This window comes from Taurulus bubalis (assembly GCF_910589615.1).
Source record: "Taurulus bubalis genome assembly, chromosome: 16".
Classification (NCBI taxonomy): Eukaryota; Metazoa; Chordata; class Actinopteri; order Perciformes; family Cottidae; genus Taurulus; species Taurulus bubalis.
Genome location: NC_136604.1, coordinates 22,932,854 through 23,000,899, shown reverse-complemented (window position 1 = coordinate 23,000,899; position 68,046 = coordinate 22,932,854). Strand labels below are relative to the sequence as shown.

Genomic DNA, 68,046 nt, shown 5'->3' with positions numbered 1-68,046 from the left:
AATAATGAATGTTCTCTAACTAAGGCCTTGAACAAATATTAAAGTAACGAGTGACAACTTCATAACTTTGCCAAACCTTTATTGGGAACCACATTATATAATCAATGATGCGACAGACAACACATTAGCTCATAGGCAGACGCTCTGATTGGCCTCTGGTTGGATCTCTACAGAATCCTCCCATCATAGACGTCCTCCAGGACGGTCCAGTGTGGTTTCTGACTAACAGTACCAACCACACCATCATCCATCCACACACACACACACACACACAGCTTAATAAATTAGCACACATGATTATTTACAGATTCTTAAACCTTCAAATTAATCCTTCAATTTGATCTCACTTTACAAAACAAGATCTGCACTCAGAGCCTTCAGCTGCAGGCGTGAAGTCCGTGTGCCAGCGTTGCCGCAACTACCGAAAATAGACTGATTTTGTTGATGAGGGCAGAGGAGGTGCTATTGCTGGCGGTGGTATTGGATAGGGATGTTGTTACGGTTGTTGCTGCCATGGTTGTGGTTGCTGCCATGGTTGTGGTTGCTGCCATGGTTGTGGTTGCTGCCATGGTTGTGGTTGCTGCCATGGTTGTGGTTGCTGCCATGGTTGTGGTTGCTGCCATGGTTGTGGTTGCTGCAGTAGTTGTGGTTGCTGCAGGAGTTGTGGTTGCTGCAGGAGTTGTGGTTGCTGCAGTAGTTGTAGTTGCTGCAGTAGTTGTGTTTTGTGCGTTGCTGGAGACTGTTTTGAGCAGAATGTGTTTGATCAGTGTCACATTAATAGCACAGTAATAACACAGTAATAACACATTCCTCTGTATGGACAGTGAAGGTTTCTCTTACCAGCCAACAGAAGCAGGATGGCACAAATCTTTGCAATCATGGTTCTGCAGTCGTGATTTCTCTTTTCTGATCTCTGGAAAACACAATTGTTCATTTTAATCTGACAGATAGTTATTAACAATTGAAGCCTTTAATAACACACCTTCAGGTTCCACCCTGCTAGTTACTGACTAATGACTCTACTTTTATTCTTTGACTAATAATTAAAACCATTACTAAATATTGTTACGCCCGACTAATCGGTGACGATCCTCAATAATGACTATACTAATTAAATGTGTGCACATTATTGTTTATCACTTTACTAACGTTTACGTTGAAAAGGCAAATAGATGGTTTCATTAGTTGCTAAATAAAAAGTAGTATTTGTTAGATAGTAACTATATGATGGTAAACTTTATTTAGAGAACACTTTTTATACTCGCAGTGCAGCTCAAAATGCTTCACATTAAATTGTATAAAAGACATTTTCAACAAATATCTACATTTAAAGGTGAAATAAATGAATTTTAAAGATAGAATTATATTCTATCTTTAAATTAATTATTACAAGTATGTGTTATAACAATACAAAAACACTCTATATATATAGAGAGAGAGAGAGAGAGAGAGAGAGAGAGAGAGAGAGAGAGATGTACTGTAACGTTGAAAACTCTCTTGTATGTGTTGATTAATGCAGCATAAAGAGTTGAGAAATCCTGAAATAACTGTAAATATACCCAAAATGGTACCCAATATACACAAAAAAACAGAAAAAAATTGATTGATATTTAGTTAAAATAATAAGAACTACTCACGGGTTGAGTGTCTGCTGGAAGGCGTCCGCTGCAGGATGAAGTGATGAAGTGATGAAGTGGTGAAGAGTTGTGACTTCAGCTGGTCCTTTTATGCCATGAGATGCTGCCATCAGGACGCCTCCATCAGCGCCAGCACAAAGGACTGACCAGTCAAACCAGTCAAACCAGTCAAACCAGTCAAACCAGTCAACCGGCATGACGCGTCCCTCCGTCAGGAGAGTGAGTCACGAGAGAGACATCTTCAAACGCCTTGAAGAGCGTCATGGCGTCACGTTGTAAAGCCACGGGTTCTTCATCTCCACGGCGTTTCTCTTTGTTTGCATTCACTTCTTTTCCACATCTCTGGTCACATGATCCCAATTCCACTGGAGACGTCACCAAGCAGGAGAAATACTAGTTCAATAAGGGTTCAATACATGCAAATATAATGTTTATTATCAAGGGAGAGGGAAAAGAAGTAAGAAGACAGATCAACTTATCCTCATTTACATACAATAAAGTACAAATATAGAGATATATTTATATATAAAGTAAGAGAGAGGAGAGAGAGAGGAGAGAGAGGAGAGAGAGAGAGGAGAGAGAGGAGAGAGGAGAAAGAGGAGAGAGAGAGGGGAGAGAGAGGAGAGAGAGAGGAGAGAGAGAGGAGAGAGAGAGAGGAGAGAGGAGAGAGAGGAGAGAGAGGAGAGAGAGGAGAGAGAGAGGAGAGAGAGGAGAGAGGAGAAAGGAGAGAGGAGAAAGGAGAGAGGAGAGAGAGGAGAGGAGAAAGGAGAAAGGAGAGAGGAGGAAGGAGAGAGGAGAGAGGAGAAAGGAGAAAGGAGAGAGGAGAGAGGAGAGAGGAGAAAGGAGAGAGGAGAGAGGAGAGAGGAAAAAGGAGAAAGGAGAGAGGAGAGAGGAAAAAGGAGAAAGGAGAGAGGAGAAAGGAGAAAGGAGAGAGGAGAGACTGTAAAGCTCTCTGACAGGAATTCATTCAATTTTGGGCCATAAAAAATGTAATGAAATTGAATTAAGGTGAAAGACCTCGTATGCAGAGCTCAGCGTAACTGGAGACATGAACCAGTACATCAACCAGTACATCAACCAGTACATGGACCAGTACATCAACCAGTACATCAACCAGTACATCAACCAGTACATCAACCAGTACATCAACCAGTACATCAACCAGTACATGGACCAGTACATCAACCAGTACATCAACCAGTACATCAACCAGTACATCAACCAGTACATGGACCAGTACATGGACCAGTATATGAACCAGTACATGGACCAGTACATCAACCAGTACATGGACCAGTACATCAACCAGTACATCAACCAGTACATCAACCAGTACATGGACGAGTACATGGACCAGTACATGGACCAGTACATCAACCAGTACATGGACCAGTACATCAACCAGTACATCAACCAGTACATCAACCAGTACATGGACCAGTACATCAACCAGTACATCAACCAGTACATAAACCAGTACATGGACCAGTACATGAACCAGTACATGAACCAGTACATCGACCAGTACATGGACCAGTATATGAACTAGTACATGGACCAGTACATCAACCAGTACATCAACCAGTACATGGACCAGTACATCAACCAGTACATGGACCAGTACATGGACCAGTACATCAACCAGTACATGGACCAGTACATGGACCAGTACATGGACCAGTACATCAACCAGTACATGAACCAGTACATGGGCCCGTACATGGGCCAGTACATCAACCAGTACATCAACCAGTATATAAACCAGTACATGGACCAGTACATGAACCAGTACATGAACCAGTACATCAACCAGTACATGGACCAGTATATGAACCAGTACATGGACCAGTACATGGACCAGTACATGGACCAGTAAGCGTGAGATAAAAGTTGAGTCGCTCCAGAGAAATGACACATCTCACAACAATGTGAAATATGTAATACTATGGTGCATCTGTTCCTCGGTCTGTTCTTTAAATAGTTCTAAAGAAAGGTCTTAAGGAACGTCTTGGTCAGATTCATGACGTGTTCTATAGCAACAGAGTGTTCTATAGAGATTAATCATGTCATCATTGTAATCATCAAATTATGAATCATATCGTCCTCGCATTGTGAAGTGTCACTTGATCATAATTAGCATCTGCCGATCCCCATGAACGCATCGTGTTCACACCCTGAAGCTGAACAACGAGTTCAGCGCAAAATGACCAGAACAAAATCACTGGACCAAAGTTCATCAGAAAAATCAATAAGCAAGTAAAAGTTATGAATAGTAAATGTATGTAATATATGTTGAAATAGAAAGAGTGTCTGAAATAAAGTTTCTAATTGTAGAGATGGATCATGAATGATGTTGTAAACCACATGGATAATAATAATACTAATAATAATGAAGGGATTATAACAAACCAGATGATGATGACCGTGCATGATAACCTGAACACGGGGATGTTTGGGTTCTGTTCCCCAGACTGTGTTCCCCAGCTGATGCATGCTGGGTAATGAAGAGAAGAAGACATTGGGCTGTAAATGTTTAGCGGTCGCTCTTCTTCTCTTTGACACGTTGCCATGAGCGTTGTCGCAACCCGGCTCAGAGACGGCGGACAGGAAGACGTTTACCGTTAACCACATGAGCCAAGGCGAGTGAAGTGGAGCTATGAAGTGGAGCTATGAAGTGGAGCTATGAAGTGGAGCTATGAAGTGGAGCTATGAAGTGGAGCTATGAGTTATCATGAGTGAGGCGTGTGTGTGATGAGTGTCTCAAAGGAACAGAACTAAGACACAAGGATCTCCTCCCTCAGTCTCAGGTGATGACGCTCCAATCAGCACCGGACACAGAAACTAACGTTTAATGTTTCAAAGGATTTCAAAAATACAACAAAGTAAAGTTTGTGTGTATATATAATGACTATATATAACACTTTATGAGCTGTGATATTAAATAGCGGCTCCAGACACATCTTTTTGGGGGGGAAAAAGGTCAAAAGGTCTTTCTGCTGGTTCTCTGCTGAAGGTGTGGTGGCAACACACATAGCAACTCACAGAGCAACTAAAGAAGACATGAAGGCTCAGTGACCAAGAAGGTTGCTGACGTCTTGTCAGGAGAATAAACAAACAGGTTTACAGTAACATCATGAACATCGCCACTCAGGGAAATAACCACCAACGTCACATCTGAACAGAATGTCCCTCAACAGGTTTCTACACGTTGTAAAGATAGATATGATGAGATATTAAAGGTTGTGGACACGCCTTCCCAAGACAAAGACCATCAACGTAGGTCCTTGTTGGTGAAGTGATGTCATCTCAGCTGCTTTGAGCTATAAGAGCTGCTACCTGTTCAGTGGAGGACGTCACCTGTTGCTCACGTGATGATAAATAAACAGCTGAGAGAATTGTTTGTGTCTGAAGTTAAAGGAGCTCACAGGCAGACGGACACAAAGCGTCTCTGTATGGAGACGACCTGCGTCTCTGATGACACTGTGTTGGTGGGAAATATGCTGACTATGCAGAAACGTGTCGCCTCCCTCATGATAACATAGCGTTCTCTCCACAAAGGCTATAAAAGGCCTTCAATAAAGGCCTTCGTACCATGAGGTCATGAGGTCACCGCTCCCTCATCACTGTGTGCTGCCGGCCCTCTGGGAGGAAAGGTGTTACAGTATATAACACTAATAAAGGTGTTACAGTATATAACACTAATAAAGGTGTTACAGTGTATAACACTAATAAAGGTGTTACAGTATATAACACTAATAAAGGTGTTACAGTATATAACACTAATAAAGGTGTTACAGTATATAACACTAATAAAGGTGTTACAGCATATAACACTAATAAAGGTGTTACAGTATATAACGTTAATAAAGGTGTTACAGTACATGACTTTAATAAAGGTGTTACAGTATATAACACTAATAAAGGTGTTACAGTATATAACACTAATAAAGGTGTTACAGCATATAACACTAATAAAGGTGTTACAGTATAAAACGTTAATAAAGGTGTTACAGTATATAACACTAATAAAGGTGTTACAGTATATAACGTTAATTTTAGGTGTTACATTATATAACGTTAATAAAGGTGTTAACGTATATATCGTTAATAAAGGTTTTACATTATATAACGTTAATAAAGGTGTTACAGTATATAACACTAATAAAGGTGTTACAGTATATGACTTTAATAAAGGTGTTACAGTATATGACTTTAATAAAGGTGTTACAGTATATAACACTAATAAAGGTGTTACAGCATATAACACTAATAAAGGTGTTACAGTATATAACGTTAATAAAGGTGTTACAGCATATAACACTAATAAAGGTGTTACAGTATATAACGTTAATAAAGGTGTTACAGTATATAACGTTAATAAAGGTGTTACAGTATATAACGTTAATTTTAGGTGTTACATTATATAACGTTAATAAAGGTGTTAACGTATATATCGTTAATAAAGGTTTTACATTATATAACGTTAATAAAGGTGTTACAGTATATAACGTTAATAAAGGTGTTCCATAACATAACGTTAATAAAGGTGTTAAAGTATATAACATTAATAAAGGTGTTAAAGTATATAACGTTAATAAAGGTGCTACATTATATAACGTTAATAAAGGTGTTAAAGTATATAACGTTAATAAAGGTGTTACAGTATATAACATTAATAAAGGTGTTAAAGTATATAACATTAATAAAGGTGTTAACGTATATATCGTTAATAAAGGTTTTACATTATATAACGTTAATAAAGGTGTTACAGTATATAACGTTAATAAAGGTGTTCCATAATATAACGTTAATAAAGGTGTTAAAGTATATAACATTAATAAAGGTGTTAAAGTATATAACGTTAATAAAGGTGCTACATTATATAGCTTTATTAAAGGTGTTACATTATATAACGTTAATAAAGGTGTTAAAGTATACAACGTTAATTTGAGGTGTTACATTATATAACGTTAATAAAGGTGTTAACGTATATATCGTTAATAAAGGTGTTACGTTATATAACGTTAATAAAGGTGTTAAAGTATATAACGTTAATTTTAGGTGTTACATTATATAACGTTAATAAAGGTGTTATAGTATATATCGTTAATAAAGGTGTTACATTATATAACGTTAATAAAGGTGTTACAGTATATAACGTTAATAAAGGTGTTACAGTATGTCACTTTAATAAAGGTGTTATAGTATATCACTTTAATAAAGGTGTTACAGTATATAACGTTAATAAAGGTGTTACATTACATAACGTTAATAAAGGTGTTATAGTATATAACGTTAATAAAGGTGTTACATTATATAACGTTAATAAAGGTTTTATAGTATATCACTTTAATAAAGGTGTTACAGTATATCACTTTAATAAAGGTGTTATAGTATATCACTTTAATAAAGGTGTTACAGTATATAACGTTAATAAAGGTGCTATATTATATCACTTTAATAAAGGTGTTATAGTATATCAGACAATTTTCATTCAGAAACCTTATTCCTTCTTCCCTGATTGACACAGAACATCTTCCATCACTGAAGCATTAAAGCATCACATGCAAACCATGAGTTTATTGTATTTGTATTAATGATTCTTTGTGTTTATTCAAGTAATATTTAAGTATAATGTCTTGTAAGGCAACGTCGACGTGGCCTCTCTTGTCTGCGATAACAATGAAGGCTCTTTCCGTCCTCTGGTTCTCCATGTTGTCCATCATGGTGCAGGTCATGTCAGGAGCTCCTTAAAGGAGCAGAGGGGGTTTAGGGCCCTCTAGTGGTGAGGCTGCAGATTGCATCCACTAAACCCTCTGCTCACTCTTTAGGGAAGAACAGAATCCCCAAATCACAGTTTTAAGGTCAAGATCACAACATTTTAAATCATGTAAGTTAATAATTAGCTGGTTTGTTATAATTATTTAGTACAAATATATATTATTAATGTGTGGTTTACAACATAATTAATGATCAATTATCACATCCAGAAACTTTATTTCAGACACTATTTCTATTTCAACGTCATTAATCATAACTTTTACTTGCTTATTGATTTGCTGATCAACTTTTTTAGCATGTTTGACTTAACTTGCTGAACTCGTTGTTCAGCTTCAGGGTGTGAACACGATGCGTTCATGGGGATCGGCAGATGCTAATTATGATCACTTGACACTTCACAATACATGGACGATATGATTCATAATTTAACAATTACAATGATGATATGCTTCATAATTTAACGGTTACTTTGATGATATGATTAATAATTTAACGGTTACTATGACGATATGCTTCATCTCTATAAGAACACTCTGTTGCTATAGAACACGTCATGAATCTGACCAAGACGTTCCTTAAGACCTTTCTTTAGAACTATTTAAAGAACAGACCGAGGAACAGATGCACCATGTTAATAAATATTTTTAGAAGTTCAGTCCACCACCAGCAGGGTCTAGACTCCAAGAGGACCTTCCATATCTGACCTCAGCACCACTTGCCCTCTATGAGGTAACAATGGAGTCCAGCCGCCTCGGGCTTATAACTTTGTTTCATCAGCAAAAATTAGACATTGAATGAATGATTAGGAAGGATTTTGTAATTGAAGTATATTGTAGCCGTCAATGGGCCAAAGATAGACCCCTGTGGCACCCCACTGATGGTGAGCTGGTCTGAAGAGTAGAACCAGGAACAACAGTCTGAATTCTCTCTGGAAGACTGAATGTACCTCTTCCAGAGATATTTCAAAAAGCAAACAAAAATGTCGACCAGCTTGTGAAACTTGTGGAAGAATTAGAGTTTAGAGTAAAGTTATTAGAATACAGCGTCTGTCAGTCTAAGTTAGCATCGACTTTTTTTAAGTGTCCTCTTATCTTTGCCCTTATTAGCTCTTTGTAAGGTTCAGAAAAGTAACATATCAATAAAGTTCATTCAGCTTATTTCTTATCATGTGAAGAAAAATTGCCAAATTATTCACAATTGCCTTGTGATTTAAAACATTAACTTCTTTGTTGTGTATGTTTCTGTAATGATATGAAATGTGCTTGATGAGATGCCAACGCTGTCTTCCTGCAATAGAAGAAGCAATATGAGTACGACGCCACATCATAAACAAACATAAAACACTCTGGTTTCTCTGAATTTCATATTTTAATACGTTAAAGACTTTACATGACATTTAAACATTGGATATCCAAATAGCCTTACAATGCAATCACATACAAGGAACTGAACTATGATATTAAGTATGTCTGTCAACGTGAACTTGAGTTAGTCAGTGATATGGAAGCCGTCTCACGTCAAGAGAATAAACAAAGGGCTTGTTAGCGTACTTCATATCAGAGATCATACAACTAGTTTAGAATGTGTAGTTTAGAATGTGTAAAGAACATGAGTCACAATTACAGCGTCCTATGATTAAATATATATACAATAGATAGTATAACAGGTATGCACGTTAAATGATGTCAATACATTAAGTTCAACCCTCCAGCCTCTTCATAACTCATACATGATGTGTATAGCGTCTACATGTTGCTAATGTTTAGTCTCATGTTCCAGTCCACTTGTTAACAACTAATAACTGCTGTAACAATTGCTACAACAAAAAAGAAACTGGTTTTGTTGACGACTGCAGAGGAGGTTGTTGCTGCTGCTGCTGCTGCTGCTGTAGTTGCTGCTGCTGCTGCTGCTGTAGTTGTTGTTGTTGCTGCTGCTGCTGCTGTAGTTGCTGCTGCTGCTGCTGCTGTAGTTGTTGTTGTTGCTGCTGCTGCTGCTGTAGTTGTTGTTGTTGCTGCTGCTGGAGTTGTTGTTGTTGGTGTTGCTGCTGCAGTAGTTGTTGTTGTTGCTGCTGGAGTTGTTGTTGTTGTTGCTGCTGCTGGAGTTGTTGATGTTGGTGTTGCTGCTGCTGTAGTTGTTGTTGTTGGTGTTGCTGCTGGAGTTGTTGTTGTTGTTGCTACTGCTGGAGTTGTTGTTGTTGGTGTTGCTGCTGCAGTAGTTGTTGTTGTTGCTGGAGTTGTTGTTGTTGTTGTTGTTGCTGCTGCTGGAGTTGTTGTTGTTGGTGTTGCTGCTGCTGTAGTAGTAGTAGCTGTTGTTGTTGCTGCTGGTGGAGTTGATGTTGTTGATGCTGCTGCTGGAGTTGTTGATGTTGGTGTTGCTGCTGTAGTTGTTGTTGTTGCTGCTGCTGGAGTTGTTGATGTTGGTGTTGCTGCTGCTGGAGTTGTTGTTGTTGTTGCTGCTGCTGGAGTTGTTGATGTTAGTGTTGCTGCTGTAGTTGTTGTTGTTGCTGCTGCTGGAGTTGTTGATGTTGGTGTTGCTGCTGCTGTAGTTGTTGTTGTTGTTGCTGCTGCTGGATTTGTTGTTGTTGTTGCTGCTGTAGTAGTAGTTGTTGTTGGTGGTGTTGCTGCTGGAGTTGTTGTTGTTGCTGCTGCTGAAGTTGTTGTTGTTGCTGCTGCTGGAGTTGTTGTTGTTGGTGTTGCTGCTGGAGTTGTTGTTGTTGCTGCTGCTGAAGTTGTTGTTGTTGCTGCTGCTGGAGTTGTTGTTGTTGGTGTTGCTGCTGGAGTTGTTGTTGTTGCTGCTGCTGAAGTTGTTGTTGTTGCTGCTGCTGGAGTTGTTGTTGTTGGTGTTGCTGCTGCTGTAGTAGTAGTTGTTGTTGCTGCTGCTGATGCTGGAGTTGTTGTTGTTGTTGCTGCTGCTGCTGGAGTTGTTGATGTTGCTGCTGTAGTTGTTGTTGGTGTTGCTGCTGCTGTAGCAGTAGTTGTTGTTGTTGCTGCTGTTGTTGATGTTGTTGTTGCTGCTGTAGTTGTTGGTGTTGCTGCTGGAGTTGTTGATGTTGCTGCTGTAGTTGTTGTTGGTGTTGCTGCTGTAGTTGTTGGTGTTGCTGCTGGAGTTGTTGATGTTGCTGCTGTAGTTGGTGTTGCTGCTGCTGTAGTTGTTGATGTTGTTGCTGCTGTAGTTGTTGTTCGTGTTGCTCCTGCTGGAGTTGTTGTTGTTGATGTTGTTGTTGTTGCTGTTGTTGTTGGTGTTGCTGCTGCTGCTGGAGTTGTTGTTGTTGTTGCTGCTGTAGTTGTTGTTGGTGTTGCTGCTGCTGGAGTTGTTGATGTTGTTGTTGCTGTAGTTGCTGTTGCTGCTGCTGGAGTTGTTGTTGCTGCTGCTGTATTTGTTGATGTTGTTGTTGCTGCTGTTGTTGGTGTTGTTGCTGCTGGAGTTGTTGATGTTGTTGCTGCTGTAGTTGCTGTTGCTGCTGCTGGAGTTGTTGTTGTTGCTGCTGCTGTATTTGTTGATGTTGTTGTTGCTGCTGTAGTTGTTGTTGTTGCTGCTGGAGTTGTTGATGTTGTTGCTGCTGTAGTTGTTGTTGGTGTTGCTGCTGCTGTAGTTGTTGTTGCTGCTGCTACTGTTGGAATTGTTGATGTTGTTGTTGTTGCTGTTGTAGTTGTTGTTGCTGTAGTTGTTGGTGTTGTTGTTGCTGCTGCAGTTGTTGTTGTTGCTGCTGCTGTAGTTGTTGTTGGTGTTGCTGCTGCTGGAGTTGTTGATGTTGTTGTTGCTGCTGGAGTTGTTGATGTTGTTGCTGCTGTAGTTGTTGTTGGTGTTGCTGCTGTAGTTGTTGTTGGTGTTGCTGCTACTGGAGTTGTTGATGTTGTTGTTGCTGCTGCTGCTGGAGTTGTTGATGTTGTTGTTGCTGCTGTAGTTGTTGGTGTTGCTGCTGGAGTTGTTGGTGGTGTTGCTGCTCCTGCTTGAGTTGTTGATGTTGGTGTTGCTGCTGCTGGAGTTGCTGTTGCTTCTGGAGTTGTTGAGGTTGTTGTTGCTGCTGTAGTTGTTGTTGGTGTTGCTGCTGTAGTTGTTGTTTGTGTTGCTGCTGCTGTAGTTGTTGTTGCTGCTGCTGTTGGAATTGTTGATGTTGTTGTTGCTGTTGTAGTTGGTGTTGGTGTTGCTGCTGCTGTAGTTGTTGATGTTGGTGTTGCTGCTGCAGTAGTTGTTGTTGTTGCTGCTGTAGTTGTTGTTGCTGCTGCTGGAGTTGTTGATGTTGTTGTTGCTGCTGTAGTTGTTGATGTTGTTGTTGCAGCTGGAGTTGTTGATGTTGTTGTTGCTGTTGTTGTTGGTGTTGCTGCTGCTGTAGTTGTTGATGTTGTTGTTGCTGCTGTAGTTGTTGTTGGTGTTGCTGCTGTAGTTGTTGTTGCTGCTGCTGTAGTTGTTGTTGCTGCTGGAGTTGTTGTTGATGTTGTTGTTGCTGCTGGAGTTGTTGTTGTTGTTGCTGCTGTAGTTGTTGGTGGTGTTGCTGCTGCTGCTGGAGTTGTTGATGTTGTTGTTGCAGCTGTGGTTGTTGTGCTCTGTGTGTTGCCTGATGCTGTTCAGCAATGTAATGGTTGAATTAGTAAACCTTTAAAATATTGATTCTACATTTGAACATCTTTACATCTTTTACTGGGAATCAATCAATTAAACTTACCAACACACAGAAGTAGGATCATACAGATCTTCATCTTCATCATCATCATCATCATGGGAAATAGCTTTTCTGTTGAATAAATATAAATGCAGACTTTTGTTAGTTCCAGTTTGGTAATATAATAATGTTTTTTTACAATTTGTAAATGTGTGTAAGATCTGTAATTAAACTATTACTGATATTGAGACAAGCATTACTTTAAATTTCTGATTCACTAAAATGTCATGTCATCAGTACCAAAATGTTTAAATGTTTAAAATGCTTTTACTACTTGTATTACTTTATTCTCTTCATCTTTAAGACAATAATGTTTTGTTAGCTGTTAATGCAGAATACTACCATTGAAAGAGAGGAAAAATATAACAGGCTTTTTTTGTCAATTAATAAACTTCAAAGTTAAACATCCCTGTTAAATATCAACATATGACACATGTCTAGCTGTACACACAATGATTGAAGCATTAAATACACAATGAGTGCAGGTAACCAATGATGAAGAACACACAAATAATGTTATTATGGTATCATTAAAAAAGTCAGAAAACACAACTCATAGTAATTAAAATGAGACAAATATAATAAAAGGTAATACTTACAGATGTCCTCGTCGTGACTTTTCTTTGCTGCGTAACTGAAGTTGTGATGTCTCTGGTTCCACCTGTTCAGTGTCCTTTGCTGTTTGCTAGTTGACGTCCTCCACTGAACAGGTAGCAGCTCTTATAGCTCAAAGCAGCTGAGATGACATCACTTCACCAACAAGGACCTACGTTGATGGTCTTTGTCTTGGGAAGGCGTGTCCACAACCTTTAATATCTCATCATATCTATCTTTACAACGTGTAGAAACCTGTTGAGGGACATTCTGTTCAGATGTGACGTTGGTGGTTATTTCCCTGAGTGGCGATGTTCATGATGTTACTGTAAACCTGTTTGTTTATTCTCCTGACAAGACGTCAGCAACCTTCTTGGTCACTGAGCCTTCATGTCTTCTTTAGTTGCTCTGTGAGTTGCTACGTGTGTTGCCACCACACCTTCAGCAGAGAACGTAAGCAAAACATTCCTGAAACACAGCAGCTACACATCATGTTTCTGCTGGTTTGTTTTGTTATAGCAGCTGGTTTAAAAGATGTCACTACCATCCCCGTATCTGAATGTTCACCTCTTACTTTGGGATCGTATTCCCTTTACTCCACAAAGTACAGTCTAGAGGTACATTCAGTCTTCCAGAGAGAATTCAGACTGTTGTTCCTGGTTCTACTCTTCAGACCAGCTCACTATCAGAAGTGGGGTGCCACAGGGGTCAATCTTTGGCCCACTGACGGCTACAATATACTTAAATACAAAAAATACTTCCTAATCATTCATTCAATGTTTAATGTTTGCTGATGAAACAAAGTTATATCTTCTTGGAGTCTAGGCGCTGTTGGTGGTGGACTAAACTTCTGCTAAAATGTATTAAAATGAGTCGCTCCAGAGTAGTAATATGAAATATTTAATAACATTGGGCAGCTCTAACCAACGTCTTATTCAGTCTGTTCTTAAATTATTTCTAAAGAAAGGTCTTAAGAAACGTCTTGGTCAGATTCATGACGTGTTCTAAAGCAACAGAGCGTTCTTATAGAGATTAATCATATCATCATTGTAATCATTAAATTATGAATCATATCGTCCTTGTATTATGAAGTGTCATGTGATCATAATTAGCATCTGCCGATCCCCATGAAAGCATCGTGTTCACACCCTGAAGCTCAAAAATGCTCCAAAAAAATCTTTCTCGGCCAAAGTTCATCAGCAAATCAATAAGCAAGTAAAGGTTATGATTAATGACGTTGAAATAGAAATAGTGTATTAAATAAAGTTTCTGGATGTGATAATTGATCATTAATTATGTTGTAAACCACACATTAATAGTGGGATTATAACAAACCAGCTAATTATTATGTTGTGATCTAGATCTTAAAACTGGGATTTGGGCATTTGTGAGCAGAGGGGTTTTAGTGAGAGGCAATTTGCAACCTCACCACTATAGGGCCTCATACTAAATACTGAATATCTCCTCAACTAAAAAGGCTATTTGAATAATTTCAAAAGGTTTAATATACATAAAACACGACTGAGACCAGTTCAGAGGTTCATATAGCAGTATATGTGTTACTGGTTTATTGGTTGATGATAGAACACAGGAAAGAAAAAAGAAAAGAAAAACTTTCACAAAAAAAACAAACTTACAGGATGTATTTCCTCTTTTTAATTATGCATATCATCGCTTTTTTCTTCTATAAAATATCACTATGTGTTAACAGTATCTCTGTAAAGACTACTTTGATTAATTGAAGTTAAATATTTTAGTAATTCATTTAGTGCAGATTTTGTGAACCGTAGTTTTAGGTCAGCTGAAAGCAAAAATGCCCTAACTTTCTTCCTGGACCTTGAACGCCTCTGGTTCCACAACAGAGGGGCTCTGCTCAAGCAGATGCACCAAAACATACCAAGCTGGTATCGTTTATCAATAAGTACATCATATTTCAGTGTTTTGGCTGGAATAAAATGCATTGTGGGTGATATCTTGCTGAGGCTTTGTCTCACAGTGGTTTTGGCGCAATTGGTGGACTCCGTAGGTCGTAAGCTTTCCAGAGGGGTGCGCTAATCATGTGTAGCATCAAGCTAGGGATATGAAAATGTATATTTCCATAACTTGGGAGCTCTCTCGAGTCATATTTATGGTTTATGTTGATATTTATGGTTGAATTGTGTTATAAACATGTAAAATAGACGTATATGCTCTTGTAAGGCTGTGCAGTTTTCTTTGCTGTGTCACATCAGAGGCTCTGGTATCGATTCATGGGAGCACGAGGACTTGGAGAGTGAGCAAGACCTCCCGATGAAGAATTCTGCCCCTATTTTCAGGGTCTGCTGGGGTTTATAATTAATGCAAATAAAATAAACTCAGGGTATTTTAGTGATGGAAGTAATGATTCTGTGAGACTCCACCTCTCTGTATTTGTTTCTGTTTGAGGAATAAATGTGAACATTAACGTTTGATGGATGGAATTTCAAGATTATTCAATATTATTCAATATTCAAGTGACACTGGAATACATATCGTATTTCAATAAGTTTACCAAGCCAATATATTCACTTTTTTATATTCGGCAGATTTGTTTTACTTTTGTTCTTTGCAAAAACACTTAGTACTGGTTGGTGTTGAGTCCCTGTTTCCCTCACTCATGTCATTGGGCCGATATGTGCTGCTTCCATCCAGCCTCCTCCTCAGCGTCACATCTTCTTATTATGGATATTGTTCAAATGCACCAAGCATAATACATTCTAACGTGACACATTTCCCATCGTTTGTTCGAGTCCCTTCCCTCTGGCAGGAGGTTGAGGTCCATCAGGACTAAGACCTCACGCCACACCAACAGTTTTTTCCCGTCGGCAGTCGGGCTCATCAACAGAGCCCGGGTTCCCCACTGACTGACTCTACCACCACAGGACTATTCTCGGACAATTCTTTCGGATCATTTTTTTTCATCCTTTCTTTCTCTCCTCATACCGGTCACTCCACTGCACACTTCACATTTAAACACTCATGCCACATACACTTAACTTGAACTTAACTTAAACACACATGTCACTTTAACATACACTTATAGTAATGTTATCTGTTGTCTGAGCACTTTATCTTTTATCTATTCTATAATTGATTTAAACATCATTGCACTGTTGCTGTCGTTGGCTGTTGATTGTTGTTTGTCTCGTCTAATGTCTAATGTATGCACCTTCCGCCTAACAAAATTCCTCGTTTGTGCAAACATTCCTAGCAATAAACGGTTTCTGATTCTGATTCTGATCTGATTCCACTCAGGGCTTTACAAATAAACGAGTGTCCAGCAGGTCCTGGTGGATCAAAAGGTCCTGGTGGATCCCTGTCGTTTCACTCTGACGCTATAGGAGCCGCTTCTATTGTCACAACGTAATGGGTGTCAGTCAGTCCACCAGTTCTTCTAGTTACTTAAATTATATGTAATCACCAACATTCACGCGTCAAATACCTCAGCATGTACTATATCGTCGAGCAGCGGGTTTCTCACCTCAAGGCAAGTTTATTTAAATCAAACATTTCAGCAACGAGGCAAATCATTTTCGCTTTATTATAAAACATGAAAAGACAAAGTGCAAAAGAAAGACATCAAAAAGGATGTTTAGATATATTTAAAAACACTTACAGATATAACAGAGACAGGAAAGTAGTGGAGTGTAAGAACTGCTTTAATGAATACAAAAATGGTTCATAGTTCAAAATGTGTTAAAATGTGAAAGTTGTATCGCCGACTGTTTGATTAAACTTTTACACTAATAAGAAACCATTGTTGATTGATTTAGTTTGTAATGTTTGTACTGCAAATTAACTTTCAGCATTTAAATGCTTTTGTAAAAGGTTTTGGTGAAGGTTAATAAAGGTTAATAAAGGTTAATAAAGGTCAATAACATCTACAAAAAGACTCAAATAACTAAAGACTCAAAACAACTACAAAAAGACTCAAAACTACTAAAGAGACTCAAACGTAGAACCAAAACATTCAAAACTATTTCAAAAACGTCTCTTGAACGTCTCGTGAATGTCTCTTGAACGTCTTTTGACTCGTAAATGTCTCCTAAATGTCTCTTGAACGTCTCTTGAACGTCTCTTGAATGTCTCTTGAACGTCTCTTGACTCTTAAATGTCTCTTGAATGTCTCTTAAATGTCTCTTAAACGTCTCTTGAATGTCTCTTGAATGTCTCTTGACTCTTGAATGTCTCTCAAACGTCTCTTGAATGTCTCTTGAATGTCTCTTGAACGTCTCTTGACTCTTAAATGTCTCTTGAACGTCTCTTGAACGTCTCTTGAATGTCTCATAATATACACATAATAATAGTATCCCTCACAGTCAAGAGGGGCCAAAGAAAACAAAAGCAGGGGTGTATTCATTTGCTGTCGTGCCTGACGTAAATGGATCCTCATGATAATAATGGGTGCTCCTGTTACATAGCTGTTCTATGAATGACTGTTTTTATTTAGCAATGACAACAAAAGACGAGGTTGGGCTTTCAGCCGACTCCATGAAATACCTCCGGCCACTGAAGCACTTATTCATCTGCCGGTCAAGGGGGCGGAGCCAATGAGAATGACGATGTCAAATAGTGACTTAAACGTCTCTTGGATGTCTCTTAAACGTCTCTTGAATGTCTCTTAAACGTCTCTTGAATGTCTCTTAAACGTCTCTTGGATGTCTCTTGACTCTTAAATGTCTTTTGGATGTCTCTTAAACGGCTCTTGAATGTCTCTTGAACGTCTCTTGAATGTCTCTTGAACGTCTCTTGAATGTCTCTTAAACGTCTCTTGGATGTCTCTTGACTCTTAAATGTCTCTTAAATGTCTCTTGAATGTCTCTTGACTCTTAAATGTCACTTGAATGTCTCTTAAACGTCACTTGAATGTCTCTTAAACGTCTGTTGGATGTCTCTTGACTCTTAAATGTCTCTTGAATGTCTCTTGAACGTTTCTTGAATATCTCTTAAATGTCTCTTGACTCTTAAATGTCTCTTGAATGTCTCTTGAACGTCTCTTGAATGTCTCTTGAATGTCTCTTGGATGTCTCTTGAATGTCTCTTGACTCTTAAATGTCTCTTAAATGTCTCTTGAACGTCTCTTGAATGTCTCTTAAATGTCTCTTGACTCTTAAATGTCTCTTGAACGTCTCTTGAATGTCTCTTGAACGTCTCTTGAATGTCTCTTAAATGTCTCTTGACTCTTAAATGTCTCTTGAATGTCTCTTGAACGTCTCTTGAATGTCTCTTGAATGTCTCTTGACTCTTAAATGTCTCTTGAATGTCTCTTGAACGTCTCTTGAATGTCTCTTAAATGTCTCTTGACTCTTAAATGTCTCTTGAATGTCTCTTGAACGTCTCTTGAATGTCTCTTGAATGTCTCTTAAATGTCTCTTGACTCTTAAATGTCTCTTAAATGTCTCTTGAACGTCTCTTGAATGTCTCTTAAATGTCTCTTGACTCTTAAATGTCTCTTGAATGTCTCTTAAACGTCTCTTGAACGTCTCTTGAATGTCTCTTGAACGTCTCTTGAATGTCTCTTGAACGTTTCTTGAACGTCTCTTGGATGTCTCTTAAACGTCTCTTGAATGTCTCTTGAATGTCTCTTAAACGTCTCTTGGATGTCTCATAAACGTCTCTTGAATGTCTCTTGAACGTCTCTTGAACGTCTCTTAAATGTCTCTTGAATGTCTCTTGAACGTCTCTTAAATGTCTCTTGAACGTCTCTTGAACGTCTCTTAAATGTCTCTTGAACGTCTCTTGAATGTCTCTTGACTCTTGAATGTCTCTTAAATGTCTCTTGACTCTTAAATGTCTCTTGAATGTCTCTTAAACGTCTCTTGAACGTCTCTTGAATGTCTCTTGAACGTCTCTTGAATGTCTCTTGAACGTTTCTTGAACGTCTCTTGGATGTCTCTTGAACGTCTCTTGAACGTCTCTTAAATGTCTTTTGAACGTCTCTTGAACGTCTCTTAAATGTCTTTTGAACGTCTCTTGAACGTCTCTTAAATGTCTCTTGAACGTCTCTTGAATGTCTCTTGAACGTCTCTTGAACGTCTCTTGAACGTCTCTTGAATGTCTCTTGAACGTCTCTTGAACGTCTCTTAAATGTCTCTTGAACGTCTCTTGAATGTCTCTTGAACGTCTCTTAAATGTCTCTTGAACGTCTCTTGAATGTCTCTTGAACGTCTCTTGAACGTCTCTTAAATGTCTCTTGAACGTCTCTTGAATGTCTCTTGAACGTCTCTTAAATGTCTCTTGAACGTCTCTTGAACGTCTCTTGAATGTCTCTTGAACGTCTCTTAAATGTCTCTTGAACGTCTCTTGAACGTCTCTTAAATGTCTCTTAAATGTCTCTTGAATGTCTCTTGAACGTCTCTTGACTCTTGAATGTCTCTCAAACGTCTCTTGAATGTCTCTTGAATGTCTCTTGAACGTCTCTTGACTCTTGAACGTCTCTTGAACGTCTCTTGAATGTCTCATAATATACACATAATAATAGTTTCCCTCACAGTCAAGAGGGGCCAAAGAAAACAAAAGCAGGGGTGTATTCATTTGCTGTCGTGCCTGACGTAAATGGATCCTCATGATAATAATGGGTGCTCCTGTTACATAGCTGTTCTACGAATGTCTGTTTTTATTTAGCAATGACAACAAAAGACGAGGTTGGGCTTTCAGCCGACTCCATGAAATACCTCCGGCCACTGAAGCACTTATTCATCTGCTGGTCAAGGGGGCGGAGCCAATGAGAATGACGATGACGATGTCAAATAGTATCAGCTTAATAACCAGGATGGGTCTGTGAGGCACGCAGTTATAAATGAGCACAAAGGATACGAGGCTGGTCACACACACACACACACACACACACACGCACACACACACACACACACACACACACACGCACGCACGCACACACGCACGCACGCACACACACACACACACACAGGAAACAACATTTCTTAAACATAATCCCATAATTCCAGGGTAATGCAGTAAGACTGTACTGCAGTTTATTCTTTATTGTTTGTTTCTTATTTATGTTGCGGTACAAATGTATTTGTAGGATCTTTGCAATCGAGCTACGGAATAATGTTGAACATGAAACACTTCATAAAACCCCATTATTACCCCGTCTGGGTGGAGAGTCATAGTTTACTCGTTTCTGTTCTTCACGTGTCTGTAACTCTACAGCGTGATGATAATTACACAGAACTGCAACACAATAACTAGTGAGTGTAAAATAATGTATCTGTTATCCCAGTAGTCATTTACCTTCTGAATCCTTTTATCTGGGAAATAGTCTCTTTTTGTTTTAATGCACAGTGAATTTATATTTGTGTTCAGTCCCGATGAGATCCTCTGTGTTCAATATTTAAAGTAGTTTGCTGTATTTTTACAGGATGAAGTTGTTCATAACGTCCTGGGAAAGCAAACAAAATAAATTGAGAATTCAAGTCTGCATATGATTTTTTTTGTGTATTTTTGTTATATGTGTTTTGATTCCCCGCATTCTCGTTGCAAGGAAACAGGAAGTAAACCCGTCGGCGCCTCTTATGGACGGTCACAGTGGATATGATGGTTGTACTGGTAGTGATGGTTTCCTCTGGAACATGGAGGTGGAGCTGCATGTCTCATGAAGTCAACATAAAAGTATCTTCACATAACTGCAATGTGTTGACAATATCTATGAACAGTAACAGTATATTTAGTGTCAACACATGCTCAAGAAAAAGTGTTTTTCTTGAGAATCCTACGAAGAAAAAGAAGCGTTATTTGTAATTATTTTGGAGTCTGTGAATTTAAAGATATAAAGAACAGATCTGTTGAATAAAGATAAGATAAGATAATATCTTTATTAGTCCCGCAGTGGGGAAATTACTCTACTCTCTGCTCAGACACAAACACAGACGTACAACCTGAGACACAGCAGAGCGACAGCATCATCACCTACAGAACTTGCCTATTTATTTATTACTATAATTTAACATTATTAAGAGAACTCTGCACAAAACATTCCAACGTGTCTGGACTGTTGGTCTCGGCACAAATGGCAAAATACAAAACCTTGAACACTCAGAAAAAAACCACAAATTCATTTTTTACACATTTCAGACTATAATCTGTGTTTTTATTCAACGGTGGACTTGTCTCACAAAGTGCATTTACATCCACAAGTTATGCATTAAATGAACTAAATAACAATGCACAATAACAGAACATATTCATATCAACGAGGAAATAACACCACGGTCTGCAGTTCCTGGATTTTATTCATCGGTGCTGACGGACAAAAGAAACTTACAGTAAACACTTTAACTTGGGCGTGCAAATGTAGTAATTATAGCTCTCTTTGAGAAGGTTATTCTTATTATAGCATCAACATAATTATCCTTTAACTGATACCATGAATGGGAATAATTAGATGTGATTCATGTTCAACAATTGGATAATTAAGCCACTTCCCAGCATGCCTTGTGTTGCGGTGAAACCCTTCTTTTAGTTGAAGTTACATAATGGAGACTTCATTGTCTACATTTGTCATTTTCATGTGGGTGTTGTCGTTGTGTGACCTTTTGACACTTACCGTGACACGCTAGCATTAATAATAAATGAAATGTGGAGGAATATTACATCCACTTTGTTTCATTGTGCAGATTGTTTTGGTTCCAGCGTCTCATCGCTATGACGACAGCAGCTTCCTCCGTCCTCCAGAGGATGGAGTTCAGGAACGGGAATATCAAACGTACGTTAACCTGGTCGCCTCACACAAAGAGAAGAAGTGATGAGGTGATGGAGGTGGAGAACACCTACACACACACAGTTACACACCTACACACACACAGTTACACACCTACACACACACAGTTACACACCTACACACACACAGTTACACACCTACACACACACAGTTACACACCTGCACACACACAGTTACACACCTACACACACACAGTTACACACCTACACACACACAGTTACACACCTACACACACACAGTTACACACCTACACACACACAGTTACACACCTACACACACACAGTTACACACCTGCACACACACAGTTACACACCTACACACACACAGTTACACACCTACACACACACAGTTACACACCTACACACACACAGTTACACACCTACACACACACAGTTACACACCTACACACACACAGTTACACACCTACACACACACAGTTACACACTTACACACACACAGTTACACACCTGCACACACACAGTTACACACCTACACACACACAGTTACACACCTACACACACACAGTTACACACCTACACACACACAGTTACACACCTGCACACACACAGTTACACACCTACACACACACAGTTACACACCTGCACACACACAGTTACACACCTACACACACACAGTTACACACCTACACACACATAGTTACACACCTACACACACACAGTTACACACCTGCACACACACAGTTACACACCTACACACACACAGTTACACACCTGCACACACACACACAGTTACACACCTACACACACACAGTTACACACCTACACACACACAGTTACACACCTACACACACACAGTTACACACCTACACACACACAGTTACACACCTGCACACACACAGTTACACACCTACACACACACAGTTACACACCTACACACACACAGTTACACACCTACACACACACAGTTACACACCTACACACACACAGTTACACACCTACACACACACAGTTACACACCTACACACACACAGTTACACACTTACACACACACAGTTACACACCTGCACACACACAGTTACACACCTACACACACACAGTTACACACCTACACACACACAGTTACACACCTGCACACACACAGTTACACACCTACACACACACAGTTACACACCTGCACACACACACACAGTTACACACCTACACACACACACAGTTACACACCTACACACACACAGTTACACACTTACACACACACAGTTACACACCTGCACACACACACACAGTTACACACCTACACACACACAGTTACACACCTACACACACACAGTTACACACCTACACACACACACAGTTACACACCTACACACACACAGTTACACACTTACACACACACAGTTACACACCTGCACACACACAGTTACACACCTACACACACACAGTTACACACCTACACACACACAGTTACACACCTGCACACACACAGTTACACACCTACACACACACAGTTACACACCTGCACACACACACACAGTTACACACCTACACACACACAGTTACACACCTACACACACACAGTTACACACCTACACACACACACAGTTACACACCTACACACACACAGTTACACACCTACACACACACAGTTACACACCTACACACACACAGTTACACACCTGCACACACACAGTTACACACCTACACACACACAGTTACACACCTACACACACACAGTTACACACCTGCACACACACAGTTACACACCTACACACACACAGTTACACACCTGCACACACACAGTTACACACCTACACACACAGTTACACACCTGCACACACACAGTTACACACCTGCACACACACACACAGTTACACACCTACACACACACAGTTACACACCTGCACACACACAGTTACACACCTACACACACACAGTTACACACCTGCACACACACAGTTACACACTTACACACACACAGTTACACACCTGCACACACACAGTTACACACCTGCACACACACAGTTACACACCTGCACACACACAGTTACACACCTACACACACACAGTTACACACCTGCACACACACAGTTACACACCTGCACACACACAGCTACACACCTACACACACACAGTTACACACCTGCACACACACAGTTACACACCTACACACACATAGTTACACACCTGCACACACACAGTTACACACCTGCACACACATAGTTACACACCTACACACACACAGTTACACACCTACACACACACAGTTACACACCTGCACACACACAGTTACACACCTACACACACACAGTTACACACCTGCACACACACAGTTACACACCTACACACACACAGTTACACACCTACACACACACAGTTACACACCTACACACACACAGTTACACACCTACACACACACAGTTACACACCTGCACACACACAGTTACACACCTACACACACACAGTTACACACCTGCACACACACAGTTACACACCTACACACACACAGTTACACACCTGCACACACACAGTTACACACCTGCACACACACAGTTACACACCTGCACACACACCTGCACACACACACACACACAATTACACACCTGCACACACACACACAGTTACACACCTGTACACACACCGTTACACACCTGCACACACACACACACACCGTTACACACCTGCACACACACCGTTACACACCTGCACACACACACACACAGTTACACACCTGCACAGACACAGTTACACACCTGCACACACACAGTTACACACCTGCACACACACAGTTACACACCTGCACACACGTTACACACCTACACACACACACACCGTTACACACCTGCATACACATAGTTACACACCTGTACACACACATTATACACCTGCACACACACACACAGTTACACATCTGCACACACAGTTACACACCTGTACACACACCGTTACACACCTGCACACACACTCACGTCACACACCTGTACACACACCGTTACACACCTGCACACACACAGTTACACATCTGCACACACAGTTACACACCTGCACACACACCATTACACACCTGCACACACACAGTTACACACCTGCACACACACAGTTACACATCTGCACACACACAGCTACACACCTGCACACACACAGCTACACGCCTGCACACACACCATTACACACCTGCACACACACGGTTACACACCTGCACACACACCATTACACACCTGCACACACACAGTTACACACCTGCACACACACGGTTACACATCTGCACACACACAGCTACACACCTGCACACACACAGCTACACGCCTGCACACACACCATTACACACCTGCACACACACAGTTACACATCTGCACACACACAGCTACACATCTGCACACACACACACAGTTACACACCTGCACACACACACACAGTTACACACCTGCACACACACAGCTACACACCTGCACACACACACAGTTACACACCTGCACACACACAGCTACACACCTGCACACACACCGTTACACAGTGTCTGTTTGCAGCCTCAGGGAGGCGCTCATCTTCTGGTGGGCCAGCAGCGCCATCTGGTGGGCTCTGTGGGTACTGACCATTTGTCAGATTCACTCTAGATTTTAATGTTTTGTTTAACCCTTAGATGCACGAGTGACTGGACCCTACACTCTTCCATAAGTGGGTCAAAAATTACCCATATTAGAATCTATGTGTTTTTATGCCATTTTTTGTCATTTTGGTTAAGAATAATCACTAATATAATATTTAGTATTATATTTAGGACCATATAAGAATGATTTCATGTTTGAAATATCTTTATTTTACACTTAACATTTTTGAAAAAGAAAATTAACCATAGCGGATGGCTGCCATATGGTCTGTTTCCAGTCGGAAGGCTCTGGTCCTCTTATCATCAAAGCGCATGGTACGGCGAATGTCTTCAAATCTTCCAATAGCCATAGTGGCCTTGTACATGGGATTATGTAGAGGACTCCCAAACAGCCCACGGACTGATGCATCCCAGTTCTTCTCACTTCCTGCAAGCAGGGTCAATCCAATGAAGGCTATGAATTCATCTTTGGTGACATTTTTCCATTCTTTTCCTCTAGCTGTTGCTACTCTCCGTCCTTCCAAGTTTGTGCACTTCACCACCTCTTGTATTATGTCATCAGTGATAAAGAGCTCCCATGTATCTTTTGGTGAGACAGTGGTGCTAAGCCCTTGTGCAGGCCCTGACCGACTTCTGAGGATATTGTGGCTCTGTGTTCTGCCCTGGGTGGGAGGTAACTCGCTCCAGTAAGAGCCCTTCCGACTCATCCTGTCGGACATGATTTGGACACTTTCTTCTTCAGAGGACACAGAAGAGGAATCTTCTGAGTCAGATTGATCCTGTTCAGTTGGATTTCCAGGTGGATGACTGCCACTGCCACCTGGACAATAGTCGGGGTCCCCATCATCCGAAATGTCAGACTCGAAGTCCAACCCTGTTACTGCCTCTCCATCATCATCATCATCATCATCATCATCATCATCATCATTCATCAGCATCTGTAGGACCATTTCAGTTGTGTATCTAGCAGCCATGACACCTTGGATGAGGAAACATAAGAGTAATGTTTTCAATAGATCAATATGTAGCTATATAAATAAATACATGCACACACACACTACATATAGTAATGTTCGCTAACTTAGTTAGCTAGTTATAAACTAGGCTAATTTGTTGAGAAATAATAACATACTCTTTCGCACAACAATCATGAATGACACGCGCACACACACATTACATATAGTAATAGTAATGTTAGCTAACTTAGTTATAAAGTAGGCTAATTTGTTGAGAAATAATAATAACAACTGTCATGAAAGACACACACAATATTATATGAAGATAATACTTACACGTATCAGCTCTTGCTGTGTAAAATAATCTTCCTGAGGGGTGACACTTCTGATATAGTCTGTGTGGTCCACAGGCAAATGTATTCCTGACAGCCACAGTTGATAAGAATCAAACGTTCTCATTGGATTCCATAGAAAATGCATGCGGGTCATTTTTGACCCACTTATGGAAGCTTGGGGTAGTAGTACAAAAACTACAATTTCTTAAAATGTATAACAGGTAAGTTAAAAATGTAAATGGAATTATATCAAAAACATGTTTTTTGAGGAATACCAGGAATATGAAATGAAAACAATTTTTCATTACGAAGATATTTCAAGAAAACAACCTCATCGGGTCATTTTTGACCCACTTATGCATCTAAGGGTTAAATAAATACAATCATGAAAATACATAATTTCATTGATCGGTCACGTTTGATTATCGACACGAGAAGATGTGTTTGTGTTCCCTGTGATGCAGAGACACAAAAGTAGTGTTTCTTTCTTCAAGCAAAACAAGTGGAAAAACAAGCAGAATGTTCTTTTCTTTTTCATGATTGAGTTCTTTCTCCTCCCTTTTTTTCTCATTTATTATGAAAGGTGGTTTTAACAATCAAAAGTGTTCCTTCAGTGGCAACATGTTTAGAACCCAGATGTAATTAGGAGGTTGTTTTTTTGTAGAGCAGAACCGGACGTGTGTCAAATCTCAAGTCAATCGGTTAATAGTGGGCATAGTGTGGGCTTTCACAACTCAAGGGGGCGCTATCGAGCTATTTTGTCCGACTTTTGCCCGACAACACAATCAGTTTGCTATTCTAGTTGAGTCAGATTGGTCTGCAATTTTTGAATAACGTGGGTTTAACCCAAGCAGCTCTGGTCCCGCGTAAAGCCGACAAATAAATAATAACTATAGGTCCTCCGCTCTGTCAGTGCTCGGGCCGAATTATGAATCAAGTCTGCAACCCTGTTTAAAAAAGATTTGTAGTGGAAAGCAGCTCATTGCAGCCGCTAATACTGATACAACCGACTCACATATCTGCAATCATTTTGTTTTGTTTAGCACAGGTTGCACGTTATTGTTATTTTGAAAAGATATGCAGTGGAAAACTAAGTAAAAGTCTTTATTGACAAATATTTGAACTTGTTTTGATTAGTTTTTCCACAGGTTGCGCTTTATTGTTAATCTTGAAAATATACTCAGTGCAAAACAGTTTAATTGCAGCCACAATAAGCTATTGTTTGCACATGATTGCACATTTTATTTGTTATTGTCTGATGGAGCAATCTGGTTTACTTTGAAAGTGATTGCAATTTTCTTTATTCTATTAATTGAAAAATTCACAAAAAGTTATTATTTCAATACAAATTCAGCATGGACCATTTTGTCACAATTTTATTGTGAAAATGTTTCTTCCTCCAAAGTGGGGCGTGACAGAAAAAGTTTGAGAACCACTGATTTAGGGGAAGTTCGCAAAAATGTGTTTTTCACAAAATTCTAAATGGCGGAAAAATCTAAGTAGGCGGAGCTTAATGCTATGATTTACTTTTTTGTAGAGCAGACACAACCGGACATGTGGGCCAAATCTCGAGTCAATCGCTCATCGGGTGCAAAAGGTGTGGGCTTTCACAACTCAAGGGGGCGCTATCGAGCTATTTCATCCCACTTCTGCCCGACAACACAATGAGATTGCTATTTTCACGGAGTCAGATTGGTCTGCAATCTTTGAATAACATAAGTTTAGCCCAAGCAGCTCTGTTCCCCACGTAAAGCCGACAAATAAACAATGGCATGACTATAGGTCCTCCGCTCTGTCAGTGATCGGGCTGAATTATGAATGAAGAAGATTACAATTGATGAAAAAATGTGGGATTCTGTTCTTCCCTAAAGAGTGAGCAGAGGGTTTTAGTGGATGCAATCTGCAACCTCACCACTAGAGGGCCCTAAACCCCTCTGCTCCTTTAAGGAGCTCCTGACATGACCTGCACCAAACATGATGGACAACATGGAGAAACCAGGACACAGGACTGTGTGGCTTTTATTAGTTTATTAGTGGTTTAATTTCATCGCATACAAGAGATGCCAAGTCGACGTTGCCTTCAAGACACGAGACGAAGAAAGAATGAAAGTACAAGTGAAGATGCGTCACTACTACAAATAGAAGTAGACTCAGGGTATTTGCATGTGATGCTTTAAAGCTTCATAGATGGAAGTAATGATTCTGTGAGACTCCACCTGCTCTGTATGAGTTTCTGTTTGAGGAATACATGTGAGCATTAACGTTTGACAGACGGAATTTCTAAATATTTTCTCCCATATTACATCCCATATTTTATCCCAAATTTCCTTCGCTATCTCCTTAATCAACTTTTTGATAGTTTCTTTTGATGGCGGTGGGGTTGTTGGTGCTGTAGTTGTTGTTGGTGCTGTAGTTGTTGGTGTAGTTGTTGGTGCTGTAGTTGTTGTTGGTGCTGTAGTTGTTGGTGTAGTTGTTGCTGTAGTTGTTGCTGTAGTTGTTGGTGCTGTAGTTGTTGTTGGTGCTGTAGTAGTTGTTGGTGCTGTAGTTGTTTGTGCAGTTGTTGGTGTAGTTGTTGGTGCAGTTGTTGGTGTAGTTGTTGTTGGTGCAGTTGTTGGTGTAGTTGTTGGTGTAGTTGTTGGTGCTGTAGTTGTTTGTGCAGTTGTTGGTGTAGTTGTTGGTGTAGTTGTTGGTGCAGTTGTTGGTGTAGTTGTTGTTGGTGCAGTTGTTGGTGTAGTTGTTGGTGTAGTTGTTGGTGCTGTAGTTGTTGGTGCAGTTGTTGGTGTAGTTGTTGGTGCAGTTGTTGGTGTAGTTGTTGGTGTAGTTGTTGGTGTAGTTGTTGGTGCAGTTGTTGGTGTAGTTGTTGCTGTAGTTGTTGGTGTAGTTGTTGGTGCTGTAGTTGGTGCTGTAGTTGTTGTTGGTGCAGTTGTTGGTGCAGTTGTTGGTGTAGTTGTTGGTGTAGTTGTTGGTGTAGTTGTTGTTGGTGTAGTTGTTGGTGCTGTAGTTGTTGCTGTAGTTGTTGCTGTAGTTGTTGGTGTAGTTGTTGGTGCTGTAGTTGTTGTTGGTGCAGTTGTTGGTGTAATTGTTGGTGCTCTAGTTGTTGTTGGTGTAGTTGTTGGTGCTGTAGTTGTTGGTGTAGTTGTTGGTGCTGTAGTTGTTGGTGTAGTTGTTGGTGCTGTAGTTGTTGTTGGTGTAGTTGTTGGTGCTGTAGTTGTTGGTGTAGTTGTTGGTGCTGTAGTAGTTGTTGGTGTAGTTGTTGGTGGTGTAGTTGTTGGTGTAGTTGTTGGTGCTGTAGTAGTTGTTGGTGTAGTTGTTGGTGGTGTAGTTGTTGGTGTAGTTGTTGGTGCTGTAGTAGTTGTTGGTGTAGTTGTTGGTGCTGTAGTTGTTGGTGTAGTTGTTGGTGCTGTATTAGTTGTTGGTGTAGTTGTTGGTGCTGTAGTTGTTGGTGTAGTTGTTGGTGCTGTAGTTGTTGTTGGTGTAGTTGTTGGTGCTGTAGTTGTTGGTGTAGTTGTTGGTGCTGTAGTTGTTGTTGGTGTTATAGTCGTTGTTGCATACTGTGTGTTGCCTGATGCTGTTCAGCAATGTAATGGTTGAATTAGTAAACCTTTAACATATTGATTCTACATTTGAACATCTTTACATCTTTTACTGGGAATCAATCAATTAAACTTACCAACACACAGAAGTAGGATCATACAGATCTTCATCTTCATCATCATGGGAAATAGCTTTTCTGTTAAATAAATGTAAAAAAAGACTTTTATTAGGTTCAGTATAGTAATGCCAATTAAATAATGTTTTTACAATTTGTAAATGTGTGTAAGATCTGTAATTAAACTTTTACTGATTTTGAGATAAGCATTACTTTAAATCTCTGATTCACTAAAATGTCATGTCATCAGTACCAAAATGTTTAAATGTTTAAAATGCTTTTACTACTTTTATTACTTTATTCTCTTCATCTTTGAGACAATAATGTTTTGTTAGCTGTTCATGCAGAATACTATCATTGATATAGAGGAAAAATAAAACGGGATTGTTTTGTCAATTAATAAAGTTAAAGTTAAATATCACAGTGAAATGAATGAATGAATATATACTTTATTAATCCCCAAGGTGAAATTTGGTGTCGAGTAGCAGCCACTTACACAGAAAATAAGATAAGATACAAAAACAACAGGGATGAAAGATATATAAGATATATACAATAATAATAGTAATACAAATAAAAATAGCTGCATATGACACATGTCTAGCTGTACACAATAATTAAAGCATTAAATACACAATGAGTGCAGGTAACCAATGATGAAGAACACATGTATAATTGTATAATGATATAATTGAAAAGAATGCAGGAAACACAACTCACAGTATTAAAATGAGACAAATATAATAAAAGGTAATACTTACAGATGTCCTCGTCGTGACTTTTCTTTGCTGCGTAACTGAAGTTGTGATGTCTCTGGTTCCACCTGTTCAGCGTCCTTTGCTGTTTGCTAGTTGACGTCCTCCACTGAACAGGTAGCAGCTCTTATAGCTCAAAGCAGCTGAGATGACATCACTTCACCAACAAGGACCAGAAGGAATTGTTTTTGTTTTTTAAGGTGTGGCGACACATTGAGATGTGAACCTCTGGAACGAGGACATAAGATAAGATAAGATAAGATAAGATAAGATAAAATAATCCTTTATTAGTCCCGCAGTGGGGAAATTACAGGATTACAGCAGCATTGTGAATAAAAGATCAAAATCAAGTAATATAATAGAAAACAATAAAAACAGTAAAGAAGAATATTAAATATACAGACTGAATAAAAAAAAGTACTTAAACGTATTGCACGTGTTGGATGTTGTACCAGGTGAAAGGTTAAAGGGTTCAGAAGTGATCAAAGTGATCAAAGTGATCAAAGTGATCATGGTTTACTGAGAGCTCAGTGTGTTGTGCAGCCTGACAGCAGCGGGAAGGAAGGACTTGCGGTTCCTCACCCTCAGACACCGAGGGTGAATCAGCCGGTGGCTGAAGGAGCTGCAGGGCGTCCTGCATGGGGTGGGAGGCGTGGCTTAACATGGATGATAGCTTAGCATCATCCTCCTGTCCCCCACCACCTCCACCAGGTGATAGCTTAGCATCCTCCTCCTGTCCCCCACCACCTCCACCAGGTGATAGCTTAGCATCCTCCTCCTGTCCCCCACCACCTCCACGGTATCCAGAGGACACCCAGCACGCTGCTGGGCGTCCTCTGGATACCCTATAGGATACCGTATCCTCTGGTAACCCTATACCGTGGTGAGGAAGGCCAGCATTTTTATAGAGAGCGTGTGCGTGGTCAGACCAGTCCAGTTTGTTGTTCAAGTGAACACCCAGGTACTCATAAGACTTTATAATCTCAATGTCCAGTCCCTGGATGCTCACCGGTACCGGAGGAGAGCGTTTACTCCGGCGGAAGTCCACCGCCAGCTCCTTGGTCTTACTGGAGTTTATCTGGAGGCGGTTCCTAAAAAGTCCGGTCTGACGGTCTGCAGTTCCCGGGTTTCCTGACAGAACGATCACAAATCACATATAAAAGACATTGAATACAACAAAACAATGTAAAAACAACACAAATAAACTTGACAAGAAACCTGTTGACTTAATGTAAAAACTGAAGTAAAATCTGTGTTTGAAGAACATTTGCAAAACTACAAAGATGGAGTCCTTTTTATTCTCTTTAATAAAGATTAAAAAGGTCCCAAAATCTTAAAGCGAGCAGGCAATCAGTGAACCTCACACCTGTGCAATGTAATGCAATGCAATGTAATGTAATGCAATGCAATGTAATGTAATGTAATGTAATGTCATGCAATGCAATGTAATGTCATGCAATGTAATGTAATGTAATGTAATGTAATGTCATGCAATGCAATGTAATGTCATGCAATGTAATGTAATGTAATGTAATGTCATGCAATGCAATGTAATGTCATGCAATGTAATGTAATGCAATGTCATGTAGTGTAATGTCATGTAATGCAATGTCATGTAATGTAATGTAATGTCATGTAATTTAATGTCATGTAATGCAATGTAATGTATTGCAATGTCATGTCATGTCATGTCATGTAATGTAATGTCATGTAATGTAATGTTATGTAATGTCATGTAATGTAATGTTATGTAATGTCATGTAATGTAATGTTATGTAATGTCATGTAATGCAATGTCATGTAATGCAATGTTATGTCATGTAATGCAATGTAATGTTATGTAATGTAATGTCATGTAATGTAATGTCATGTATTGCAATGTAATGTAATGCAATGTAATGTAATGTAATGCCATGTCATGTAATGTCATGTAATGTCATGTCATGCAATGTAATGTCATGCAATGTATCCATCCATCCATCCATTATCAGCCGCTTATCCGGGGTCGGGTCGCGGTGGCAGCAGGTCCATCAGGCCGACCCAGGCTTCCCTCTCACCTGCAACACTTTCCAGCTCATTCTGGGATCCCGAGGCGTTCCAAGGCCAGCCGGGAGATATAATCCCTCCAGCGTGTCCTCGGTCTTCCCCGGGGTCTCCTACCAGTTGGACGTGCCTGGAAAACCTCTAATGGGAGGCGTCCAGGAGGCATCCTGACTAGATGCTGAACACCTCAGCTGACTCCTTTCGACACGAAGGAGCAGCGACTCGACTCCAAGCTCCCTCCTGATGTCCGAGCTCCTTACCCTATCTCTAAGGCTGAGCCCGGCCACCCTGCGGAGGAAGCTCATTTCGGCCGCTTGTATCCGAGATCTCGTTCTTTCGGTCACGACCCAGAGTTCGTGACCATAGGTGAGGGTTGGAACATAGACCGACCAGTAAATGGAGAGCTTCGCCTTCAGGCTCAGCTCCTCTTCACCAGGACGGACCGGTACAGCGCCTGTTTTATTGCTGCAGCCGCACCGATCCGTCTGTCGATCTCCCGCTCCACCTTACCCTCACTCGTGAACAAGACCCCGAGATACTTGAACTCCTTCGCTTGGGGCAGGCAGTTTGTCCCCACCTGGAGGGAGCAATCCACCGGTTTCCGGCAATGTTTCATGCAATGTAATATTATATAATGTCATGCAATGTAATGTCATGCAATGTAATGTCATGTCATGTAATGCAATGTCATGTAATGTCATGTAATGTGCGAGTGTCAGCTGTTGAGCAACTGGTCACCAGGTGGCGCCGCAGGAGAACATAAAAACAAAAAGGCTCCAAACGTTTGCTCATCCCCAAAGAACAATCTAAAAAAAGAAAAATATAATCAATTTAATGATTACAGCCGTTACTAAGTGCTTCTGTGAGAGAATATATTAAATGAGACCTATGAGCGAATGTATCGAATGTATCAAAAGTATCAAAAGTATTGAATGTATCAAAAGTATCAAAAGTATCGAATGTATCAAAAGTATCAAAAGTATTGAATGTATCAAAAGTATCAAAAGTATTGAATGTATCAAAAGTATCAAAAGTATCGATGTGTGGTAAAGAAGGCATTTTTGGATTTCATGTGATGTGAGGAAAGAGAAAGTTTTCACAAATATAACTAATATTTTCTTAATTCCTGAGGCTCCAATGGAAGAGAAACGTGTGTTCAAAAAGCACAGACAATATTCATATCAACTAAAAAATATAGTAGTTTCAAATGAAATACAAAGTTATTTAATGTGAGACTCTTCACAGAGTTCTACATCCCAGACACAGGGTGGACGTTGTGGGCGTTACTTTTGGTTTTTATCTCTTACTTATTCAATCTCTCTTTCAAACTCTCAGACGGGATTGTTGGACCAGTGAAGACAAACCATTGATCAACGACGACCAGCGAGGCAGAATCACTGGTTCTGTCTCTACAGTCTGGTGGCTTTGAGGACGGCTTGTGACTTGTGAGTTTTGGATGTTAACGAATTACAATAACTGTTCAAATCCCTGTTGATTTGAGAGAAACATGAATAAGACCCGCCTCTTCTCGAGGGCGTCGTCTTCTGCTTCACGCAACTCTTTCACTGTAGTAAGACCTCGTTGTGTTTGTCGTTGTCTTTCTTCGTCTGACTGTACTCTTCATCCTCATCAACCACCACAAGCAGCTGCCCAGTCTGCCGCAACACGCTCTACCCCAATAATGTCCAATAATCCATAACGCACGCTTTCACCTGTACATGAATCACATGCAACACACACACATAGGAGTCGGCCCTCCAGCTGACACGGACCGGTTCATTTGGCGACGTCGCGTTCTCTTTGCGCAGAACGACCACTTTAACGTGATGTGGACGCGTCAGCCTGACATTTCAATTAAAGTGACAGCCAGCATCAAATTAGTGCCAAGCTGTATGTGGTTTCATCACAGCAAACAATACATGCTTTACAAGCAGGTCTGAGGAGTGGAAGCACATGCCGAGCATCACAGCTAATTGCCTGCTTTTTAATTATGTCAGAGACAGCTGGTGTGACATCTAGAGGTTTGATGTGCAACAGTTTCCCGCAGCCCAAAAGCAGGGTTCACGGCCCGTTGTGGTCTGCAGGTCCAACAGAACGTTGTGGAATAACCACAAAGTGCATCACAGTAGTTCCGTGAACAGGGACACCAATTGTTTGCTTTTTTTTGTGTCGCTCTGAACGTTAAAAACCAAAGTTAAGTTCAAGCAACAAAACCACATCACTAGTTTAGAAACTCTCATGGACAGTTAGGTTCAGAACCACGAGCATGAAACCACAGCTGGGTGTCAGACAGCGGTCTTCTGGGTGAAAGTCCTGTTTGCTGGACCCCTTCCACCCTCCATCATTCATCTTCTGGATGTAATAAAGTATTGGACTTGCTCTGACTGCTCCTTCGTCACGTGGATGAATTCAATGAGCGTTTCCTCCACCAATAAGGCTCAGAATGATCTTGAATTGTTTTTTTGGGCTGCATTCATTCAAAACCCGGCACCTTGTGAGAAAGTGTTTATTTGTATTTTATATTTCTAGAGCGTAACCGCTGTGAAACAATCCTAAAATAACACTTCATCCTTCTGGTTCACGGCTTTGTTGTTGCTCACGCCGGCCCCTCTCTTCATTCACATCCTTTGTGTTGTTGATCGTACTTCTTCTTCTTCTTCTTCTTCTTCTTTTGGGTCAAATATGGAGGACAGACAGTCACATGTGAGCACTGGAGGCCACAGGCACTCCAGCCGGTCTGGAGCAGGAGGAGCGAGACGCCCTCACATGGCCTTTTAGAAATGAGGTCGCATCGTAACCAGGTTGGTATGTGCCATGTACTTAAGGCTCAGTCATAGGACTACTTTTATTAAACCAATGAATCAGCTTCATCTGACATGTGGTCACAGAGTCTCACAGCTGTGCTTCTGTAGAGACAAACATGCGTTCTCATACGATGTTCATAGCGATACCGAGAAAAAGTAATTCAATGAAATGTGTTTAGCCCAATATCACAAATCACACATTTTCATACGACATCCTCTGTCTGGAATGCACCGTAATACTTTTATAATAATACCTAAATCTAGTTGTATGTAATCCACGTGATTGTGAACCACAATAGAATGATAATAATAAAGATAGCAGAAATACAAATATGACTATTACTGCAAACAGCAGCAGTGGATCGCACCCTCATGCTACGGTTTTATGATGTCTTGTGAAAAAATGTGTCCTCTTTTTTTTATATTTTCCACTGAAAGTCCAGCAACTCAAGTCCGTTTGAGACGATCCACTTCAAGTCCAAAACTAAGTGGGTTTTTGTTTCCTTTCTACTTCCTGGTTGATGATTAGGTGGATTATATTCAAAGATAGGAGACAAAGGTCTGAACGCTGTATGGGAACAGCCTGAGTGGATAGAATAGAATAGTAGTATCCTACAAGTGAAGAACATAGAATAATAAATGAGTGTTTGGTGAGATGGGGTATGAAACATTTTCAACTTCCAAATGTTTGAGAACCATTGACTCATTTCAACTTCCGTGTCTCCTCCCTCATTGGTTCAGCTCATGTCTTAATGTGCACCTGGATTTATACGAATACCTCAAATTGAGGCTGAATTCACTCAACAATTCTGGATAATGGTGAGGAGACGCTGCATTGTTGCTCCAAAAAGGATGAAGTGAGTACAAGCGCCAACGTTTCAACTCCACATCTTCTACACCATGTTTTCAGTGATGGTTCAATAAACAGGAAGAGACCCATTTATACTCATGATAGAATCCTCTAAGTGAACGGGGCACAGATTGTGGAAGAAATAATCCGCACGCTCAACACTTGTGAGCAAAGAGTTCTAACCGGCTGATTGTGGACTGAACGAGGTCACCGACTCCAAGGAGGGTAAACGCAGGTACGTTAATTACAAGCGTGGTTCTTTTGTACCTGACTGAATGCATTATTAGTCCAATTGCAGCAATTAATTAATGGCATCGGTAAAACATTTGCATTGTTATGCAAGCACTCACAAAGAGAAAGCAAGACAATTACTTGTGTAACTAGGTTGGTATTTGACAGTCAACAGACTGTGAATCTGTGAGCCAGAGAGGGCCTCAAGCGAGAATGCATACGCTGTTTTTATGATGAACCTTTTATTAAATACTTTTTAATTATACCTCATCGAATTCCGGACTATTACTTCCCATGATCACCCGGGATTTAAAGAATACATTTCAACCTCAGAGATCCGAGTGTCTGCTGATGATGCAGTGGTTTACTGCACTAGATGGAGTTCATCACACCCTTTGGGCTGCATTCACAAACAACCCGACTCAGAGAAGACCGGAGCCGGCGCCAAGGAGGCTGTTGCCGAGCGTCTGAAGACGGCCCGTTACCGGCCGAACAACATTTTAAACACAAACATAAAAACAATAAAACAAAAATACGTGTATGATCAACGTACGTGTTTAATCAACGTGTGTAACACGTCAAACACAAACATAATCAGGGAGGAGATACGTTTCTGATCAAACGTAATGGGGAATGCGTGTTAGTTCTGGGGGAACGTCATTTTTAGGAGACAGGGTTGATCACATGACCTTTTAGAAATGAGGTCACATCGTAACTAGGTTGGTGTGTGCCATGTACTGCCATGTGTCTACAGCTGTGAGACACATGTGACCACATGTCAGATGAAGCTGATTCATTGGTTTAATAAAGGTAGTCGTATTATTGAGACTCTCATGTGCGCCGACATCCAGTAACCCAACAGCCTGACTGCCATTGAAAGGAATCTGCTGCGTTCAGATGCTGTAAGTTAATTAATTACAACCTTTCTTCATTGGTTTCATTTAAATGCATGTCAAATACCAACCTAGTTACACAAGTAATTGTCTTGCTTTCTCTTTGTGAGTGCTTGCATAACAATGCAAATGTTTTACCGATGCCATTAATTAATTGCTGCAATTGGACTAATAATGCATTCAGTCAGGTACAAAAGAACCACGCTTGTAATTAACGTACCTGCGTTTACCCTCCTTGGAGTCGGTGACCTCGTTCAGTCCACAATCAGCCGGTTAGAACTCTTTGCTCACAAGTGTTGAGCGTGCGGATTATTTCTTCCACAATCTGTGCCCCGTTCACTTAGAGGATTCTATCATGAGTATAAATGGGTCTCTTCCTGTTTATTGAACCATCACTGAAAACATGGTGTAGAAGATGTGGAGTTGAAACGTTGGCGCTTGTACTCACTTCATCCTTTTTGGAGCAACAATGCAGCGTCTCCTCACCATTATCCAGAATTGTTGAGTGAATTCAGCCTCAATTTGAGGTATTCGTATAAATCCAGGTGCACATTAAGACATGAGCTGAACCAATGAGGGAGGAGACACGGAAGTTGAAATGAGTCAATGGTTCTCAAACATTTGGAAGTTGAAAATGTTTCATACCCCATCTCACCAAACACTCATTTATTATTCTATGTTCTTCACTTGTAGGATACTACTATTCTATTCTATCCACTCAGGCTGTTCCCATACAGCGTTCAGACCTTTGTCTCCTATCTTTGAATATAATCCACCTAATCATCAACCAGGAAGTAGAAAGGAAACAAAAACCCACTTAGTTTTGGACTTGAAGTGGATCGTCTCAAACGGACTTGAGTTGCTGGACTTTCAGTGGAAAATATAAAAAAAAGAGGACACATTTTTTCACAAGACATCATAAAACCGTAGCATGAGGGTGCGATCCACTGCTGCTGTTTGCAGTAATAGTCATATTTGTATTTCTGCTATCTTTATTATTATCATTCTATTGTGGTTCACAATCACGTGGATTACATACAACTAGATTTAGGTATTATTATAAAAGTATTACGGTGCATTCCAGACAGAGGATGTCGTATGAAAATGTGTGATTTGTGATATTGGGCTACACACATTTCATTGAATTACTTTTTCTCGGTATCGCTATGAACATCGTATGAGAACGCATGTTTGTCTCTACAGAAGCACAGCTGTGAGACTCTGTGACCACATGTCAGATGAAGCTGATTCATTGGTTTAATAAAAGTAGTCCTATGACTGAGCCTTAAGTACATGGCACATACCAACCTGGTTACGATGCGACCTCATTTCTAAAAGGCCATGTGAGGGCGTCTCGCTCCTCCTGCTCCAGACCGGCTGGAGTGCCTGTGGCCTCCAGTGCTCACATGTGACTGTCTGTCCTCCATATTTGACCCAAAAGAAGAAGAAGAAGAAGAAGAAGTACGATCAACAACACAAAGGATGTGAATGAAGAGAGGGGCCGGCGTGAGCAACAACAAAGCCGTGAACCAGAAGGATGAAGTGTTTTTTTAGGATTGTTTCACAGCGGTTACGCTCTAGAAATATAAAATACAAATAAACACTTTCTCACAAGGTGCCGGGTTTTGAATGAATGCAGCCCAAAAAAACAATTCAAGATCATTCTGAGCCTTATTGGTGGAGGAAACGCTCATTGAATTCATCCACGTGACGAAGGAGCAGTCAGAGCAAGTCCAATACTTTATTACATCCAGAAGATGAATGATGGAGGGTGGAAGGGGTCCAGCAAACAGGACTTTCACCCAGAAGACCGCTGTCTGACACCCAGCTGTGGTTTCATGCTCGTGGTTCTGAACCTAACTGTCCATGAGAGTTTCTAAACTAGTGATGTGGTTTTGTTGCTTGAACTTAACTTTGGTTTTTAACGTTCAGAGCGACACAAAAAAAAGCAAACAATTGGTGTCCCTGTTCACGGAACTACTGTGATGCACTTTGTGGTTATTCCACAACGTTCTGTTGGACCTGCAGACCACAACGGGCCGTGAACCCTGCTTTTGGGCTGCGGGAAACTGTTGCACATCAAACCTCTAGATGTCACACCAGCTGTCTCTGACATAATTAAAAAGCAGGCAATTAGCTGTGATGCTCGGCATGTGCTTCCACTCCTCAGACCTGCTTGTAAAGCATGTATTGTTTGCTGTGATGAAACCACATACAGCTTGGCACTAATTTGATGCTGGCTGTCACTTTAATTGAAATGTCAGGCTGACGCGTCCACATCACGTTAAAGTGGTCGTTCTGCGCAAAGAGAACGCGACGTCGCCAAATGAACCGGTCCGTGTCAGCTGGAGGGCCGACTCCTATGTGTGTGTGTTGCATGTGATTCATGTACAGGTGAAAGCGTGCGTTATGGATTATTGGACATTATTGGGGTAGAGCGTGTTGCGGCAGACTGGGCAGCTGCTTGTGGTGGTTGATGAGGATGAAGAGTACAGTCAGACGAAGAAAGACAACGACAAACACAACGAGGTCTTACTACAGTGAAAGAGTTGCGTGAAGCAGAAGACGACGCCCTCGAGAAGAGGCGGGTCTTATTCATGTTTCTCTCAAATCAACAGGGATTTGAACAGTTATTGTAATTCGTTAACATCCAAAACTCACAAGTCACAAGCCGTCCTCAAAGCCACCAGACTGTAGAGACAGAACCAGTGATTCTGCCTCGCTGGTCGTCGTTGATCAATGGTTTGTCTTCACTGGTCCAACAATCCCGTCTGAGAGTTTGAAAGAGAGATTGAATAAGTAAGAGATAAAAACCAAAAGTAACGCCCACAACGTCCACCCTGTGTCTGGGATGTAGAACTCTGCAGATCAGGGAAATAAAGCACTTCATACACACATTGGGAAAGAACTCTATCGCCTATTTTAACAAGTTTTTCCAGTGTTTAAAAATACCTTTTGGTGGAAAAGTGTAATAAAGGGGGAATTCCAGAGGATGTGAGTGTGTCGGGTTTGAACCTTTAGAAAACCAACCTATGTTTAGGCCTCTGCTCGAAAATGTCATACCCAAACTAATCTCTGCAACCACTAGGGCTATTTGAATAATGTTGGTGTTATAATAGAAGGTGTGAGATTTTGTTCCGATGTGTAAATATCAGTCTATATGTTACTGGTTAAGAGTAAATGAAGATGACACAGAAAAAAATGAAAAGGTTTCAGGTCCGCCTATAAAAAAAATCACTTTCAGGATGATTATTTCTTTGAAATGATGCAGCTGTAAGGTCCAACTCTAACCCAAATCATGCACAATATGTGAACATTCTCTAACCCAAATCATAGCTCAATATGTGAACATTCTCTAACCCAAATCATAACTCAATATGTGAACATTCTCTAACCCAAATCATAACTCAATATGTGAACATTCTCTAACCCAAATCATAACACAATATGTGAACATTCTCTAACCCAAATCATAACACAATATGTGAACATTCTCTAACCCAAATCATAGCTCAATATGTGAACATTCTCTAACCCAAATCATACACAATATGTGAACATTTTCTAACCCAAATCATAGCTCAATATGTGAACATTCTCTAACCCAAATCATAACTCAATATGTGAACATTCTCTAACCCAAATCATAACTCAATATGTGAACATTCTCTAACCCAAATCATAACACAATATGTGAACATTCTCTAACCCAAATCATAGCTCAATATGTGAACATTCTCTAACCCAAATCATAACTCAATATGTGAACATTCTCTAACCCAAATCATAACTCAATATGTGAACATTCTCTAACCCAAATCATAACACAATATGTGAACATTCTCTAACCCAAATCATTACACAATATGTGAACATTCTCTAACCCAAATCATAGCTCAATATGTGAACATTCTCTAACCCAAATCATACACAATATGTGAACATTCTCTAACCCAAATCATAGCTCAATATGTGAACATTCTCTAACCCAAATCATAACTTAATATGTGAACATTCTCTAACCCAAATCATAGCTCAATATATGAACATTCTCTAACCCAAATCATAACTCAATATGTGAACATTCTCTAACCCAAATCATAACTCAATATGTGAACATTCTCTAACCCAAATCATAACACAATATGTGAACATTCTCTAACCCAAATCATTACACAATATGTGAACATTCTCTAACCCAAATCATAGCTCAATATGTGAACATTCTCTAACCCAAATCATACACAATATGTGAACATTCTCTAACCCAAATCATAGCTCAATATGTGAACATTCTCTAACCCAAATCATAACTTAATATGTGAACATTCTCTAACCCAAATCATAGCTCAATATATGAACATTCTCTAACCCAAATCATAACTCAATATGTGAACATTCTCTAACCCAAATCATAACTCAATATGTGAACATTCTCTCTGCAAAGGTTGACTTTGATAAAGTGAAGCGGAACAAAGTTAGAGAGGGTTTAGAACAGAGAACATTCAGGAGAGGTCTCCAACAATTGCATTGGGGCACATTTGCGCACATCTGTGACATTTGAATTTTCTCATGTACCAATCCATATATTTCACTGTATATTACTTATGGTGATCAATACATCAGAATACAGCAGTTTGGGGCATTTTTTAAAACAAGCTATGATTTACAGTTTTATATAAGAATCGCTCAGTCTTCCCCCTTTTGGGGGGATTGGTTTTTCAAAGGTAAGGGGCATGTTCCTCTCATGAGAATTCATTTTGAGGTTCTCCGCCTGACTTTTTGAAGCTGAAGGTGTGCTGCTGGTGTGCTTTGCTGCTCGGGAAATGTCTCTTGTTGATGTGGGTTCAAACCAGCTGCAGATAAGTCACAGTACAGTCACAGTCACACCATCATTGAGTTTAAATTGTGTAAAATGAGTCACACTTGTGACGCCAGCGATGCCTCCTCAAGGTGCATTGACGTGTTCTAGCCACAAAGGACGTTCTGTCATGCTGAGTCACTCCAGCTGTGAGGTAAATGTGCACAAGTGTTCTTCTGCAGTTACGTCACAACATGATTTAGACTTACAACATCAATACACTTTGTCAACTGCTTATTTAATGTATTTATGCAATTGTATACTTGTAAATTACATACCACTCTAATTATAATCTAGTTACCGGGAAACAACCTGGAAATAATCATCAGTTAACTTTGTATTGCTGTTCTAAAAATGGATTAAACAAATGGCTAGCTATGTATGACCGAGCAGAATTTAATTATTATATAATGTTGGGTAATCTTCATTTTCAGGTACATTTCAGGGCAATTTCAAGTACACTAATGATCACCTATTAAGACGTAAAATTAAGTTTTACCAAACAGTATTATTATAGCTTTTTTCAAGATCTCAGTAAGTTTGTTTTATTTGAATTACAAGATTGGTTCTTTTGTACCTGACTGTCTAAACTGAGGAACACATAGCTGCGTGTCATCTGCATAACAAGGCACCGTGGTTGTCAATCATGTGGCTGAGAGCAAGCATGCATAAGGAACATCAGTGGGCCAAGAATGGACCCTTGACAAACCCCAAAACTGACCTTTTGCTAAATCCCGCCCTCAAATGCCGACTGGCCAATTATAGCGTAGCATTAGCTCACGCAATGGATTCAGATGTGCTTCATGTTCGTGCTGGTTTAGAGGATTTGGAGCTCGTCATGGATCAAAATTCTGTAATCGTGTACCCTAACAGGGTGGAAGGAGATATGCTTTGTAAAATATTACGTTTAAAGTCATTTAGACCTACATTACAATGAGAAGATTAAAAACCTCTCAATATAAAGTATTCCTGTACAACATCAGTGTCAACACAGTACATGTGTTGTAATTTAAATTAACAACAACTCAACCGTCATAAAAGCTAAACATATAAGTCACAAGCTGTTCCCAATCACAGCCTACATACCATTAGCTGGAGTCATCAAGCAGACAGGGTGTAGATGCCAATTAGGGCCATTGGCGTCTTTGCTCAGGTATAATTGCATCTCTTATGTTGTGCGACCTCGAACACTACAATCATACAAAACAATATTTAAAAAAACTACAACTTCTTTTCTTCTTTTCTCAAGCAAATGGTACCTTCTTTCAAAATTAAATAGAATGTTATGGGAACAGGATATCAGTAACACAGCAGCAAGAAATACAATGGGATTATTACACTAAAGAACAGGACAATATAGAACAATCAAAGAAGCTACAAAACAGATTAAGACAGATTAAACATAATACAAAGGGGAAAAACATATTTTAACAGTGTTTAAATTAATGAAAACTATTCAAATGATCTTTACACATGTTGTTTGTTGTTGTATTTCATTGTTCTGTTGGTTATTTTTTCACAATTCACACGTTAAAACCCCATAGCTTTTACAGAATGTGTGGAACACCCAACATATCATTTTAATTAATCAATGAAGGAATATATATATCATCTTCTATTTTGTGATGAAGTGATGACAAAACAGGTGCGGATAAGTAAAAGTACACACAACAGTAAACAATGTTGCGTTACGTTGCTGCGTTACGTTGCTGCGTTACGTTGCTGCATTTCATTGCTGCATTACATTGTTGCATTACGTTGCTGTGTTACGTTGCTGTGTTACGTTGCTGTGTTACGTTGTTGCGTTACGTTGCTGCATTAGATTGTTGCATTACATTGTTGCATTGCGTTGCTGCGTTACATTGTTGCATTACGTTGCTGCATTACATTGTTGCATTGCGTTGCTGCGTTACATTGTTGCGTAACGTTGCTGCATTACATTGTTGCATTGCGTTGCTGCGTTACATTGTTGCGTAACGTTGCTGCATTACATTGTTGCATTGCGTTGCTGCGTTACATTGTTGCGTAACGTTGCTGCATTACATTGTTGCGTAACGTTGCTGCATTACATTGTTGCATTGCGTTTCTGCGTTACATTGTTGTGTTACGTTGCTGCGTTACATTGTTGTTGTATTGTTGTTTGGTTGAAACATTTAATGTGTATCTTGGTTTTCAGAAACGTACACAGCCAACATTTGATGACGACCAAATATCTCGATGACCATGAAGCATTGTTTTGACACACAAAACAATAATGATTGAATCCAACAATTTGTTTTATCATTTGTTCATGTATTTGAGTTAAAACGTGAATTGTGGGTAATATTCACTTGCTATTCCAGTTGGAGCTAACGTACTGAGAAGTGTCAGTCGGATGTTGTTCTGCCAAAAGGAGCGGCTGTACGCACTCGCACTTTGTCCCAAATTAGTTTTAGCAATTGGAGACGAACAAACACGTTGGAGGCGGAGCTACAGTGCAAAAACATTCCAGGAAATGATTCTGTTGATCTCATGAATGCTTTGTCTTTCTTTGCCCGTCAGCAGTGCCAAAAAGAGACACCCTGCAGAAGTTGCAGAGTCGGTGTGTGACTTCTGCATTGTGTCTTGCTCTTCTAAAGCCTAGTTTATGGTTCTCCGTCACGTCGACGGCGTACATACGCCGTCGACGTGACGCCGTCGTTGAGCATTCGAAGTTCTGCGTCGAGGGACCGCGTTGCTCTGCAATTAACCGCCATGCCACCAGGGGGGTGTGTCTGTGTGGCTGTGTGGTTTCAGGGGTTATAGCTGAATTCCGGTCACAGTAAACAATGGCGACCAAGTTGGAGCGGCTGCATTAAAGTTGGAGCTCATCGATATTGAAGAGCAAATGCTTATATTGCAAATGTTGAAACGCAGGCGACAGAGAAGACGTTTGCGGAGGTGGTCTGTACGACCACTAAACCAACTCAACTATATCTCAGCACCAAACCAACCACCCAGCTACCCCCACAGTCACTTGTAAACTGCCTACATGCAATAAAAATCTGGATGTCATCAAACTTCCTAAAACTCAACAGCAACAAAACTGAGCTCATGGTTGTGGCTTCCAAGGCCCTGCTGCGGAAGGTTGGAGATCTCCACCTGGACGTTGACGGCTGTTCCTTCTCCCCATCCTTGGAAGTCTGCAACCTGGGTGTCATCCTGGACCCAACACTATCATTCCAATCTCATATCAGGTCCATTACCAAATCCGCCTTCTTCCACCTCAAAAACGTCTCACGTCTCCGGCAATCACTCTCTGACTCTGTGGCAGAAACCCTTATCCACGCTTTCGTCACCTCCCGTTTGGACTACTGCAATGGAGTTCTGTCCGGGGTTCCCAGCAAAGCCCTGGACAGGCTCCAGTATGTGCAAAACTCGGCTGCCAGGGTTCTCACCCGCACCAAGCCCTGGCAGCACATCACCCCCACCCTCATCCACCTCCACTGGCTTCCGGTCAAGTCCCGCATCACCTACAAGATCCTCCTCCTCACCTACAAATCCCTCAATGCCCTGGCTCCTCAGTATCTATCTAACCTCCTCCACCCTTACACACAGTCCCGGAACCTTCGATCCTTAGGCACGAGTCAGCTCTCCATCCCTCACACAAAAATGCAAACTTTTGGGGACAGAGCCTTCAGTGTGACAGCCCCCACACTTTGGAACTCTCTCCCCATAGAGCTCCGCAACACACCGTCTCTGGACACCTTCAAAAAACTCCTCAAAACTCACCTCTTCACCAAAGCCTATGTCCTCTAGCTACTGTTGCATTTGTCATGTTTATTTATGTCTTTGTTAAGCGTCCTTGGGTTTCATGAAAGGCGCTATATAAATCCTAGCTATTATTATTATTATTATTAAACCGGTCGAGGCTGGGAAAAAGCAACTGCCGGAAATACGTTCCGAGCGGACCAATCACAGCGCTTGCGGTCCGCGTCAGCGCGAAGTTAGGATTTTTTGGAGGTGCGCGTCAGGATACGGCGTAGGGGTCTGCGTCGACCTGACAGAGAACCATAAACTAGGCTTAATACCACGTTCATGTCATGCAAAGAGCCAAGACTCGTTTTATTTGCTCATGAAAAAAGTTCAACTTTTACATTAATATATATATATATAACATCAATTGAAAAAAAGACAAATGTTTCCATCAGATATTTTCTTCAACTAAAGCCGAATACATACGTTGTAAATACATTGTAAATACGTTCAGCTGCAGCTCTGGAGGATGGACGGGTCAAACACACGACTTTCCCCCGGGCGACCGCTGTTCATGTCCTAAGTGAAACAACGTCAATGTTTATTCATTTTACCCTAGTTTTGTTACGTAATTGTAAGTAATCATTATGAAGATGTTTTTCAGGGGGTTTTCAAACCCGGTTAAAAGACAACTTTTAACAATGTGGTTGTGTAAATGCATGTTCATACTTTACCCCATGGAAGACATTTGGACTGAATAACCGGTGCTAAATAAATATTAGTAAGATGCATGCATTTGATGTATTTGTACATTTTATTGTATAACCTAAACTACCACTGGAGCTCACGGAGCCAGGCTTGAAACACTGCCGAGCGATGAGGTTGATAGGAGCCGAGCTTGGGAGTCACCCAGATGCTACGTTAGCGCCACGTTGGCTGTTTGACTAGAAAGACACAACGACTAACTTAACACCTCTATAAGTACACGGATGATCAAACTCGCTATGGAACGTTAAAGTTGCAGCTCCTCCGGCTCGGTCGGCTGCCAATCACGACGTCGCCGCCATCTTTTTCTAGCAAATAACTAATTGAAACCAAAGTTATCAGAAAAATGAACACCTGAATGTACATCAGCATGACACATACAATTACAGAAACTGTCTTTGCTGCAGCTGATTGGCTGAGATTCTATCATGGAACGATTGTTTGTATTTGATGATTCACATATATTTCAATGAAATATGCTTCCCTTGAAACCTAATGGAGAGCGTAGTTCAGTTGCATGGGAATGTTGTTGTAGTTTTTTAACAAATTCACTCAGCAGGAAAGAAGCGCCATCCATGTCGGCATTGAAACATAAACTTTGAGTCGGAGTTGCTCATGGAACTTTCAAAGCTGAACATGTTGTGTATTTTCAGAAACATCAATGTTTTTCTGTCAATGATTAACATTGTTTGGTGAGTTTTAGTTGATCGTGATGCTGGTGATGCTATGCTGAATGGAAGATACTTTCCGATGAGTCTTCTGAAGGTCTTGAGATTTGATTTAATGGACATTCATGTTTTGGGGTTCTCCTCCACGCTTGGCTTGAGAAGCTTCAGTCCACTAGATGGTGCCAGATCCTACACATTGCACCTTTAACTTTTTATTTGGGTTGGATCCTTATTCCTTCCACGTGACTCTGGTTTTAACAAAAATAGGATTAAACCTCCCTGTGAGTTTTCCTCTTTCATAAGACACATTTTATTGAGCATGGGAGTCTTCACAGACTTTCTATTGAGAGCTTATTTGTTTGATTTCCCATCATCCAACCTTCATTGCAAGGTCTTTTTTGCAGACGTGCTCAGAGGTTTCAAGGAGCTACTGTACTGTGTGTGTGTGTGTGTGTGTGTGTGTGTGTGTGTGTGTGTGTGTGTGTGTGTGTGTGTGTGTGTGAGAGAGAGAGTTAAGAATCCTGTTTAGGTGTGGTGCAGCAATGTCTAATATGTTATTAGAATGAACTAATCATGCCCAGTGCGTACACTTCTAGGATGCCAGGAGACACAGTTTAATGATGCGTGGTTTTGTATTGTAGATCAGCCAAGTATAGTTTTGTGAAAGGCGTGGCTACACACGGTACATTGTGTACCGGAATGTACGGAGAGATTCCAAACGACAAACAACCAAACAAACTGTTCCTTGCTGCAGGAAATGTCCTCAAAAATCTCAACAGTGGAGGCCTTTGTAGTGTTGTTCCTTCCTGTTGGTCACTATCATCCTGTCCAACAAAACCCGGTTGACGCCCAAACACTTGGGCAGTGGTGAGCAGGGTCGTCCTCCAATCAGAGGATCGGTGGCTCGATCCCCGGCTCCGCTAGCCCGTGTCGATGTGTCCCTGAGCAAGACACCTAACCCCAGATTGCTGTGTGAATGTTAGATGGTCCTGATGTGGCTCCTTCATGGTCGCTCCTCTCATCAGTGGTGAATGATTCCTATGTAAAGTGTCTGAGTATTCAGAAAAGCACTATGTAAAATCTAAGTATCATTATTAAGACTTGGTGGAACCAAAGGACGGTGGCCTGTGATTGCATTTACAATTTGAACTATTACGCCACCCAATCAGATGCAGAGCTTCCTTTACTGTAATCCACAGCTATTCACTTCACCATCTTGACATCATTTTACATAATTAAACATCATTTTCTAACTTTTCAAAATGTTTTAGAAATGTGGAATGTCCACCTGCAAAGAAAAATGGGCAAATTTAGTACAACAATGAGTTTCCATTGTGTTGCCACATGTTACGTGACATTTTACTTAGTTTCATATGCTCTTAGTGGAGGCGATGTAGTAACAAAACAACACCTCCATTTACAATAACACCTCCATTTGCACGACTACCTACAATTTCCTTGTCAGTGTTGCTGTGTTTTTATGTTCATATACTGTGTATATATATATATATATGTCTATTTCTGAGTATGTACGTTGAGAGCAACGCAACAACAGGAGTCAGGTTCCTTGTGTGCGTACATGGCCAATAAAGATGATTCTGAAAATGTGATTTCTGTTGCAAATCAGTTCAAAGTGAACATCGTTTCCTCCAAGAGACGGGGTTGAAACTATTTCCCACATCTCTTAGTGAGAAGGGCGCACATCAAGAAGGGTATATGGCAACGAAAACGACTCAGGAACTGATCAACATTTAATGAAAACGAGAATAAAAGGACATGAGGCATCACAGATCATTTCAAGGAAGTATCAAGCCATAAAACATGAAGTTAGGTATGTAGGGCTATTTTAAAGTGTCAGCAGTTCTTCAACTCTTAACATGGCCCATTATGACGTACACAGTCGTCTAACGCAGGTAATTTTAACAAACTGTTCAAACATAAAGTGAACAATACAATTTTTAATTGCTAGTCAATGTCAAAAAGGTATGAAATGTCACCGGACAAGTTACTCGTCTCTCTTAACCTCAGGTTACGCGCCTCCAATTATCTGCTCCACAGAAACACTCTGACCTCCGCCTTGATCTGGGAGGGGAAAGTCGCAGAGTCTATAATCATGATCATTATTATTAATTAGTCATCACATGTGACGTGAATTCAAACCGTATTTATAGATGAGGAGGCAAGGAGCAAAGGCACTCTCAACCAGAAGCAGAGAGAGAGGTCTACGAAGTGACACCAAGGAAACGCCATCATTTGATCTGACTTCACTGCATCTGACCGGTAAGAAGCTGAAACCACTTTGTCAATCCGATGTTTGATGTTTGATGTTGCAAATATATGTTTTTCTTATTTCAATTAGTTTTTGTTTGCCATCTGCGTAAAATCATCCAAGTACAGTACAGTGTTGCTGAAAAAAATGATGATATGATTCTTTTCTCCATGATTTGTCAATCAATGTGAACTTGTGAAGGGCTCCATTAAAAACTGCATTGAAATAAGATTCCTTGAGGAATAATAGCGATAATACATTTTAATTGTATCATGCTTTTTTAAAAAAAGGTACTCAAGGGCACTTTACATAGTAAAGTCAGAAACAATTAACCAATAACCTATTTGAAATACACAAATCTGGATTTTCTTTGGACCCGATCAGACCTTTTGACGATAGATTATGGCAACTAGTGAGCGTGTCGTGTTTGAGCGCAACAGACACTTGTTGGTTCTGGCTTTTCTGATTTGACATTTGCTGGTAAATTTCTTTTTTGACTGTTAGAAAATAGAACAAAAATATTGTTGGACATTACTGTGGCCTCTGAGCATTTTTTTGTAATTTTAATTTTAACAGAATTCATGCCGTTTGTGTGCATTTTTACGAAATTATTTTCGAGCAAGAGGTGACGTCTAATTTGGAAATCTGTTTGTTTTTTTTTCGCCCGTATGGCACATTTTTTTTTTGGGGGGGGGAGTAAAGTTGTGTTAAATTCACTTGATGTCGATAGTGTACAACAACAAGTTGAAATTAGCTGTTTGTCTTTCAAACTTTGGTTTGAGCTGCTGCAACTGCATTTACAGTTTGAACTCTGCTTCCTTTACTTTAAGTGCAGCTACTTGATTCAACAACCAACACGCTTCTATCTTGTTCCCTTCATATTGTTGACATCATTTTCAAACTGCTCAAATGTTGTTTTTGAAATTTGGAGACAGATAATCAGTGGGCTGATGTCTGAATTGTTGGGCTTTATGTTTCTAGTTTATTGTAGAAAGACCTTAAAATAGGATTCATCATCCAAAAAGCTTCACCAATGATTTAAACATAGAGAAATATTGTCATTATGTAATGCGTTAATATGCTGTGATTTTACTGGTCCGGCCCACTTGAGATCAAATTGGGCAGCATGTGGCCCCTTCACTAGAATGAGTTTGACACCCCTGTTTAGACCAACAGGGAAACGATTTCTGGATTTTAATTATATTGCCAGATATTATGTGACATATTATGTGACCCATGCTGACAATCTTCCAACAATTAAACTTTATGACATTTTTATATTTTGAAATATGCAATATTACATTTTCAGTGGAATAAAGCATGTTATTATTTTGAAAACAATTTGTGTATAGACATAAAAAATATCCTTTCCATTATTTGTTGTTGTCTTTCAGGAGATGATCATAAGTAGTTTTGGAGGAGGAGGCGGAGAAGAAAACAAAAAAATGACAATGTTCATCAAGACCTTTATCGTTGTTCTTGTACTTGTTGGTAAGTAATTAAAGTAATATATATATATATATATATATATATATAGGACACCAGAACTAAACAGAACATTTTATGATTTGTGACGTAACAAATTATTCTGACCAATCTCTTGATCTCTTAACATGAAACAGCAACCAACAGCCAGCCTGCTGAAGGACTTCTGAGAAACAGATGTCCCAGATCAGTCAATATGACAGCAGCACAATCAACAGCAGCAAGTGCGAACGCAGCAGCAACAGCCGCATCCATTGCAGCAGCAGCAGCAGCAAGATCGGCATTAGCAGCAGCATTAACATCTGGACCCCCTGCTTTAGCTGCAGCCAAAGCTGCAGAAGCCGCTGCTAAAGCTGCTCAACGAGCAGCAATTGCATCTGCAGCAGCATTAAACGGATCAATCACACCAGCAGCGGCAGCAGAAGCAGCAAGAAACGCAACAGACGAAGCCAAACTAGCATTAACTGCAGCTAAAACAGCACTTGAATCAGAACCAACAATAACTGCAGATGAAAAAGACAAAGTTGCAGAGGCAGTAGAAAAAGCATCCGCTGCAGCTGAGAAAGCAGCAGTGGCAGCAGAAATGGCTGCAAGCGCAACGACACCAGAAACTGCAAACGAAGCTGCTGACGCTGCAACAGAGGCCGCATCTGATGCAACTAATGCTCTAGCAGCCCTGCAATTGGTGCTAAAGGAAGCTGTAAACCAGACCGGAGCCGACCCAGAGGTATTGCGACTTTCAGATCTAGCAGAAGCAACAGCAGCAGAAGCAACAGCAGCTGCTGCAAACAAATCAACTGCAAAAACAGCAGAAGAAAAGGCAAAAGAAGCAGCTGAGCTAGCTAAGAACGCAGCTGATGCAGCTGGATCTGCTGCGACCGCTGCAACAAACTCTCAAGAACCTACAGCAGCAACTGTGGCAAGTGCGAACGCAGCAGCAACAGCCGCATCCATTGCAGCAGCAGCAGCAGCAAGATCGGCATTAGCAGCAGCATTAACATCTGGACCCCCTGCTTTAGCTGCAGCCGAAGCTGCAGAAGCCGCTGCTAAAGCTGCTCAACGAGCAGCAATTGCATCTGCAGCAGCATTAAACGGATCAATCACACCAGCAGCGGCAGCAGAAGCAGCAAGAAACGCAACAGACGAAGCCAAACTAGCATTAACTGCAGCTAAAACAGCACTTGAATCAGAACCAACAATAACTGCAGATGAAAAAGACAAAGTTGCAGAGGCAGTAGAAAAAGCATCCGCTGCAGCTGAGAAAGCAGCAGTGGCAGCAGAAATGGCTGCAAGCGCAACGACACCAGAAACTGCAAACGAAGCTGCTGACGCTGCAACAGAGGCCGCATCTGATGCAACTAATGCTCTAGAAAACCTGCAATTGGTGCTAAAGGAAGCTGTAAACCAGACCGGAGCCGACCCAGAGGTATTGCGACCTTCAGTTCTAGCAGAAGCAACAGCAGCAGAAGCAACAGCAGCTGCTGCAAACAAATCAACTGCAAAAACAGCAGAAGAAAAGGCAAAAGAAGCAGCTGAGCTAGCTAAGAACGCAGCTGATGCAGCTGGATCTGCTGCGACCGCTGCAACAAACTCTCAAGAACCTACAGCAGCAACTGTGGCAAGTGCGAACGCAGCAGCAACAGCCGCATCCATTGCAGCAGCAGCAGCAGCAAGATCGGCATTAGCAGCAGCATTAACATCTGGACCCCCTGCTTTAGCTGCAGCCGAAGCTGCAGAAGCCGCTGCTAAAGCTGCTCAACGAGCAGCAATTGCATCTGCAGCAGCATTAAACGGATCAATCACACCAGCAGCGGCAGCAGAAGCAGCAAGAAACGCAACAGACAAAGCCAAACTAGCATTAACTGCAGCTAAAACAGCACTTGAATCAGAACCAACAATAACTGCAGATGAAAAAGACAAAGTTGCAGAGGCAGTAGAAAAAGCATCCGCTGCAGCTGAGAAAGCAGCAGTAGCAGCAGAAATGGCTGCAAGCGCAACGACACCAGAAACTGCAAACGAAGCTGCTGACGCTGCAACAGAGGCCGCATCTGATGCAACTACTGCTCTAGAAAACCTGCAATTGGTGCTAAAGGAAGCTGTAAACCAGACCGGAGCCGACCCAGAGGTATTGCGACCTTCAGTTCTAGCAGAAGCAACAGCAGCAGAAGCAACAGCAGCTGCTGCAAACAAATCAACTGCAAAAACAGCAGAAGAAAAGGCAAAAGAAGCAGCTGAGCTAGCTAAGAACGCAGCTGATGCAGCTGGATCTGCTGCGACCGCTGCAACAAACTCTCAAGAACCTACAGCAGCAACTGTGGCAAGTGCGAACGCAGCAGCAACAGCCGCATCCATTGCAGCAGCAGCAGCAGCAAGATCGGCATTAGCAGCAGCATTAACATCTGGACCCCCTGCTTTAGCTGCAGCCGAAGCTGCAGAAGCGGCTGCTAAAGCTGCTCAACGAGCAGCAATTGCATCTGCAGCAGCATTAAACGGATCAATCACACCAGCAGCGGCAGCAGAAGCAGCAAGAAACGCAACAGACGAAGCCAAACTAGCATTAACTGCAGCTAAAACAGCACTTGAATCAGAACCAACAATAACTGCAGATGAAAAAGACAAAGTTGCAGAGGCAGTAGAAAAAGCATCCGCTGCAGCTGAGAAAGCAGCAGTGGCAGCAGAAATGGCTGCAAGCGCAACGACACCAGAAACTGCAAACGAAGCTGCTGACGCTGCAACAGAGGCCGCATCTGATGCAACTACTGCTCTAGAAAACCTGCAATTGGTGCTAAAGGAAGCTGTAAACCAGACCGGAGCCGACCCAGAGGTATTGCGACCTTCAGTTCTAGCAGAAGCAACAGCAGCAGAAGCAACAGCAGCTGCTGCAAACAAATCAACTGCAAAAACAGCAGAAGAAAAGGCAAAAGAAGCAGCTGAGCTAGCTAAGAACGCAGCTGATGCAGCTGGATCTGCTGCGACCGCTGCAACAAACTCTCAAGAACCTACAGCAGCAACTGTGGCAAGTGCGAACGCAGCAGCAACAGCCGCATCCATTGCAGCAGCAGCAGCAGCAAGATCGGCATTAGCAGCAGCATTAACATCTGGACCCCCTGCTTTAGCTGCAGCCGAAGCTGCAGAAGCCGCTGCTAAAGCTGCTCAACGAGCAGCAATTGCATCTGCAGCAGCATTAAACGGATCAATCACACCAGCAGCGGCAGCAGAAGCAGCAAGAAACGCAACAGACAAAGCCAAACTAGCATTAACTGCAGCTAAAACAGCACTTGAATCAGAACCAACAATAACTGCAGATGAAAAAGACAAAGTTGCAGAGGCAGTAGAAAAAGCATCCGCTGCAGCTGAGAAAGCAGCAGTGGCAGCAGAAATGGCTGCAAGCGCAACGACACCAGAAACTGCAAACGAAGCTGCTGACGCTGCAACAGAGGCCGCATCTGATGCAACTACTGCTCTAGAAAACCTGCAATTGGTGCTAAAGGAAGCTGTAAACCAGACCGGAGCCGACCCAGAGGTATTGCGACCTTCAGTTCTAGCAGAAGCAACAGCAGCAGAAGCAACAGCAGCTGCTGCAAACAAATCAACTGCAAAAACAGCAGAAGAAAAGGCAAAAGAAGCAGCTGAGCTAGCTAAGAACGCAGCTGATGCAGCTGGATCTGCTGCGACCGCTGCAACAAACTCTCAAGAACCTACAGCAGCAACTGTGGCAAGTGCGAACGCAGCAGCAACAGCCGCATCCATTGCAGCAGCAGCAGCAGCAAGATCGGCATTAGCAGCAGCATTAACATCTGGACCCCTTGCTTTAGCTGCAGCCGAAGCTGCAGAAGCCGCTGCTAAAGCTGCTCAACGAGCAGCAATTGCATCTGCAGCAGCATTAAACGGATCAATCACACCAGCAGCGGCAGCAGAAGCAGCAAGAAAAGCAACAGACGAAGCCAAACTAGCATTAACTGCAACTAAAACAGCACTTGAATCAGAACCAACAATAACTGCAGATGAAAAAGACAAAGTTGCAGAGGCAGTAGAAAAAGCATCCGCTGCAGCTGAGAAAGCAGCAGTGGCAGCAGAAATGGCTGCAAGCGCAACGACACCAGAAACTGCAAACGAAGCTGCTGACGCTGCAACAGAGGCCGCATCTGATGCAACTACTGCTCTAGCAGCCCTGCAATTGGTGCTAAAGGAAGCTGTAAACCAGACCGGAGCCGACCCAGAGGTATTGCGACTTTCAGATCTATCAGAAGCAACAGCAGCAGAAGCAACAGCAGCTGCTGCAAACAAATCAACTGCAAAAACAGCAGAAGAAAAGGCAAAAGAAGCAGCTGAGCTAGCTAAGAACGCAGCTGATGCAGCTGGATCTGCTGCGACATTAGCAGCAGCAGCAACAGAACAGCCAGCAAGAGTAGCATCAGCATTACTTTCTGCAGTAGTAGCAGCGACCTCTGTAGCAGGAGCAACAGCAGGAGCCACTTCAACTGCTGCTGGAGCAACATCATCCCCAGCTGCAAAAGAAGCAGTTATGGCTGCAATAGAAACATCCAAATTTACTGCAGGACAACACAGTCTGCAATTTTTAGCACAAATAGCAACACTTGTTGCTGGTGAGGCCAAAAAAGCAGCTGCAGCAGCAGTACAAGAAGCACGAGCAGCATCGCCAGCATCAAAAGCAGAAGCCCTGGAAAAACTTGCAAATGCATCAATAATAGCAGCAAATGCTGCTGAAGAAGCAGCAGAAGCAGTGAGCATGTTAGCCGCGGGTAAACCAACAGCAATTGCACAAGCTGCACAAGCTGCAAAAACAGTGGCTGAAAAATCAAACAATGTTGCACAAATTTTGGCAACAGAATTACAATCCGCCAACGGGCCAGCAGCACTATCAATATCAGCAGCAAAAGCAACAGCAGAAATAGCACGCGCAACAGCTGTGACAGTATCGTTTGCAACTAGCACAGCCATAACAGAGGATGTTGCTAAAGCAGCAGCAGATATAGCAGCAATATCTGCAAAATCATCAACGACTGCCGCAGAAACCGCCCTCCCACGTGTCGACATCACTTCAAATCGCCCTGCAGGAGACTCAACAACTACAGTACCAACAGCTGGACAAAAGTCAGCCCTGTCGACATCCACAGCAGCAGCGGCGGCAGCAACAGCATTGGCGGGCTCACTCGCAGCAGCTAATGGAGCAACAGAATCAGAAGAAGTAAAAAACGCAATAAAGACTGCAATGGACGCAGCTAGAGCCGCCGAGTTATTCGAAGACGGAGAGGTAACAGCAAACTTTGCAGTAGAAGCCGCTAAACGGGCAGCAAAAGCAGCTCTGGCAGCGGCACAAAAAGTACAAAATACAGGGTTGCCAGAAATAGCAGCTGCAGCACAACAAGCAGCATTGGCAGCAAAAGCATCAGCTGATGCAGCAGCTAATGCTTTGACAGCAACAACAATGGAAGCAGTTCAAGCCACTGATGAAGCTGCAACAGACGTGTCAGAAGCAGCAGTGAGGGCACAACAAGCCTTATCGGCAATCACAGCGGAAGAAACAGCAGGATTGCCAATGGCAACACGTGCAGCAATAGAGGTAGCACACACAGTGGCAAACATAGTGGAGTCAACAGCAATTGCAGCAGGAACAATAACAGAAGTCACAGCAGCAAACAGCACAGCATTAACAACATCAATAGCAAGGGCGACAGCTAAATCTGCAGAAGCAGCAGCGAATGCAGCGAATGCCCTTCAAAGTGCAGCGACCACACCAGCAGCGACCCCACCAACAGGACCAGTTAATGCAGCACAATCCGCGGCGGAAGTAGATGAAGCACAGAAGTCAGCAGTGGCAGGTTCGACCGCAGCAGCAGCAGTGGCGGCGGCAACAGCCGCAGCAGCAGCAGCAGCAGTCGACGGACCAGAAGCAGCAGCAGCAGCAGCAGTGGCAGCGAGCGCTTCAAAGGAAGCAGCAGAGGCCGCCGGTGCACTTGCAAGGGGGGAAATCTCAGTGGCGCAGGCAGTGGCTGCAGCACAACAGGCAGCTGAAGCGGCAAACACAGCTTCGCTGAAAGCGATACAGGCGGCAGCAGTAACATCGCCGGCATCAGCAGGGCTACGAGCAGCAGAAGTAGCAGGAGCAGCAGTCAAAGCAGCAAGCGCAGCGAATACCGCGGCAAACGCGGCGGCAAACGCGGCATCTTCAAATTCAACGGAAGACATGCTCGCCGAGGTTAAAGAGGCCGCCGAGGCAGTGGTCAAGCAAGCGGAAGAAGTGGCAGCGGACCTAAAGAAATTAATGCCAAACTCCGCGACGAACCCAGGGGATGCGTCGATAGAAACGGCACTGGATTTGGCAGAGATGAGCGTAGACATGGCGAAACTAATGGAATCGTACCTGAACACAAACACGGCACTAGAAAACGTCTCCGACATGGCGTCGGCAGCGGCAATAGCAGCGGCGTTGGCATCGGCGGCGCGAGGAGCTGCAGCGTCAGCGAGAGTCGCCAACACAGCATCGGCAACGGCAGCAGCAACAACAACAGCAACAGCAGCAGCAGCAGCAACAACAACAACAGGACAATTGGCAGGAAACGCAACAGAAACAGGGGCTGCAATCAGCAACAAATTCAGTCTCTTTTCTGTCACAGTGGCTGTCATGGCCGCTCTCCTTCTATAGGTCAGCTGTCAAGACTCATGGACTCATAGTTTACCTGTTGAATACAAATATCTGGTTTTTATTTAAAGGTATCATTGTAATTATCCAATTAATCAACGTGTATGTCCAAATTATGAATCTTAAATCATTTTTCTTTCTCCAAAGCTGGCTTGTATCGAATCAGAATAATTATATTTATTATTGTATTTATTGTGTACATGTTTGAATATAAATAAATAAATAAATTATATATATATATATATATATATATATATATATATATATATATATATATATATATATATATATAAAGTAAACAGCAGAATAAAACAACCTCTAGATTAATTTAAGGTCGAGTTATTGCACTTTTAGTGTGTGTGTGCGAGCGCTAAAGATGTCACAATTGTGTTCTTCATCTTTAAAAACAAGTTCTTGATATTGAAGGATTGTATGAAATTATGTAAATAATTTATTCTGTAGTTTATTGTAATGTAATTGTGATTGTAAACTGCTGCACTAAACCTAATTTATGAAATGATATGTTCACTTCTCAATCAATAAATTAACCATAACTGAATTTGTTTTTGTCTCGTTCTGTTTCATTCAAAACCTTCACATTTATTTGAAAGATTCCAAACTTTTCCAAAGTTTTTCTTGGACAATTCATATTTGAACATCTCACTCATGCAAACATCATATAGCTTCAAGGAAGATCTGAAACAAGATCAGAGATTATATATGTGATAGCAGACGGGGAGGGATTTGATGATCTAACTTTAAGATACTTTAAAAGAAACTAAAGGTTCAACTACAAATGAACAATGGATCTTCTTCTCGAGGAAGAAGTATCCCATAGAATATACTATTTGATATAATATATTTAGTAGTTGAGGCATTTTCCCCTTTTTTATTATGCATGTGTTCTTACATGTATGTATTAGAACTTTTTGCATTTGATATTTGTCAGGAGATCAAGTGTCTTTATGTCACTAGTAATACTATTAGCTGCTCAAATAGAAGTCTGCTTGTTTTTTAAAGTATTGGCTCATTACTGGGCCTCAAGTGTCCCTGTGCACTGAGGGGTTGTCGTGGATTAAAGAGCATTCTGTAGAAGCACGTATGAACGTATAACATAAAATAATCCTTTATTAGTCCCGCAGAGGGGGAATTACAGGATTACAGTGAATAAAAGATACAAATCAAGTAATAGACATAAACAGTAATAGAAAGCAATAAAAAAACAGTAAAGAAGAATATTAAATATACAGACTGAATAAAAAAAGTGGTCTCTGTCATGATTTATATTGGTTATGACCTTTGACTCTCGGAAACTGTTTACTCTCATTTCTACAGAAGCAACTCCCCGACGTCACACCCAGAGGAAGATGAAAGGGAAGTGACTCCGCCGCATTCCTCCGAGGTGGTTGGTTGAACAAAGCGAGGCGTGGCGGCGCCACCCAGAGCGTGCAAAGTAAATACCGATCAATTAATACATTCCAAATTGACAACTTATATTAACTGGTGAGGACACAGGCACACTCCCTGAACCCGCCCGGAAACATACTTGTCTTTATCAACCTCGTTGGAGCTATTGTTTGGAATGTTCCTCTGTTTTAATGATGTAGGGCAGGAAGCATATTAAAACCCCGCCTAGTGTTCCAGTGTTGTTTTGTACAGTCGTTCACATAATCAGGATAATTGCTAATATCGTCAACGATTAGGTCTCTTACACAACTACACACCCATGTAACAACTATGCCCTCCACACACACACACACACACACACTCACTCACTCACTCACTCACTCACTCACTCACTCACTCACTCACTCACTCACTCACTCACTCACTCACTCACTCACTCACTCACACACACACACACACACACACACACACACACACACACACACACACACACACACACACACACACACACACACACACACACACACACACACACACACACACACTGGAACCAGACCCATTTCACCTTTAAGCTATTTCACAATTCATCTGTTGGCATCCTACCTTACTTTAAACAACAATGTACTTCTCTTTGACTTTATTTCATATTAAGTTTATTTGGATCAATCCGCCCGCCCCGTTTTTTCGGATATCTGTAATTTCTGTTGACTTTCACTTTTACTTCACAACATTTTGCAAAGGAAACTGACTCTTTGACTGCGATACATTTCCCCTGAAACCTTCCCCACCACCTGCTACTCCCGCAGCAAACGACGGAGGTGACGAAGACCAACACCCACGGACATATTTGAGAGAAATGTTTTCTTATGTTGGAGTGAAAGAGTGTGCCTCTGATGCTAACCCAAAGCTACTGAAATATTGACATTCAAAAACTCCCCAACCTCAGGAAACACACGGAGGTAAATGAAGATTAATCCCATGAGCCGCAACGTTAATGTTGAGTCATAATTATCATGCACCTGTTAAGATATCTAGCAGTGTTTCCCACAGGATTGGAGTGTACCTTTGGCAGTGGAGACCGGTGTCTTCTAAGTTAGCTAGACATGGTGCATGCTAGGCTAACGTTCGCTAGCTATCGTAAATCAAATTAGTGTAGTAGACAGATGGCTAGCGAGTTAGTGAGCTGAGGACGTGTTGACAGTTGTGAGATTTTGTTGATTTGAGTCTTCTTTTACTTTCAATACCCTTTTGAAACCCAAGGCTCATATATGGTTCTTTCTTTACTTCTGTACTTTGTTCAAGTAGTCGTATGAACCCCAAATGAGTTATACTACTTGTATTATTCACTTTTTTAACATATTTTGATCATAACTATTAATGTCCAGCATGATCTAAGCTAGATTTCCCCCCCAAAAAGTTGCAGACTTGTACAAACTCCATGGTTCAGGCCCTTACCAACATCCCACTTACTAATAGGACACCTTTTTGGAAAGGTTAGGACCTAGATCAGGGGTGCCCAATACGTCGATCACGATCTACCAGTCGATCGCGGAGGTAGTGCGGGTAGATCGCATGCCATTTAAAAAATAATAATAATTAAAAAAAATTAAAAAACTTTAGCGACAAAACCCAGCTCCCAGTGTGCAAATTAATGTCAATCACTACGGACGCTGCGCCCGCAATGGTTGGCCGCTTGAATGGATGTATTGCCAAGTACAGGGAGATGTTTTCCCCGACTTCCTTCATTACCACTGCATAACACACCAACAAGCATTATGCGCTGCAACGCTAAACATGAAAGAGATCACGGATGTGGCAACAAAGATGGTCTAATCGAGCGAGAGCTCTTCAAAGACGGATGTTCTGTGCGCATCTGGAGAAGGACTGCAGCCACTCTGACCTCCTGCTGCACACTGATGAGAGACGCTTATAGAGCTCTGTCCGGAGATACAGGAGTTTCTCCATGTTGTTAAACATGCAGAATACAACCAACTAAGAGTATGTCAATATGCTCACGTTTCTGAATTACAATTTAAAACGTGTGTCAATTGTGTGTTCCCCTGAAGGAGGGAGCAGCAAGACGTGGGACTGTAATGAGTCATTTTGATTTACTTTTAGGATGGACAATTTTTTTTAACTTTTGGACTTTGAATGGCACTTGCAGCCCAGTTATTCTTTAGTTATTTTGCACTTTCAGAGGCTTGATTGCTATGTTGAGTTACCTTTAAAGCTTTATTTGTACTTTTTCTTTACTTTTAAAGCATATTTGCACTTTAATTTGTATTACTATTTAATTTATTTGTTATGATGATGTTCTGATGTTCAGATCTTGTTACTCAAATACATTTGAAGTTCAAATTCCAACATTTTGAGTTACTATTCTTAATTTGCTATGGGAAATAGTCATTAGATTAGTCGATTAATCTTAAAAATAGTCGATAGATTAGTCGTTTATGAAAGTAATCGTTAGTTGCAGCCCTAGAGTCAGCCTTTTCCCACATGAAAAAGATTAAGTCCAAACAGCGTTCCACCATGACTGATGACCCTTTGGTCTGCCTGACGCTGACTACCAGCAGCTACTGTCCGGACTATGCAACCCTGCTGGTTCCATGCAGTGAAGTCATCAGAGCAAAATGTAATGACCAAAAATGTACAAAATTGTATTGTGTCATAAGGGTTCATGCAGTTATGCAAGGTACGCCAATATTGTAAATATAAAGTATACTCTGTATATTTATACATTAATAATGCTTTATATATATATATATATATATATATATATATATATATATATATATATATATATATATATATATATATATATATATGCATTATTAATGTAGGTAGATCTTTTTGACTTGGTCATTTTAAAAGTAGCTCGTGAGCCAAAAAAGTGTGGGCACCCCTGACCTAGCTAATCCGAATCTGTAACAAAGATCACTGCAAAACCAAGCTTTGACATATTGGGAAGGTGGTTTAGTAAAGAAAACGTCTCGTTCGGTTCAAAAATAGAAAGGTTACTTGTTTTATGACAATACATTGTCTCACCAGAGGCTGCTGGGTATTAAAACTTGCATAAGCCTTCCCTCTTGCTGTGTGAGGTGTTTCTATAAATGTGGGGGGTACACGTAAGTCACAGGAAGCGGATTTGTGAGACAGAGAAGAAAAAAAAGAAACCTCCGGCAGATTTGTGATTTTACATGGAGTTCGTAAGGATTTTGATTGCTTTGCTCGACTCCCACAAGCCTGTACGGTTACTGAGATGTGTTTGTTAGGGGAATCCGACTATGTAAAGGGTATTTATCATGGATTTGGTGAAACCTTACGGCCATATGGTGTTTTACATCATATGTATCTTCTCACAAGGGTTGTGGAACTATATGTATATATATATGTGTATATATATGTATATGTGTATATGTGTATATATATATATATATACATACATATATATATATATATATATATATACATACATATATATATACATACACATATATATATATATATACATACATATATATATACATACACATATATATATATATATATATACATACATATATATATATATATATATACATACATATATATACACATATATACACATATATATATATATATATATATATACACATATATATATATACACATATATACATATATACACATATATACACATATATACATATACATATATACACAGATTTATCGTTTTAAGTTGTAATACACCGACTGGCCGCTGGGGGCGCTGTCGCTGACACAGGGACGACGCGTCCTCCGAGCAGTCGGGAGGGAAAGAGACGCGAGCTGTTCCGGGGAGACGAAGAAGAAGAAGAAAGATGGCCGAAGCTAACGTCAGCTAGCTTCTGGGGCTCTAAAGAATGCTGCGCTCGCCTTCATTTCTTCGTCTTCTTCCTCCTCCGAGCGGCTCGTCCGTGACTCAGAACCCGTCCCCGGCGTCAGGGAGCCGGCAGCGCGGCGCGGCGCCCGGGTGATTTACGGAGTGGTTCCTGGGTGTGTGTGAGAGTGTGTGAGGGGTCTCCTCAGGTCAGCTGGCCGTCAGGTGAGCGCTGCTCTTCTTCTTCTCTCTGTCCGCCTGCGTCCAGCAGCGGGAACGTCGTCATGTTTATTTTCGGCTCTCGCGCACAACTTTGAAAACTTCTTTATGGACCGAAACCTCGATGAAGACTCTTTTGGTCCAGAGCAGCGTGTAGACGGCCGGGGCAACACGGAACAATGTAGACTACACACACCATAGAAGAAGAGTACGACACATGCACAATGTAGACTACACACACCATAGAAGAAGAGTACGACACATGCACAATGTAGACTACACACACCATAGAAGAAGAGTACGACATATGCACAATGTAGACTACACACACCATAGAAGAAGAGTCCGACACGCACAATATAGACTACGCACACCATAGAAGAAGAAGAGTACAACACATGCACACTAGACTACACATAGAAGAAGAAGAAATACACAATATATACAAACACATTTATAATAAGACACATGCACAATATATACAAAAATAGAATAAGAATGCATAATGAATATATATGTATGTATGTTTGTATATGTATGTATATATGTGTGAAACACAAACTTCTTGTCTCTCCATTTGGTGAATGCAGGTTATTGTGTACAGTGTTCTCATGTATAAGTATAACTGTGTGTGTGTGTGTGTGTGTGTCTTCCAGAGAGGATTGTGGGAACCGGTCGTCATGGCAGCTCCGGTAAACATCCAGACTCCCAGTAAGACTTGGGAGCTGAGTCTGTACGAGCTCCACAGGAGCCCTCAGGCAAGTGTGTGTCTGTGTGCACGTGTGCCCTTTATCAATCTGTTATTGTGTAACAATATATTTCAGATGCTTGTCTGTGGCATAATGTAACGTATCCCACAATACAGCATTCCTACCATCTCCTGGCACGGCAGCCGGATTCTTGCGATGTCACCGGATTCACACGATCAGAAAGTGTGTTTGTGTGTGTGTGTGTGTGTGTGTGTGTGTGTGTGTGTGTGTGTGTGTGTGCGCGCGCATGTGGCACTGTTCTCTGTAAAAAAAAAAGACGGCAAGAGTTTTGATTGCCAGATGGTTCCTCCAATCGCCTGCCGAGTGTGTATTTCTGAAAGTGCCTCGCCTTTAACAAACGGTTTCAGGTTGTTAGGATCCTTTAATAGTGTGTTTCTCTGTGTGTGTGTGTGTGTCTCTCTCTGTGTGTCTCTGTGTGTGTCTCTCTGTGTGTAGGAGGCCATCATGGACGGCACAGAGGTGGCCGTCTCTCCCCGCTCGCTCCACAGTGAGCTCATGTGTCCGATCTGCCTCGACATGCTGAAGAACACCATGACGACCAAAGAGTGTCTTCACCGCTTCTGCTCCGACTGCATCGTCACCGCGCTGCGTTCAGGGTCCGTGAGCCGGCCGGGACTTTGAGTTCTTTTTAAACCGTCTTTATTGTTTTTTTGTAGCAAACAAACAACAAATGTTCAAGAGAAAATAAACACTAGCGGCAAAAGAAAAGAGGAAAAGTTGAGATGTAACTTCATGAGGGAACTATTGAGCCAGAGTTTCATCAAAGATTATCATACAAATATAAAGTCAGCATTAAGAAGTTTAACACACCATCTCTGTGGTTCTCAACCCGTGGGGCGCGGCCTTCTAGTGGGGTGTGAAGGTATTACACCAATACTACTATAGTCCTTTTAAGTTATTATCTTAAAAAGATGTTCAGTGAAAAACGGGTTAATTGCAGACACAATAAGATGTTTTGTTTGCCAAATATTAATCTTTTTTTTGCACAGATAGAACTTTATTGTCATTGTTCTCACAAAGTGATCGCACATTTTATTTGTTTGTCTGATGCAGCGATCTGGTTTACTTTAAAGGATTTACTTTTTATTTATTCTATTTGAAAAAGCACACAAATTTATTTAAAAAAAGAAATCAGCATTTTCACACACAGACACACACACACACAGACACGCACACACACACAGATACACACACACAGACACACACAGACAGACACACAGACAGACACGCACAGACACGCGCACACACACAACACACAGACACGCACACACACACACACAGATACACAGACACACACAGACAGACGCACAGACAGACACGCACAGACACGCGCACACACAGACACACACAACACACAGACACGCACAGACAGACACACAGACAGACACGCACAGACACGCGCACACACAACACACAGACACGCATACACAGACACTCACAGACACACATGCACAGACACACACACACAGATACACAGACACACACAGACAGACACGCGCACACACAGACACACACAACACACAGACACGCATACACAGACACTCACAGACACACACGCACAGACACACACACACACAGACACAAAGCATTTTGTTACCATTTTCACGCCCCACCGCCCCAACAAAATGGTAACAAAATGCAGAATGTTTCTTAAAATACCTTTTGGCGTGACGAAGGAGGTTTGAGGACCTCTGCTCTGTCTGCATATGAACCAGCAGCAAAGACACAGGGATGAATGACTCCTCCTCGTTCCGCCCTCCAGGAACAAAGAGTGTCCGACCTGCAGGAAGAAGCTGGTCTCCCGCCGCTCGCTGCGCCGGGACTCGAACTTCGACGCGCTGATCTCCAAGATCTACCCGAGCCGGGACGAGTACGAGGCCCACCAGCGCCGCGTCCTGGAGCGCCTGAACCGGCTGCACAACCAGGAGGCGCTGAGCTCCAGCATCGAGGAGGGGCTGCGGCAGCAGGCCCGCTACAGGTGTGTGCGTGTGTGTCTACAGTGTGTCTGTGCGTGTGTGTCTACGGTGTTTCTGTGTGTGTCTACGGTGTGCGTGTGTCTGTGCGTGTCTACGGTGTGTCGGTGTGCGTCTCTGTATCTGTGTGTGTGTGTGTCAGTGCGTGTATGTGTCTACAGTGTGTCTGTGCGTGTATGTGTCTACGGTGTGTCTGTGCGTGTATGTGTGTGTGTCTACGGTGTGTCTGTGCGTGTACGTGTCTACGGTGTGTCAGTGCGTGTCTACGGTGTGTCGGTGTGCGTCTCTGTATCTGTGTGTGTGTGTGTCAGTGCGTGTATGTGTCTACAGTGTGTATGTGTCTACAGTGTGTCTGTGCGTGTATGTGTCTACGGTGTGTCTGTGCGTGTATGTGTCTACAGTGTGTATGTGTCTACAGTGTGTCTGTGCGTGTATGTGTCTACGGTGTGTCTGTGCGTGTATGTGTGTGTGTCTACGGTGTGTCTGTGCGTGTATGTGTGTGTGTCTACGCTGTGTCTGTGCGTGTATGTGTCTACGGTGTGTCAGTGCGTGTACGTGTCTACGGTGTGTCAGTGCGTGTATGTGTCTACGGTGTGTCAGTGCGTGTACGTGTCTACGGTGTGTCAGTGCGTGTACGTGTGTGTGTGTCTACGGTGTGTCTGTGCGTGTACGTGTCTACGGTGTGTCAGTGCGTGTACGTGTCTACGGTGTGTCAGTGCGTGTATGTGTGTGTGTCTACGGTGTGTCAGTGCGTGTATGTGTGTGTGTCTACGGTGTGTCTGTGCGTGTATGTGTCTACGGTGTGTCAGTGCGTGTACGTGTCTACGGTGTGTCAGTGCGTGTATGTGTGTGTGTCTACAGTGTGTCAGTGCGTGTATGTGTGTGTGTCTACGGTGTGTCAGTGCGTGTATGTGTGTGTGTCTACGCTGTGTCTGTGCGTGTATGTGTCTACAGTGTGTCAGTGCGTGTACGTGTCTACGGTGTGTCAGTGCGTGCATGTGTGTGTGTCTACGGTGTGTCAGTGCGTGTATGTGTGTGTGTCTACGGTGTGTCTGTGCGTGTATGTGTCTACGGTGTGTCTGTGCGTGTATGTGTCTACAGTGTGTCAGTGCGTGTATGTGTCTACGGTGTGTCAGTGCGTGTACGTGTCTACGGTGTGTCAGTGCGTGTCTGTGTGTGTGTCTACGGTGTGTCTGTGCGTGTATGTGTCTACGGTGTGTCTGTGCGTGTATGTGTGTGTGTCTACGGTGTGTCTGTGCGTGTACGTGTCTACGGTGTGTCAGTGCGTGTATGTGTCTACGGTGTGTCAGTACGTGTCTACGGTGTGTCAGTGCGTGTATGTGTGTGTGTCTACGGTGTGTCAGTGCGTGTATGTGTGTGTGTCTACGGTGTGTCAGTGCGTGTATGTGTGTGTGTCTACGGTGTGTCTGTGCGTGTATGTGTCTACAGTGTGTCAGTGCGTGTATGTGTGTGTGTCTACGGTGTGTCAGTGCGTGTATGTGTGTGTGTCTACGCTGTGTCTGTGCGTGTATGTGTCTACAGTGTGTCAGTGCGTGTACGTGTCTACGGTGTGTCAGTGCGTGCATGTGTGTGTGTCTACGGTGTGTCAGTGCGTGTATGTGTGTGTGTCTACGGTGTGTCTGTGCGTGTATGTGTCTACAGTGTGTCAGTGCGTGTACGTGTCTACGGTGTGTCAGTGCGTGCATGTGTGTGTGTCTACGGTGTGTCAGTGCGTGTATGTGTGTGTGTCTACGGTGTGTCTGTGCGTGTATGTGTCTACAGTGTGTCAGTGCGTGTATGTGTCTACGGTGTGTCTGTGCGTGTACGTGTCTACGGTGTGTCAGTGCGTGTATGTGTGTGTGTCTACGGTGTGTCAGTGCGTGCATGTGTGTGTGTCTACGGT

At 41.6% G+C, this 68,046-nt stretch overlaps 2 protein-coding genes and 2 long non-coding RNA genes across 6 annotated transcripts in view; 2 read left to right on the top strand and 2 right to left on the bottom strand.

Annotated features, from left to right (window-relative positions):
• Positions 1-62: 62 nt before the first annotated feature.
• On the bottom strand, positions 63-1,690 carry LOC306749101. Its single transcript, XR_013771176.1, has 3 exons — positions 1,638-1,690; positions 841-913; positions 63-739 (listed from the first exon to the last, which is right to left on the bottom strand). It is a non-coding gene; the product is annotated as an uncharacterized lncRNA (long non-coding RNA).
• Positions 1,691-8,777: 7,087 nt separating this feature from the next.
• Positions 8,778-25,835, bottom strand: LOC306748743 (uncharacterized protein; the record flags this gene model as incomplete). Its single annotated transcript, XM_079231955.1, has 4 exons — positions 8,778-11,979; positions 12,082-12,150; positions 12,678-12,763; positions 25,722-25,835. 4 exons carry the CDS (start codon positions 25,833-25,835, stop codon positions 9,213-9,215), a joined length of 3,036 nt encoding a protein of 1,011 aa, XP_079088081.1. The 3' UTR covers positions 8,778-9,212.
• Positions 25,836-49,724: 23,889 nt separating this feature from the next.
• Positions 49,725-58,173, top strand: LOC306748690. Its single transcript, XR_013771161.1, has 3 exons — positions 49,725-49,795; positions 51,179-51,275; positions 51,407-58,173. It is a non-coding gene; the product is annotated as an uncharacterized lncRNA (long non-coding RNA).
• Positions 58,174-59,274: 1,101 nt separating this feature from the next.
• Positions 59,275-68,046, top strand: part of LOC306748352 (E3 ubiquitin-protein ligase RING2-A-like) — a 19,413-nt gene continuing 10,641 nt past the window's right edge. For 2 of the 3 annotated variants that reach the window (XM_079231514.1, XM_079231512.1), the window contains exons 1-4: positions 63,192-63,406; positions 64,057-64,158; positions 64,606-64,766; positions 65,933-66,148. In XM_079231514.1, coding sequence (XP_079087640.1) covers positions 64,081-64,158; positions 64,606-64,766; positions 65,933-66,148 — 455 coding nt within the window. In that variant the 5' untranslated portion in view covers positions 63,192-63,406; positions 64,057-64,080. Of the gene's footprint in view, positions 59,387-63,191; positions 63,407-64,056; positions 64,159-64,605; positions 64,767-65,932; positions 66,149-68,046 lie in introns of those variants that run through there. The other variant, XM_079231513.1, reaches the window with a different exon arrangement.